Raw genomic sequence first — 66,697 nt, 5'->3', positions numbered from 1 at the left:
TGTGACCCTGGGCAAGTCACTTAACCCCCATTGCCCTTAAAAAAACAAAAACAAAAACAAACAAAAAAACCCCACCACCACCACCAAGCATTTACTGAGCACCTGCTGTGTGCTAGGGCTGTGCCAGACTCTTTACAAATATCTCATTTGATCTTCACAACAACCAGAGGAGGTGCTGTCATTATCCCTGTTTTCCAGTTGAGTCACACAGCTAGTAAGTGTGAGGTTTGAATTCAGGTCTTCCTGACTTCAGAAGTGCAAATGTTAAATCTATGAGAGCTAATGAGATCACAGAGGAAATATATAGGAGAGGATGGTGGATCTACCAAAAGAGACTGAGAAGGCTCATACTGACAGAAAGAGAAACATGAGATGATGCCACAAAAACCCAAGGGAGAGGGAATGTTTTGAAGATGGGAGTGGTTAACAGCTCAAGTGCTGCAGAGAAGGACAAGAACTGAGAAAAGGCTATTGAATTTGTCAATAAACGAGCAGTGGGTTGTCTTGTGACTGGGGCTGGATTTGGGCTCAGGTCCTCCTGGGCCCCAGGGTGGGTGCTTTGTCGACTGTGTCACCTAGCTGCCCCATGATGACATCTTTAGGGTAAAATTGAAGGGACTAGTTGGACCAACTAGCAAATTCTAAATTTCCCTGCAAAAACAAACCAAAAACAACAACAAAAAAGAGTACTTCTAATTAATTTACTATATAAACTGAAAAAATAAAAAAAGGTCCTACCAAATTCCTTCTATGATACAAATTGCAACGATTGGAATGATGCCACCTGCTGGAGACTTACTGTAGAAAAGCTCTTCCATGAGGAGAAGGTCTCTATGGGCAAGCCATGTGGTCAAGATCCTTGCTCATGGGTACTGTCTATCAAGGCTACCAGCCAATCAACTTGAGGAGCCTCCCATTTCTGGGAGGAGGACATGAAGTAGGAAGTAGATGCTGGCAGAGGGGTTCTGTCTCTTTTGGTTCCTGACCTCGCCATGGTGGGTTGGATGATGGGGTCTCCTAGAAATTAGTTAGATTTTTACCTTTCTCTCTGATTCTAATGCTCTTTAATAAATACTTAAACACTTAAATACTCTTGCTGAAGCTTATAATTTATTGGCGACCACTCATTAGATTTTAGATAGTATAGCTAGAGTTTTAACCCCTTACAGAATACAATCTTGATACCCAAATCTGGAAGAATCAAAACAATGAAAAGTATAAATCAATATTCCTAATGGATATTGTTGCAGAAAATTTAAAATATTACCAAGGAGACTCCAGCAACATATCACAAAATTATACACTATGACTAGGCTGGGTTTATACTAGGAATGCAGGTTCAATATTAGGAAAACAGCATAATTGACTATTAAAAACAAAAATCCAAAAACAAAACAAAAAAAAACAAAAATCATACAATTATATCAGATACAGGAAAAGATTTCCCACCCATGTTAAAAATACTAGAAGCATAGAAATAAGTAGTTTTCCTTTAAAAGATATGAAGTTTTTATCTAAAACTAAGAGCTAAAGGGTAGCTAGATGGTGCAGTGGATAAAGCACTGGCCCTGGATTCAGGAAGACCTGAGTTCAAATCCAGCCTCAGACACTTGACACTTACTAGCTGTGTGACCCTGGGCAAGTCACTTAACCCCCAATGCCCCGCAAAAAAAAAAAAAATTACTTTTTGCAGATAATTGGATGGTTTACTTAGAGAATGAACTGAAAAACTAATGAAAGAAGCAAGGTTCTTTAAAAAATTGAAACAGGCAATGTTGGGTAGGATATAAAACTCACTAATCAGCATTTGTGACTATTACCAACAAAATCCAGCAAAAAAAGAAAACCTCCATTTAAGATAACTACAGATAGTTTAAAACTTTTAGGAGCATACATGTCAAGATGTACTTTGGAATTATATGAACACAGTTACAAAGCAATATAAATTAATTAATACATAAATTAATTAACTCGAATGCAGTACCAGCCAAACTACTAAAAGATTGTAAAGCTAGGGAAAAAGTTAAATTCATCTGAAAGAATAAAAGATCAAGAATGTCTAGCAGTACTAGATCCTAAACTATACTGCAAAGCTATAATCATTAAAACAATTTGATATTGAGTAAGAAATAGAAACCTATGGAACAGATTAGGCAGATACTATACAGGTGCAAATAAACATGATAGGCTGCTATTTGATAAACCTAAAGACCCCAACTTTGGGAGCAAGAACTCTATTCAACAAAACCTTGGGAAAATTAGAAAGCAGTCTATCAGAAATTAGGTATAAACCAACATCACACACCATATACCAAGATAAGCCGAAAATATATATGATTTAGACATAATGACATCAAATAAGAGGAGCATGAAAGCACTTACCTGTTAGATCTATGAATAAGGGTAGAGTTCATGACCAAATAAGTGCTAGAGAGGGTCACAGGAAGTAAAATGGATAATTTTGATTAATAAACTTTAAAAGGTTTTGTATAAATAAAGCCAATGCAACCGAAATTTGAAGAGAAGTAGGAAATTGGGGGTGGGTGGAAATCTGCGGCAAGTTTTTCTAATCTTTATAAAGGTCTTTATAAGCATATAGAGAACAGACTGATAAGAACAAGAGCCATCCCCCAATTTATAGTCAATGGATATGAACAAATAGTGTTTTGTTTTGTTTTTTGGCGGGGCAATGGGGGTTAAGTGACTTGCCCAGGGTCACACAGCTAGTAAGTGTCAAGTGTCTGAGGCTGGATTTGAACTCAGGTACTCCTGAATCCGGGGCCAGTGCTCTATCCACTGCGCCACCTAGCTGCCCCAGCAAATAGTTTTTAGAGGAAGAAATTCAAGTCTTACTGCCCCGCTAGTTCATTTGACCCTGTGATTTCTTGAAAAATGAATTAAAAATTTTTTTTAAATTCAAGTTCCAAATTCTCTGCCTCCCTCCACTGCCCATTGAGACAGCAAGCAACATAACAGTTATACCATGCAAAATGTTTCTATATTATCCATATTGCATATATATATATGTATGTATGTATATGTGGGGGTGGGGCAGTGAGGGTTAAGTGACTTGCCCAGGGTCACACAGCTGGTAAGTGTCAAGTGTCTGAGGTCAGATTTGAACTTAGGTCCTCCTGAATCCAGGGCTGGTGCTTTATCCACTATGCCACCTAACTGCCCCTGCAAAAAATATATATATTAAAAAATTAAAATGAAAAAGTTACATCTCAATCTGTACTCATTTCATCAGTTCTTTTTCTGGAGGTGGATGGCATTTTTTTTTTTTATCATGGGCCCTTTGGAATTGTTTTGGATCATTGTCTTAGAGTAGCTAGGCCTTTCGCAGTTGGTCATTCTTACAATATTTATGGTACTGCATACAATGTTCTCCTGGTTCTGCTCACTTTACATCAGTTCATATAAGTCTTCCCAGGATTTTCTGAAACTACCCTATTTGTCATTTCATCACAAAAGAATTCCATCACAATTATATACAACAATTTTTTCAGTTATTCCCCAATTGATGGGCATCCCCTCAATTTCCAGTTCTTTGCCACCTCAAGAAATATACCTTCCCCTTTTCTTTGATCTCTCCTTAGGACACAGACCTAGCAGTGGTATCGTTGATCAAAGGTATGCACAGTTTTATAGCTTTTTGGGCATAGTTCCAAATTGTTCTTCAGAATGGTTGGACTATTCCACAGTTCCACCAGAAGTGCATTTGTGTCCTTATTTTTATACAGCCCCTCCAGATTGATCATTTTCCTTTTCTTTCATGTTAGGCCATCTGAAAGGTATGAGGTAGTACCTCAGAGTTGTTTTACTTTGCATTTTTCTCATAGTTATTTAGAGCATTTTTTCATGTGACTATTGATAGCTTGGATTTCTTCTGAAAACTGCTTCTTCATGTGCTTTGGCCATTTATTAATTGGGGAATGGATCTTATTTTTTTTAAGTTTGCTTCTGTTCCATATATAGTTGAGAAATGAGGCCTTATCAGGTTATAGCTATAAACTCCCACCTCTGTTTCTTGTTTTCCTTCTAATTGTGGCTGCATTGGTTTTGTTTGTGCAAAAACTTTAACTTCATCCAATCAAAATTATCCATTTTACTTCCTGTGATCCTCTCTTTCTCTTGTTTGGTCATAAACTCTTTATCCATAGAAAAAATATGAGGTTTTGATAGCCATATTTTAAAAATGTTCTAAATCACTAATAATTAGGAAATGCAAATCAAAACAACTCTGAGGTACCACCTCACATCAGATTGGCAAAGTTGACCCCCTAAAAATGGAAATGACAAATGCTGATAAGACTATGGCGAAATAGGCATATTGATGCACTATTGATGGAGCAGTGAACTAGCCTAGCCATTATGAAAAAACATTTGGAATTGTGCCTCCCAAATTATTGAATAGTGCATACCCTTTGGGCCAGCAATACCACTACTGGGTTTATAACCCAGAGAAATCAAAGAAATAAGAAAATAAGTCAGATCTGGAAATAAAACAGTTGAAATTTTTTTTTAATTTAAGCAGAGGCAATTCATAGCAGCTCTTTTTATGGTTTGTGGTGACAAAGAATTGGAAATTGAGGTAGTACCCACCAATTGGGGAATGACTGAACAAGTTATAGTATATGAATACCATGGAATAGTTTTGTGCTCTAAGAAATGACAAAACAGGATGGTTTCAGAAAAACCTGGAAAGACTTATGAACTCATGCAAAGTAAAGTGAGCAGAGCTAGGAGAACATAGTACACAGTCACAGCAATATTGTAAGAATGATCCAAGACAATTCTGCAGGACCCATGATGAAGAGTGCTTTCCACCTTGAGAGAGAACTGATGAATGTGTGAGTGCCAATCAAACATACTTTTTAAACTTTATTTTTCATCTCTGTTTTGTAGTATGGTTGATATGGAGATGTTTTGTATAACTTTACATGTATAACTGATATCAAATTGCCATCTAAAGAAGGGGGAGAGGTAGGAGGGAAGGAAGATATTTGTAACTCAATTTTTTAAAATGAATGTTAAAATGTTTTATATGTAATTGGGAAATATTTAATGAAATAAAAATCTATTGAAAAAAATATAAAGGCATAGGGCAGCTAGGTGGCACAGCGGATAAAGCACCTGCCCTGGATTCAAGAGGGCCTGAGTTCAAATCTGCAGACACTTGACACTTACTTGCTGGGTGACCTTGGGCAAGTCACTTAACCCCCACTGCCCCGCAAAAAAGAAAAAGAAAAATATATGAAGGGGATGATTTCAGAAAAACCTGAGAAGATTTCATATAAACAGATTCAGAGTGAAGTAAGCAGATCCAGGAGGATGTGTATATTAACAACATTAGAAAGCTAAGCAACTTTGAAAGACTTCAGAACTCTGATCAACACAATGACCAACCACAATTCTAGTGGACTCCTTATGGAACAAGCTATCCACTTCCAGATAAAGAGGTGATGGATTCAATTCAAATTATGGCATTAAAAAAAAAAATGGGGCAGCTAGGTGGCTCAATGGATAGAGCACCGGCCCTGGAGTCAGGAATACCTTAGTTCAAATCTGGCCTCAGACACTTAACACTTACTAGCTGTGTGGCCCTGGGCAAGTCACTTAACCCCAATTGCCTCACTAAAAAAAAAAAAAAAATTAAAAAAAAATATGGCTAATGCAGGTATTTGTTTTGCTTGACTATACATGTGGATTTGGTTTTTCGTGCCTTTCCTTAGGGGGAGAGAGAGAAGTCAGATCTGAAAATAATTGATTTTTTAAATTGTTTAAAATTACAGACAAGAGGGGGCAGCTAGGTGGCGCAGTGGATAAAGCACCAGCCCTGGAGTCAGGAGTACCTGAGTTCAAATCCGGCCTCAGACACTTGACACTTTCTAGCTGTGTGACGGTGGGCAAGTTACTTAACCCCCATTGCCCCACAAACAAACAAACAAACAAACAAAAATTACAGACAAGAAGTATATACGTCTCTTTCTGGTGGTTTAATGGGGGAAGAGAAGAGATGTAGAATGGTAACTTGATAACCTATTTTTGGGGAAAGATAATGAGGGAAGTTTTGAAAACATCAAAAATAAGAGGATATTAGAGTAATTTGAAAAGCAGAATTGGAGGACTGGCAACATAGGATTATGAGGCATTGAAAAGATGGCAGCCATGAGAGTTGATGAAATTCTTCGTGACTGAGTAGAGAGAACTATGGGCCAATGATAATTTACTATTAATATTATTGAATAAGAATACCTAGTGAATGGGCATGAAGATACAAAAGTTAAAATGATGGTATTTAGATAGAGCTATCAGGCTTACAAAGCTCTTTCCTCACAACCTTTCAAGGTAATTAAATCTAATTGTCTTTATTCTAAAAATGAGGAAACAGAGACATAGGGAGCTTAAATCAAGTGCCCATGGTCACACAACTGGTGGGTGTCAGAGCCGCCACTTGAACTGGCCTTCTGACTTTAGACCAGCATTCTCTTCCAGGCAGTGGGGAGGCAGGAAGAGGACCGGGATGAGGCAATGTCACAGAAACCAAGGGAGGATAGAGTTTCAAGAAGTAGGTCACCTCTAGGATGTTGCAGAAAGGATAAATAGGGCAGAGACCAAAATAAAGCTTTTGGATGGGATTCTTCATCTGCAGAATGAGGGGACTGGACTAGATCTTCATGGTACCTTCCAGCTGTCAGTCTTCTGATCTGGCTGGGGAGGAGGTCATGGTGATCTTCTGACTGATTCTGGCTGCTCCCTGCTGGCCAGTCCCATATTAATAATAAATCATAGTATTTTAAGACTAAATAAAACATAAGAAAAGACACTGGAAATCATCCCGCCCTGTGCCTTTGTTTTACAAGAGAGGAAATTTTGTGGTCTCAAGAGATTCAGTGGGACTTGTCAGGTCTGGGGAGCGACAGAGCACCAGGCTTTTTATGCCTGCTCCCTCTTCTGTGCCTGGTGACAGTGCCTCTCTTGGTGCTGGCTCCCACACTTTCATGTTCCTCTTTCCTGTACCCCATGAATTGACTAACACACTGAGGTTGCTCCTCAGGCAGACATTCTCCTCCTGAAATAACCCTACCCCTATGTTCTTCTCTAGCAGTGGCTTCCTGGAAATAGCCCTATTTTCTTGAGAGGGTCCTTGATCTCCTGACTGAAGGCCCTCTGAGCAAACAAGGCTTCTTCACCAGTTGCAGGCCTAGGCCCTTGCTTTACTCACTTCATTTTCTCTGTCAGACAGATCCAAGCAGTGACCTTGGAGACCCAGGCTTGTTTCCGGGTTAATGTGTCAGACTGATCATTTCTCTTTTTTGGCCATGGATCTTGCAAGATGTAGCTGTCATTCCTAGGCCATGAAGGGATCAATTTGTATTCCTGGTGGCTGACACTTCTGTAGGTCTGTCATTTACAAACCACTTTGCCTACCCAGTATATAGAGCTGGGCCTAGAGTCAGGAAGACCCGAGTTCAAATCCAGCCATGGACATTTTTTTTTGCAGGGCAGTGAGGGTGAAGTGACTTGCCCAGGGTCACACAGCCACTAAGTGTCAAGCGTCTGAGACCAGATTTGAATTCAGGTCCTTCTGATTCCAGGGCCAGTGCTTTATCCACTGCTCCATCTAGCTGCCTCCCAGCCATAGACATTTACCACCTAGGTGACCCTTCCTCCTGCCTCAGTTTCCTCATCTGTAAAAAGGGGATAATAATATGGCAAATCACAAAAAGAACCCTCCACAAACCCCAGAAAGCCTAGTATGTAGGACGCTGTATATACTAGACATTAAGAGACATACCTGGTGGCTGATTTGAAAGCAGACAGACGATCCCCATCTATATCATCCTCCAGAGGAGGTGAGACTAGGTCCTGGCTCCCAAGATTGTCGTGAGGGTCAGATGAGATAGTAAGTGTAGGGCACTTAGCACAGTGCCTGGCATGTGTGCTACATAAATATTAGGCAAGTACTAAATAGGTGCTATTTGTGTCCTAAGAGGTATATAGCCTTTTATATATCCGGTGGGATCTAGAGATTACTTACCTAGCTGTTTATCCAACTATCACAGGTATTTGGAACCCTTCCTGACCCCACCCTCTGCCCTTGGTGGGTAAACTGCTATTTGTTGTATTTGTTTAATGATTAAAGATCCTGGAGTAGTTTGCCTGTCTCCTCCAGCTCATGTTACAGATGAGGAAACTGAGGCAAACAGGGTGAAGTGACATGCCCAGGGTCACACAGCTAGAAAGTCTGAGGCCAAATTTGAGCTCAGGAAGACGAGTCTCCCTGACTCCAGGCCCAGTGCTCTGTGCACAGGCACTTCGAGGGCCTAGAGCAGCTATTCTGGAACCTAATCTCTCCCTCCTCGCCTCAACTCTACCTCCTGGGCTTCCCTCAAAACTTAGCTCCAAACCCACTTTCTTCAGGAGGCCTTTCCAGTTCTCCCAGCTGTTCAGTCCCTTTCCTCTGAGATTGCCTTCCACATCCTCTGCATGTATTTTATATGTGCATGCATATAGTTGCCATTAGACTGAGTTCCTTTTGAGGACAGAGACTGCTTTTTTCATTTGTATCCTCGGTGCATAGCACAGTGTGCTTAGCATATGATAAGCACTTAATAAATGCCTGTTGATTGACTGACTCATTGATGATCAATATAGCTGGGTGTGGAAATGGCTAACTCGTTGGAACAGTGGCCAAGGCTTTCATTCACCCCATCGACATCAGGCAGCATAAGAGCCACTCACAAGATTACTCTTCAAGAGTTTTCTTTCTGGGTAGAACTGGAGGACTGTCCCCTGATGAGTCTACTGTGGTGGGGACCGATTAAAGCAGTTTGTCCCACTTTTCATCCAGGTTCTTTGGCCTTAAATGTCACCAATCTTATTAACTAGTGACTGGAACTCGATTTGATACCTGAGTTCAGGTGCCAGGGGTGGAAGTGAGGGTGGGACCCCCACAGGGCAGTGCAGGAAGGTCAGGAGGCCAGAGGCTGGGGAAAGGATTTTATTAGCCTTCAGAACTCTGGCCAGCGGCCAACTGTAACTTCAGCACTTGGATGAGGAAGCACACCTGTGGCCTCTCAGCAGCAGTGATGAACCCTATGTGCAGAATGAGGCGTATGTTTTTAGAGGTGGGCTATGTGTTGATTTGTTTTACTCAGCTGTACTTATTTGTTACAAGGTGGGGATCTGTTGGGATCTTCGGAAAGTTGTACTAATGGAAAAAAAATACAGTAAAACCTTTAAAAAAGAAAAATGTTCACTTAACAACAACAGCTAACATTTATGTACCAGGTACTGTGCCAAGCCCTTTTGTATTTATGATCTCATTTGACCCTCAGAACAGCCTTATTGAACTACTGTTTTAGGTATATGGACCCTATTCTGCCCTTTAGGGTTTTACTGAACTGAGGCAGAAGTAATTCCCACAAGGCCCTTGCAAGGAGGTGGGTCTGCAGTCTGAGCTTTGCCAAACGCCCCTTACCTGAAGGCCCACTGCTCAGAGCAGTCCAGGCTCCTTCTTGGCTGTGGTGAAGCTAGTTTCCTCAGTCAGTGATGGGGAATGAGACATTTGATACGCTTTGGGATTATCTGCTCTGTTCATGTTTTAGCACAAATTGTTGAATTCACTGTACTCCTGAGTTTATTTTTCTCTCCTGTCTCATTGCCAGTGCTCATTTACATATACCCTGCTGTGCTTCTTCCTCCCACATATACATAAATAAAGCCTAACTTTCTCTTGTTCCCAACTACCCTTGCTCTTAACTGCTCAGACCTACTTCTAACTCTCTTTGCCCCAAATCCATCCTGGTTTCTCCATAGCATTTATGGGCAGCAAGGAGATAGCTGGACTTGGAATCAGGGAAAACTGAGTTCAAATACAGCCTCAGACACTACTTATGTGACCCTGGGAAAGTCACTTAACATTTGCTTGCCTCAGTTTCCTCATCTGTAAAATGGGGGTGATAATAATAGCATCTCCTTCCCACAGTTGTTGTCAGAATCAAATGAAATAATATAAAGCATTTTGCCAGTGCTTTATCCACCTAGCTTCGCCCCCATTGGTATGAATTTTGAACTGGAAGAGACCTCAGAAATTGTCTAGTCCAGCACCTACTTTGACACCAACATTTTATACATTAGGTAAATGATTGTTCAAAGGCACAAAGTGGCAATCAGCAGAGGCAAGATTTGAGCCCAGGTCCTGATTTCCAATTCGATGCTCCTGACTTTACCCCTCCCCCCCCTCCCCCATGCCACTCCAGTTAGTGCTTTTCCCATGTTTTCTGTGCTTTGCTAAGAAGGGGTCCCTTCTCCCTCCTGTTTCCTAGCCCCTCCCCCTCATTAATCCCCTCTCCTTGATTTTGACTCAATCCAATACCCCAGGATGGGAGGTTTTTTTTCTGATACTTCCACTGATCCCAGACCCACTGGTCCCCTTGTTAGGAGCTTCTGGACTGAGAGTCAACCCCCTCCATTCAAGACCCAGCGGATCCGAGCTGGCAATCCCTCACTATTCAGTGTCTCTATCCTGAGGAGTTTCTCGCGAGGTTCTACTTCATACTTTCATGATTTTAAATGTTCACTGTGCTTCTGAGGTGCATCTTGCCATGGCCGTCTCTACTTTTCTGCCCCTTCCCCCAGCCCTCCCCTGTCAATCAGCACTCTGTTATATGCACCTACACTTTGCAGGGCCATTGAAGGTCCTAATGAGAGAAGACTCCTCATTGGCTCAGGCTGAAAACCTGAATGTCCCGCCCACTACAGACTTCCCGCTGGCTCCCCTTGGCCCTCAGCTCCCTGCCTCAGCCAGATTCGTTGAGCATCCTGACAACAGGTGCTTCCTGTGAAGGTTCCTGTTGCCTTATTACTCTATTCAACTTCCCCAGCAGGTGGTTGGGGCCAAAGCCAGCCCCACTTCGCTCCCTCCAACTTATCCACCTCAGCTCTGTTGGGGGTAGGATCAGGATGTACTGGGGAGTCCCCCCATGGGGGACATTATCACACAAAGAGGTCACCATGATGATGAGTTTGGAGTACAAGGGGTGGTAGCTCTGGAAACAAGTCATTTATAGTGTACACAGAGACCTAGAAACATACACAGTATGCACGTGTAGAGTCTTCCCTGTTCCTATGAGAATCTAGCTTTAAGCTCTTTATTTTATAATTTTTTTAATTCAAAAAAATTTTTGAGGTTGGGTCTCCCATCTTGCCCCAGCTGGAAGTGTCATGATCACTCGTGAGCTGACCCCAGTACAGATTGGCACTGATTGGGCTGGGCTGCTCATCCGTAGGCAGGTGATGGCCCCTGCTCTTGGGGTGGGACGTCACCCTTGTGGATCACCGTCCCTGGCCTTTAGGCTCTTTAGAAGGCACTCGTGTTAGGGGCAGCTAGGTGTCGCAGTGGATAGAGCACCAGCCCTGGAGTCAGGAGTACCTGAGTTCAAATCCGGCTTCAGACATTTAACACTTACTAGCTGTGTGACCCTGGGCAAGTCACTTAACCCCAATTACCTCACTTAAAAAAAAAAAAAGGCACTCGTGTCCCCTACTGTCCCCCCCTCCCTCACACTTCATTGACAATCTCAGTCCTTTGGTCCTCTCATGTGATGGTATTTGTGGAACTTAGAGACAGGAGCTGGAACAGACATCAGCTAGTTTTTTGGCCTCAACATTTTACAGTGAAAATGAAAACCGGGGGAATGATAGCAGTTAACTGAGGTCACAGAGCAGAATGACTAGCAAAGCCAGGACTTAAACCCAGGTCCTATGACTTGAAATAAAGGATGTTTCCACTATACAGCCTTCTCTTATCTCAATCTCCCCACAGTCCTGGTCTTTGGCCTGCCCCACTGTCTCCATCAGTCCAACAGAGTCTCCTTCTCTTGGTGAGAAGGGCAGTTCTAAAGAAGTTTGGGTTCAGGCCTTCTCGCTGGATCCCCCCCCCATCCCTGCCAGTCTTTCCCTCGCAGTGAAGTCTCCCATGGCATCCTTGCCTGGCTCAGACACAGACTTTGGCGCCCTCTGGAGGAGGGCAGCTGAGGACCAACACTTCTAACCATCAGTTCAGTCTGTCCTCACCTGCTTTAGTGCCCAGACCCTTTTTTCCCCCCCTTCAGCTCCGTACCCCCCACCCTGCCCTTTCCAACACTTGGGGTTTTCCTTTATCCTTTAGTCCCGACTCTGCCTCTTTCCTCCGTTCCTGCCCCAATGGGCCCCAACTGGTATCAGGGCTGGTTAGTGAGGGGGGAGCTCTCCGATCCCGGGCCTGTTTGTAGCATCATTCTGTGCATGTTCCCTAGTACCTTATGCTTCTGGAGACATCACGTTATAATGGAGACAGCCCTGGATGGGGAGTCAGAGGATTCCTGTTCAGATACAGGGTGGGTTAGATGATCCTGGCTGGCTGACAGCATCTGTGTTCAGGTTCCTCTTCTGACAGTTACCAGTTGTGTGAGCTTGGGTAAATTAGTCTGGGCCTGTTTTCCCATCTTGCAAAATGGGGCTACAAGACCTACCTCAAAGGTTTTTTTGAAAGGGAAGTGCTTTGTGAATGCTACTGTCTGCTCTTATTGGGCATGCACCCTTCTGCCTGTATCAACACCCCTCTGGTGCATAGGCAGAAATGCCAGTGATGGGGACAGCTAGGTGGTGTGGTGGATAAAGCACTGACCCTGGATTCAGGAGGACCTGAGTTCAAATCTGGCTTCAGATACTTGACACTTACTAGCTGTGTGACCCTGGGCAAGTCAACCCTCATTGCCCCGCCAAAAAGAAAGAAAGAAACAACAGTGAAACAGTGGCAACAGTCTGGCTGAAGTACAAGAGACGTGGGTTCTCTAAGTCTCCTCTCGCTCCTGATAAGTTTAGAGTTGGAGGGTGGATGAGACAGGCCACTCCAGAATGACGGTGACAAGGCCACAGAGCATAGGAAAGAGATTTTGCCTTTTATTTTCTGCAAAACTCTGTAAATAAAATACAAAATCAGACATGATGGGGAGAGGCAGGGTGACCAGGGATTAGAAGGGGATCCCAGACCCCAGTGCGGTGAGGGAAGCCTGACGGAGGCTGGGGAGGCACTTGGCTGCAGGTGGTGGTCTCTGCTGGGGGGTAGCAGAAGAATATATTAGAGAGATTTCTATTTATAGGAATCTGTAGGGTGGGAGGGAACCCTGGAGCCTGGGTCCTGACCCAGCCTTCCCCTGCCAATGTCAGTTGGGCCCATCAGGTTGGGGGCTCCCAGGGCAGGGCCAGCCCTGAAAGGTGGTGGTGGTGGGGCGCTTGAGGGCATAGGTGGTGACTCCCAAGGCCCCTGTGTTCCTGGGGCCAAGAGCAGACAGGGAGCTCAGAAGGCAGTGCTGGCCATGCTTCCTGGCCCGAAGATCCGAGGCAGAGCTTCCAGAGACTCTTCCAGCCGTCGGTGAGCAGACTGTCCATCCTCCCCTAGAAAGGGGCACAGTGGGTCAGGGTCACGCACCGTCCTCTGGCCCAGGAGTCCTCCTTGTAGGCTACCTTCCCCGCCCTCCTCTCCCCCCCCAGCTCTGCCTCCTGGACTTGGTCCTGCTGAACAGGCCAGACCCATAAGACACTCACCACACTGTAGGAGGCTCTGCCGGGCAGCCTCCCTCACGGCCTCTTTGTCTGTTTGGCACAGATACACCAGTGGTTCGATACCCTCCGGAGCCTGGTTGGGGATAGGACAAAGCATGAGGAAGAGAAAGGGCTGAGACAATCGTGGGGATGGGGCCCAGGCAGGCAGAAGCATCAAGGACAGTGGTCAGTGAGCCTCCCCAAGCAGACTAGATCAAAGCGATGGGCAGAAGACACCTAGAAAGGAGGCAGTGGAATGGTCACAGAGGAGCAGGGAGGCCTTTGGAGGGGCAGTCTATGGGGACATTACCTTGAGACAGCCCAGGGCGACACACCCTGCCACCCGCGTCTGTATGTCTTCATCCTCCAGTTGTTCCAAAAAACAAAGCAGGGCCTGGGAAGAGAAGGCAGAATGGGTCACTGTTCCCACTGTGGTTCAGTCTGGCCACCATTAATGTCTGTCCAGCCCTTGGTTGGCCTGCCCCCTGACCTTCTTCCGGAAGTCCGAGCCCAGGGCTAAACTTCGAAGCTGGGTGGTAACAGCAGCCATCACTTTGCTGTTGCCGTGGATGAGAAGGGAGCTAAGGGCCCGGAGACCATCCCGGTGGAGCCGCCCCTCAGGGGCCAGCCTCAGTGCCCGCAACACCACAGCCTGGTCATCCGAATTCAAGTTCTTCACGAGCAACACTGAGAGAAAGGAGGGAAGGGCTCTAGAGGTCAAGGCTCTTGTTCCAGTGAGGGAGGTTGGGATGAAGGTCAAAGGTTTTGGGCAGCTCTTCTATTGACAAAGGGCGTTTAGAGGCTCATAACAGACAGTGACACCTCAGAACAATGGCGAGAGGCACTACAGCCCAAATTCTCCACTGCTCCCTGCCCCCACCCCATCACAACTGTGAAAAGAAGGGAGGAAAAGTACAGGCACAGCCACCACTCGAGATATAACTGGGACAATGTGTGTGTGTGTGTGTGTGTGTGTGTGTGTGTGTGTGTGTGCCTGTGTGTGCACAGACACTTTAAAAAAAAAATTTTTTTTTTTGGTGAGGCAATTGGGATTAAGTGACTTGCCTAGGATCTATCACACAGCTAGTAAGTGTAAAGTATCTGAGGCCAGATTTGAACTCAGGTCCTCTTGAATCCAGGGCTGGTGTTCTATCCACTGCAACACCTAGCTGCCCCGACACTCTCTCTTAAATATCTATGGGTCTGAGCAATTACTGCTTACCCTCTTCAGCTGTCTCTGTGACATAAGCCTCCATGGAGGGACTATTCAAGGCTTCGATGTGGCTCCAGAACTGGAAGATTGTGAGCTGTTCCCCAGGCCCTGGGCGAGGTCTCCTGGGCAGCCGCTGTCCCATGGCATCCTCCAAGAGCTTAACACACACTGGGGAGAAGAGGAGGGGTGTGTGTGTAGGTGAAGGGTCCTCATGAAAAGCCTTGGGTGTGATTCTCCAGCCCCGGAGGGATGGCAGTGCCCAGGTGAAGGTCTGCCTCATCTGCCTGCTTCCCTTCCTCAGGGATCACAACATGAGTAGAGCAACATCACAGACTCCATCTCCTCCCTGAAATCTTTCCTGACCAGACCTATCCTGAAGTGCGCAGTCCCTTCTCTGAACTCTGATAGCACTACTGTCTCTACCACTCATCTGCATGTGCACTGCCTGGCTTTAGAGAAAGAAGGACCCTGGGATTTGTAGTCAGACTTGGGCTTGGATCCCATACTTGTTCCCCACTCCTGGGGTGAGCCTGGCGAATCACGAGACCTCTGGAGGGCCAAGTTTGATCCTCTAGTAAAATGGGGAAGTTGGAAGACAGGGCCTCTTTTGTTCCTTCTAGCTCCATGGTGTCTGGTCTCCCAGGGAGTGCGGCTTCTCACCTGATATGCTAATGTTTGCCCCTGCACTCTGAGGTCAGGCCGTGTGCCCTACATTTCTGTGTGTCTCTCACTTTGAACACAGTATGACTAAACAAATATTTACGAATTGGTCATGCGAGGGATTGGCCAGTACTTTGGGCAGCAGGGAGACTCACCGGCCTCAGCCAGGCCTGGCTGGCGCAGCGAGAGGCGGGCCCCATACTGGCTGCAGAAGGTGAAGAGGACTCGCTCCACGGGACAAACCAAGAGATTGCCTCCCTCAGTGCACAGGTCCCAGAAAGGCAGGAAGCCCGGCCGGGGAACGGAGAACTGCAGCACTGGGGTGGGGTTTGGGGGGAAATGGTCAGCGGAATGAGGCGGCTTGGATGGAGAGGGGCAGCAGGGGGTGTGTTATGGGAGGGCTTGTTGGACCGGGTGGTTAGAAGACAGAGAGAGGGGGGCCGGGTCTCTGGGGAGGGGAGGGCCGAAAGGTAGAATTCTGGAGAAAGGACGGAGGCAGAGTTCCCAGTCTGGCTCCAGAGCAGGAGTGGGGACCTTTACCTTCCTGAGCAGAGGTAGCCTTGCCCACTTGCCCCCCACAAAGCTGGCACACCAGCTCCAGCACCAGGGCCTCCCGAAGCAGCCGCTCCAATGCTGATGCTTCCTGGCAGCGTAGGGGCCCAAAGGTGCCTAGTTTCTGAAGAGCAGAGACCAGCCAGGGCCACCTCAGACATAGGGAGTAGAAGGGGTTCTACTCAGCCCTGTTCAGGGTTGGGGACAGTGGGTAGCACAGGGGGCCTAGAAATATGGTGTGGAGCCCAGGGACTGCAATTCCCAGCATGCAAAGGGCAGGTGTGTTCATGTGCGGTTATAAAATGCCAGTGGAGATTAGAAGTACACAGTGGGGCAATGGAAACTCTTGGGGTGAGTAATGGGTTAATGCATTGGGGGGAAGGGCTGCTGGCCTCACCAGCAAGAGGTGGCCACAGTGTTGCAGGTGCAAGACCAGGGCTGTGTCCAGGGAAGGGCAGCCAGTGCTGAGGGGGCCAGGCGTAGAGGAGTCCAGGGCATCCTCAGACACACCGCTAACCCCAGCCTCAGACCCTGGCCCTGGGCTGCTCAGCGTCCTGCAGAAGAGACCTGAGTAGTGAGCACCTGCTGTCCGAATTGCCAGAGGCAGAGTATCCCCATCATTGTGCCCAGTGTCCATTTATTGAGCTGCATATTCATCCTCAGCCTCCCTTCTCCCACCTCTAGATACAGACAGGATGAACGGATCGGGGAGAACAACAAACAGATGGATAGACGGAGGATGACTTCACACACACATGCATGGTTCTGATAACTGGACTGACTTCCTGGATGGGGGGGGCCCTTTGAGCAGGGGCCAACGTTGGTTGTAGTGATGGGTGTGTATTTGAACTCGGTGAGATAGGTCTCAGGGAGGGCAGAGAGCAAATGTAGTCAGAAGGGCAGAAGACCGGTGCTGGCATTTTGAGTACTGGCAAGAGAGGTCACTGGGCTGGAGATGGGAAGGCCGTCGATGAAGTGACCGGAGGGAGTGCCAAAGGAAGGGGTAGGGGTTATGGCGGGAGGGCCGAGGCGCCGAGGCCTTGGGCCGATGCAGTGGTGAGGGGAGGAGGGACAAAACTTGGTCAGTGGGGCGGACGGCACGGAAGCTGCTCCGAGGGAGATCATCAAGGGACCAAAGTCTCCGCCCATGCCGGACAGAGGGAGTGGGGGCCGAAGGGGAGAGATGGAGATGATGAGGCAGACTCCCAGCCGTGGGTGAGTGAGGAGATGATGGGGGGGCATGTCCAGAGAGCAGGTCCACAATGAGACTGAGGGAGAGAGGCAGAGCTAGAGGCAGACAGATTGGGGAACTAGGGGGTGGGGTGGGTCTGAAGACTAAGGAGGAACGGGACAGAGACACTTAGGGGGAGGATGGAGACACAGAGGGGGCAGATGCCCTTCCCAGGCAATCCTAACTGTCCTTCCTCCCCTTCTGCTCTTGATCTTGTTTTCTTAATCTCTCGATGGTCCCTCCCTCACCTGTCCTCAGGCCCATCCTCCTCTTCATCCTCATTGAGGAAGCTAAAACTCTCCAGTGCATGCTCCACCGTGAGGCTGAGGCTGGACGCCCGGCTTCGGGACATGCCTTGTCTCTGCTGCAGACACGGTGGAGAAGGGGGTGACGGGATCGCTCCCTCCTCCTCCCCCCCCCCTGCCCCCGTCTCCCTCTCCTCTCCTCGCCCATTCCACCTCACCATCAGTAGACTCTCCAGCCGAGTCACCTCCTGCTCCAGTCCCTGCAGTTCTGGAAACTGGCCCCGATAGTCATCCAGGGCAGAGCTCAAGGCCCCCAGGGCTTCTTCCAGTCCAGGGTCCTGAGGCCCTGCTCCCTGCTCTGGCAGCCCCTTCTGGGAAGCCCCTTTGGCCTCCATTAGAGGAATACCAGCTGCCTCCTGGAATGGAAACTGGGGCACCTCTGGGGGACTGGGGGCATGGTTTGTGAGGGGTAACTGTATGGGTGGGGGAGGGGCAGGATCTGTGTGTGCTGAGGCAGGGTACGAATGGGGATAAGAGGAATCCGAGTGTGGGGGTGCACTGTCTGAGTGCGATGGGGCTGGGGAAGGAGCAACATGGTTTGTGGGTTCAGGGCTGGTGACTGGGGACACTGGGGAAAGGTCTGAGTGTGAGGGGGCAGAGTCGGGATGGACAGAGCCATGGACAGAGTGCAAGGGGTCAGGCTCTGGATGGGAGGGCATGGGGTCTGGATGGGAGGGGATGGGGTCTGGGTGGGAGGGGATGGAGTCTGGGTGGGAGGGGATGGGGTCTGGGTGGGGAAAATCAGCCTCAGGTGGTCTTGGATGTGAAGGGAGGGAGTTCAGATTTAAAGTGACTGATTCCAAGGGTGAGGAGATAAGGCCTTCATGCAGAGTGGTCGGGTCTAAACAAGGAAGGGTAGAGCTTGGGTTTAAGGGGTCTGGATGTGCATCAGGGGCAGAGGGTGGCATAGTGTCAGCAGGGTCTTGGTGTACGGGGAGGCCCTGGTCATGGCTCTCCGAGGCCAGGGATTCATTGGCAGCCTCGGCCAATGCGGCATCCACACTCGCCTCACTGATGTGACTCAGAGTTCTGCTGTAGGGGATGTGCCCATTGACCAAAACCGGGGCTTTGGCCCCCTCCTCCTCCAGGGCCTCCCCTGAGGGATGGGGAAGCTCTGGCCGAGAAAAGGCGATGTGAATCGGAGGAGCCTCCGGTTGCTGCACCAGGGGTCGAGAGGGTGGCGTGAGGCGGGCAGCCCCGGAGAGCTGGGGGCTGGAAGAGTCATCTGAAGACTCTGAGGACAGGGACCAAGCCGTTCCGTTCTCCAGCTCATCCTGACGACGGAGCATGTTCTGGTAGGGAGAAGCACGGAGGAGAGGGGAGTAAGGAAAAGACAAGGCAGGTCCAATCAGATAGAGAAAGAAGAACATGTGAGCTCTTAGGGAGAGCCACCCATTCATCCGTGGGCCTTCGCACCATTCCTTCCAATCAGGCTGTACTGCCTCGGCTTGGGCCAGAGAAGAGGGCAAGACTCTTGGGGTCTGGAGGTGATCGCTTCACCAAGGACAGTTATGAGGACAGCACAGTCTGAGGGGCTGAGCCATCTTGGGGTAGACTTGGGAGGCAGCTGGTGGGGTGGCCCACACGTGGAGAGCCTAATCCCTCTGGGAGGGGAGGTTAAAGATCACTCACATAGAAAGCCTGTTCTCGCAGTGAAGGGGTGTCTGGAGGGCTCTGACTGTAGGTGGAAAAGCGTTTGCTGACAGTGGAGGCCTTGGTGACTGTGGAAGCGGCTGACGGTTGGTCATCCTTGTCAAAGGGGCTGAAGGCAAAGTCGGGGTGTTGTTAGAGACAGGAGCCATTGCCCGCTCCCCCATCTGATAATAGGCTGCTTTTCTTCTGTCATAGGTAGCCCCCTTCCCAGGCACTCACCTCCAAGTGACCTCAAGGCTAAGCTTGATGGTGCCCAGGTCATTAATATCCACAGCCACAACCTGAGGCAGAGCAGCAAACAGGTCTTTGGTCTCACAAGAGACACTGCCCACAACCACGTGGTTGGCCAAGCTCTTTAGTTCTGTGACCTGGGGGACAGACCAGGGGGAAGAGTCAGACAGCAGTAGTGGAAGGAGCCCTAGACAAGGGCTTATTTCTTGGGTAGGACTGTGATTGGGGATGGAGAGGGTTGGGGCCTCGGGGAGAAGAGAATCAGTCACCTTGATGGAGAGGAATTCTGTGAGCAGGGGCAGGAAGACCATGTCCTCACTATCCCAGACTTGCTTCCCACTGCTTTCGATTCGTCCACGTAGCTTCCAGCGCTGACGCCCATATTTCATATAGATCTGAGGGAGAGGGACAATGAGCAACTCCATCCTCAACCCACTGCCTGACAGAGAAGTGATAGCAACGACCAGAGACAAGGATGGTGACCTCTAAACCACACATCGAGAGACAGAAATGATGCACAGATGAAAACAACTTCATCCCCAATTCTTTCCTTCCCCACCCTATTCACTGTTTCCACAGTACCTCATATTGGTCCCCAACACACAGCCGAGCAAAACCAGCTAGCCCTGAAAAGAAAATGAGAGTCTGAGAATTTCAAGTTTCCCTCCCTGGTCTGGGGCTCCCTTATTTTCCCTTTCTATCTCTTCCCTAAGCTAGGATGTTCCCTTCCCCACCATTCACACACACCTTTCATTTTGAGGTGGAATTCACCCAGCTGTCCTTCAAGTTCACTTTCCAGCAAACACATGCTCTGGTGAGAGGAAAGGAGAGAAGATCAGGAAGCATCCCTTCCCAGGCCTCCTCAACAGTCTTACAAAGGAGCCTTGCCCCACTCTCCTCCTCTGTTCTGGAGATGCCAGTCAACCTTCTCACCTCGGTGTATTCTCGGTGGCCACGAGTAGCCTCAGCCAGGCTGTCTCTGGCCTCTCGGCTCCCTGGGGTCCCTGAAGTATAAGCCCGCACCATGTTGTGTGCACCGTCCCGTAACCGCCTCTGGATGCAATACCCATCATATAGCTCATCAATCTGGAGGATCAAGAAGAAGTCAGAGCAGGGGGGAGATGCATGAGAAGCATCCAAGCAGGCAGCCCCAGGGTCGGGGTGGGGACAGCACGAGCTCACCCTCAGTGGTTCTGTGATCTAGGAAGCTCCAAAGGCCTACTCTTCCAGTGGGACCCCAAGGAGAGAAGCTCCAGCCCTGGCATCTTGACATCTCAATCCCTCCTTTGCTTCCCCTTCCAATTCCCATCATGCTCCTATATCCCCTATATCCCCCTCGCTCCTATATATACCTTGCTGACATGGAACTCCAGGCGCCGGAGGAAACGCTCAATAGATTTCACTTGCTGAGGAAATAAACAAGGTTTTGATGAGAAAAGTGCTGGTGGGAGTCTGGGGGAGGGGAGGAAGAGACCACTTCCTCCTGCTCCCTCTCCCCAACCCTCTGACCTCTCACACCGTGACTTACTTATTGCCTCTGTCAGCCCCCAGCTCCTGTCTCTGATTCACTTACCTTGTCCAACTCGTAGAGGAAGCCCTGGGTGGGGGAAAAAATTAAGACAAGATGAGGATCATAAGAAATGGGGGTTCTGGATAGCAGAGGTGTATAACACTGAGAATGAAGGACATGGGCAACTTTGCCCTATTGTCGGGGGTCACCTTGTGTGTGGATAAGGTGAGGAGAGAAATGATGAAAGGGAATGGAGGAAGGGGATGGAAACCTACTGGACTTAGCTGGATGTCAGAAGGACCCTCATCGTCCCTCCCCCTGGAAATGGCTTTGAGAAGAGGAAAGGCAAAGGGAAAGGGAAGGGATGTGCTGGAGCCAGATCCAACCCACCCGCTAGACCCTGTTGTTATATGTATGTACAGTGTGAGCATTTACTCCTCAGAAATGGGTGTGCTACACATCAAGGTATGACTTGTTGTGTTGGTTGTCTGGACTTGAAAAAGTGGTGGAGAAAATGTAGATTTCATGCAGATTAAATTTTAAAGCTTGTCTGCTTATATCCCTGTCTCCCCTTCCCTCTCCAGCCAGTTGCTAAACATTTATTCCTTCCTATCCTGTCATTCTTTGTTCTCTTACCCATATTTAAGACTGAGAAGGGCTCTTAGGGTGGAGGGATTATTGAATGACCCTCTGTAGATTGAGTTTTTAACTTAAATCAGCATTCTGTTCTGTGTCATTAACACCAGAGAGGCCCTTTTCTTGGCTTTGCTCTGCAAGACCCATGATCGATGGGCATTGGGTAGGGTTGGGGAGATGGGGAAAGGTACACTTTAGGAATACCTGGCCACTTCCTGAGTCAAGAAGTGTCCTAGGAAGGGATGGGACTGCGAGAGGGCCAGGAAAAGAGCCAGAGACAGGCCGGGATGGGGAGGGGAAAGGCACCAAAATGGAACCTAGGCTGGAAGGTGGAACTCTCCAAGCCTGATCTGGTCTTTGGGACAATAATAAAATTGATTGCTTGAGATAGGCTCAAAAAGCCAGTCTTTGGATTCAAACCACGTCAGAACTTCAAGGGGCCTTAGAGCACATTAGTCCCAGTCCCTCATTTTATGGAAGAAGCAAAGAGGAGCAGAAAGAAACATCTTCCAAGAACTTCCACGTAGTCAGTAGCAAAGCCCGGGTCAGAACAGTTCAAGACCCTTTCCACTATTACAAACTCTCTCTTACACCTTTGGGTACTTTATACCTTTTTGTTTCCCTTAATTAAATCTTTTCCTTTAATCTATAGCAAAGTAGAATAGGATAGGATTAGCATGGGAACTCTCAGATACCTCAGTGGAGATGAGTGGGGGGAGGGGGAAGAAACCAAACAAATTTAGATGAAGGAATAAGTCCTCGAGGAATTCAATTACATTTCATCAACATTGATTAAGCAGTTGATAGAATGCTGGGCCTGGAGTCAAGAAAAAACTCATCTTCCCCAGCTCAAATCCAGCCTCCGACACTTATTAGCTGTGTGACCTTGGGTAAGTCACTTAATCCTGTTTGCCTCAGTTTCCTCATCTGTCAAATGAGCTGGAGAAGGAAATGGCAAACCACTCTGGTATCTCTGCCAAGAATACCCCAAATAGGGTCATGAAGAGGCAGATATGACTGAATGATGATGTTCAGGGCACAGTGCTGGGATGTTGGTGATACAAAGCCAAAAATTAAACAGTCCCTGCCTATAAGGAGCATAACAGAATCAGGGGGATACAATATATAGACAGATAAACATGTCAATGGTTGTTTAGGGAATGAAAAAACACTAATAACTGGGGAAGAAGAAGGGTTGGTTCACAAGAGAAGTTGGTAGTAGTGCCACAGTAAGGCTCAGAAGGAATACAAAGGTTATGACAAGGGAAGGGGAAGAGGAGGTTCTGCCTTCCAGGCATGGGGGAAGGCTTGTATGAAGGAATGCATAGACATGACATGCTGAATTTGGGAGGGAGCTAGTTGTCCCACTTGGCTGGAATGCAGAGAGTGTTAATTGGAGCAATGAGAAATGAAACTTGGTTGGAATCAGAGGGCCTTGCCGCTAGACTGAACGGTCTGTATTTTACATGGCAATAGGTTTTGGGGAGATTGTTTTGGCAGGAATGTGAGAGAGACCATTCAGAAGTCTGTTACCAATAGTTCAAGCTTTAGGAATCAGCAAAGAGCACAAAAATGTTCTAGGTACATCATGGATGGCAGGAGTAGCCTCTCCTGAGCTATCTTGGGCAATGGCAGGGAGAGAGCCTTCCTAACTGACAGTAATGAAGAATCAGCCCACCCACATTCTTTTTTTTTTTAATTTTTTTTAATTATTATTTTTTTGGTTGGGCAATGAGGGTTAAGTGACTTGCCCAAGGTCACACAGCTAGGAAGTGTCAAGTGTCTGAAGCCGGATTTGAACTCAAGTCCTCCTGACTCCAGTGCCGGTGTTCTATCCACTGAGCCACCTAGCTGCCCCCCACCCACATTCTGATACGGGAGAGATTGCTTCCCCCCCCCCCCCCATGGTCTAGGTCTCTTCCTTACTCATGCTTGTGGTTTAGGGGGAAGGAAGGGTCCCAATCACTCACCAGCCTAGAGTTTCTCTTGGATTCTCTGATTTGAACTTGTAGTTTCTCCTGTTCTAACTGATGCACCTCCAGGTAGGCCCTGGGGAGGAGTGTGGAAATGTTTAGAAAGGAGGGGTGGGGGGGGCACCAGTTCTTCTCAGACAGATTCACACACAACCCTCAAGTTCAAGACACAGCTTGGCCAGTCTATACTGGGCCTTCAGTATGGGGCAAGGGGGGTTGGGGAAGACAGGTGTGGTATAGTGTCAGGATTCTAGCTCATGGCCAGGAGAAAGAGGAAGGCAGGTAGTATTCTTGGTATAAGAGTATATGTAAAAAAAAAAAAGAGTATATGTGTGGTATAACCTGTATCAAATTGCTTACTGTCTTTCAGTGGAGAGGGAGGAAGGAGGGAGATTTGGAACTCCAGATCTTATAAAAAATGTGCTTAAATAAAATATGTGCCTTGTCTTTCATAGAATTGGAAAAAATAAAATATTACTGATGTGGGATGGAATTTAGGGTCAAATTGATCATGAGTTATCCCAAAAGAATTACAAGACTCAGTGACTCAGTTTCCCAAGTTTTATTGCAATACTAAAGGTGACCACAGGGAGAGAACCAGAATAGTGGAAAGGTATCTCTTGAATAAGTATGGATAAATTGATGATCAGTCTCATTATAATAATCTCCTCCTTTGGGAGGTACAGGGGAGGGCCTATCCTAACTTGGAGTTCCTGGGGCCCTAAGCCCACCTCTGAGGTGGGCACCTTTTATTGTGGAGGTATGTTGTGGGGGTTTACACATCATAAAGTGAATCTGCGGACAAATTTGGCCTTTTCTGTGCATGTCTTTCTGGTTCCCATGCTTAGTTTCAAAACATCTTCATTTATCATTTATTTCTAGTCTAAACTTCTATAGGCTGTCATTTTATCATTGTTATATGACCTGCCCCTTTTATGTTCCCGTTATGGGTACTGACTACTGTGGGTAAGAGAACTTAGCATCCTGACTTGTAAGTTATCCATTAACTGGGGTCTGAATCCCTCTTAGAGCTCAGATCTGAATTAGAGCTTGGGTCTTAAGTTTTTTCTGTTAACTCCTTTTTTGCCTCCTACATCACTACCCCCCGAAAATAAAATACTACCCCCCAAAAGAGTATATGTGTGGGGAAAGGGGTTTGGGGACTAGTAGGGGGTTGGACTCAAATTTTCTGTGGATTGGTGGGGGTTCTTATGTGGAGGTCCCCCAGGATTATGACGTGGGAGGGTTCCATAGGTCATTTGGGGACTGGCCTAGGAAGGAAGAGTATGCTTACGTTAGGCCCCTCTTCAGGGCTTCATACACCTGGTCCAGCCGCTCTGGCTGAGGCACCTTTGGAGGTGGGTGTGCCATGGAGAACATCCTGGAGACTCGGACAATGGCAGGTGTTTTTCGGGGGGCCACAGGGGGGCTGAAAGCAGCTAGGCTCCTGGAGAGAGGAGGCAGCAGTTCAGAATGAGGACAGGAAGAGTCCCTACCCACAAATTCACTGCTAAGATATATGTCTCACCTATTACACCCCCTCTCCACATGCCCCACCAGCCACCCACTCTCGGTTTTCCTGGCAGTACCTGCCCCCCCGGTCCTGGCCACTGAGAACACCAGCGAAGGACTGGCTCCTATTGATCCTGGCACTGAGAATGCGCCGTTGGGGCCGAACAGACAGCGACATCATCGAATGAGTCCGAGAGGGGCTCCCTGAGGGAAAGAGTCAAGAAGTAAGGGGAGGAGTAGGTATTCCCCAATCCTTAGGGGGCAAAGGGCCACAGTGGAAATCCAGCCAGGACACCCTTCCACGGATTGCAAATCCCAGAGTTTCCTCCAATTCTTCTCCGAAGCTGGAGTCAGGGCAGAAACCCAACAGAGATGGAACAGAGGAGCTAGAACTGAACCCAGGGCTCCAAAGTCCGGACCCCTGACGAGCACAACTTGCTTCAGTTGGCTGAGCTTTAAAGGGTAGGGTGAGAAGGGGATCCTGCCCCTCTGCTATCCAGTCCTTCTGTCTCTGTGACAACAGCTTTCCACTCCCTCCCCTTCACCGTGGGATTACAGATGTAATCCGATCAGGGAAGATGAGGAGAGGAGGGAGGCACTAGACCCCTAAATCCAAATCCTAGGCTGCCTTTCTTGCTCACTATTCCAAACAGGGCAGTCCCTGGGGTGTGACGGGGAAGAGAAGATAGCCTCACTGAGACGCCATCTCTCAACAGGGATGCTCCTAGTCAAAACATGAGGTAATGAGAGAAGCTCAGGCCAGCCCTAATCACAGGGCCTGCAAGGCAGGTGGAGTGGGGACTCGGCTGGGCAGCTCCTGGGCTCCACTCCCGGAACCCCTTCCAACTTCCCAAATAACAATCCCATCCCCTCATAGCTTCCCAGGCCTGGGGCAGGGAGCCTTCTTTGCAGCAGTCCCCAAGGTGCCCCGGGCCAACTCCAGTGAAACCCAGCAGCTGAAGGGATCATGAAGGATGGCTGGGATAGGTGAAGACCCTGGGGGTCAAGGTAGCGGAGGAGGGCATGGAGAAAAACCTTGGCAAAAGTGCAAGGCAAAATCACAGCTGGCGGACCTGGGACTGACTCAGCTCCCGGAGCTGGCCCTCTCTCCCTCATCTCTGGGAGATTCCCTCCCTAAACATCCCTCACCCCCCCCCCCCAACCCCAACACACACATACACAGAGACACACCAAGCCTGGCCCTGGGAGGGAGCAGGAAAGGGAAGGAACAGATTCTGAAGAATGGAAGGAAGCGCGTGTTTACCCCAGAGACACTCGTGGGCGGGGCTGCCCCTTCGGGCCTCCTCAGCCCACGATTTCCAGCCCCCCTCCCCTCACTTAAATTATCTCCTCTTTCCAAAGATCCCACGGCTTGGAAGGTGGGGGAAAAGAGAAGGGTCAGGGAAGGTGCGGTGGCCTGGAGGGGTAACTTTGTACTTAAGGCCCCCGGCAGAAGGGGGGGGGGGCTGGTCAGGGAAGGGAATGGGAGGGTGGCAGAAAGGCGGGGCTTCTTAGGCCCTCCCCACTCCAGGTGGGGGAAGGGAGGAGAGGCGCTGACGGTCTGAGTCCCTCAAACTTAAAGGGCTATAGGAACTTAAGCTATTAATTATCAGTAGTAATAATAATAACGATGGCGGCCACGAGTCCGGACCAGGAAGGAGCACAGGGCAGGAGACCAGGGCAGGGCGGGAGATAGGAGGTAGCCAGACCCAAGAGGCGTTGAACCTGCTTCCCCGAAACCAGCCCGACCTCTCCCAGATCCCGGGTCACGGGCGGCACATATGTACTCACCTACACAGTCTGTCATTCTGCGCCTGCCCTCAAACCCCCTCTCCCGCCCCCAAAGCGGAGCCCAGACGCTTGGGTTCTGGGGAGATTCTGGAGGAGCCTGGGAGCCGCCAGCAGGATCGAGAAATCAATACGGCCACCCAAGGGGGCAAAGACGCTCCCCGGCTGCACTCTGCCCCCCTCCCCTGGGGACTGTGGCCAGTCCCCCAAGTAGTCCTGAGGAACCCCGGGTTTTAAAGCCCAGCGTACAGCAGGGGATTCCCGGATCGAGGGGGAGGGAAACGTGGGAAGGAGGGGTCTCGTCGGCGGAGGGGGGATTAAAGACGGGAAAAGCCCCGCCTCTGCCGGTCTTCCTGAGTTTCAGGAAGGGAAACCGAGTCAGGACTAGTCTGCTGCACTCTCCGTATCCCTATTCTGTCCACCTAGGTCTTCCAACCCTTGGAACCCACCCAAAACTGACCATCCCGCATCCCTGCAAGTCCTCCCCAGGAGGCGAGAGTACGGGTGATGGGGGGGGGGCGGGCCAGGGAGAGGGGTCGGTTACCTCGGTTACCTCTCTTTCTCGCGTTCATGATGGGGGAAGGGGCGGCTCTGCTACGCCGCACCTCGGCCGGTCCGGTGGAGCGGAGCTGCGGGGCCTAACCAGCCCCCGGTGCCCCGGTCCTGCCTGGCTGGGCTCTGCTCGGGCTCCCGCAGCAGCTGGGGCTAAGGCTCAGTCTCCAGCTCCTCCCCTCGGCCCTGGCCCGGTCCCCCCGCCCAGTTCCTGCTGTTTAGCGCCTGACTCAGAGTCCCTCCGGCAGGCGGAGGGGAACTGGGAGGGACTGGAGTGGGCTCTCAGGACCCCAGTCTCCAATACTGACCCGGGTGAGGGTGGGCCCCCTAGACTCTCCCCTCCCCTGCCGCCTTCAGGGGGTCGTTAGACTGGATGAGTCTGCTAATTGACTTGGGACTTCACAGGGGAAGAGGTGGTTTAGAAATATCTTCCTCCCAGAACAGAAAGAAAGCAAAAGTTTTTACAGAAGATAGACCGAGTGACCACCTGAAAATGGAAAGTTCCTTTTTGGGGTGGGGTGGGGAAAGCCTGGATGCCTGTCATATTCATGAGAGTTAGGGGGATTTATTTTTTTGAATGATGGTCCTGACTTTGGGGGTTATCTCTGGTCACACTTAAGTGTCTTTCCAGCAATAGAATTTTATCTCCCCTTACTTCTTTGTATTGATTTTTTTGGTGAGGCAATAGGGGTTAAGTGACTTGCCCAGGGTCACACAGCTAGTAAGTGTCAAGTGTCTGAGGCTGGATTTGAACTCGGGTCCTCCTGAATCCAAGGCCAGTGCTTTATCCACTGCGTCACCTAGCTGCCCCTCTCCCCTTACTTCTTAAGGTGTGCCAGTCCTGATATCTAGTGGATCAATCAAAACTTTAATAGTCCCTTGATTCCTCGATATGTGGCTCCTGTTATCTGATCATCTTTGGTTTTGCTTCTCACAGGAGAAACTTCTCAGCAGTTATCCTAAACCCCATGTCATAATGTAAGAAAAGAGGGTGGAAACACACTCATCCCTGCCCCAGGATCTTCCCCAGGAGTCTGGTTAGGGGTGTAGAAGATTGGCAGCCACCTACTGGGCAACAAACCGGGGCTCTAAGGGACATACATTTTACTGTGCCTTTTTATGCTGCACACAGGGGCATCCCGAAGTAGTAGATGGAGATCTAGCCATAGGTGCAGGAAGACCTAGGTTCCACTCCCACCTCAGACCATAGACTGGCTAACCTTATGCTAACCCCTCAGGCTCCAGGCAATTCTCTTAAGATAATAAACTTTCAGAGAGCCGGATGATTTCACTGGTTGAGGGAGTTTTTTTTCACAGGGCATTCTTTTTTTTTTTTTTTAGTGAGGCAATTGGGGTTAAGTGACTTGCCCAGGGTCACACAGCTAGTAAGTGTTAAGTGTCTGAGGCCAGATTTGAACTCAGGTCCTCCCGACTCCAGGGCCGGTGCTCTATCTACTGCGCCACCTAGCTGCCCCTACAGGGCATTCTTGACACCAATGAATTAATAGGTTGGGGGGGGGTTCCCCTAAACCTCAGTTTCCTCATCTGTAAATTGAGGGGATTGGCCAGGGCTTTAACCCTTTCGCCCAAGAAATTTTTACCAGCCTGGGGTATACAGGTGTATAAAATGGGTACACAGATGAAACGTTTACTGCCAAATTCTTCACAGCCCTGACATTCGGTTATGGGACCCCAAGGGGTCCTTATCCACAGTTTAAGAAGCACTGGACTAGATGATCCCCTCTAGCTCTGACATCGAATGTCTACATCTTGTTCCTTATTTGTAGTAAGTTGTTACATGTTGTCCCCTGAAGTCTATAGGTAGACAGTCACCTTTCCCAGGCTGAAAATGCCTTGTTCGGGTCTTGCTGGGAATCACCCACCCACCTCTGAAACATGGGATGGGGCTACTCTTAGGCTGGTTCCATATAGGTGGGGAGGGGGCAGCTAGGTGGAACAGTGGATAAAACACCAGCCCTGGATTCAGGAGGACCTGAGTTCAAATCTGACCTCAGACACTTGACACTAGCTGTATGACCCTGGGCAAGTCACTTAACCCTCATTGCCCTGCAAAAAACAAAAAACCAAAACAAACAAACAAACAAAAACCCAAATAGGTGGGGAAATGGAGGCTAGGGGAGATTTAAATGAATCAGCCCAAGTTATCCATGCTGCAAGCTTCAGAGGTGGGATCTGACCCTTCCCAGCCTGTTTCTACTTCTGGGGGGGTGAGGTTGGAAGGTCCTTTGAGTCAAACCACCTATTCTGCTGGCTTCCCTCCCAACCACCCTGGACACCTCCAGTGGGGGCTCCCTCCTCTACCCTTTCCTCTTTGTCATCAGGGGAAATCAGGTTAAAATGAACAGCCATGGTGGTGTGGAAAGAACTGTCCCCAGGAAGCAGGACTCCTGGCTTCTGTTCCTTGAGGTGACACTAACCAGCTGGGTGACTTTGGCCCAGTCACTTCCCTTCCCCAGTCAGGCCTCAGTCTTTTTTTATCTGCAAAGTGAGAGAGTTAGATAAGACAATCTCTAAAAGTCTCATTCAGCTCTAGCTCTCTATGATAAAGAGAAGTCGGGGATGGGGGAGGGACCTTGCCTGGGTGATTATGGAGTTTGAGGCTTCCGGGTTAATTGATACTTGTGCACTACAGGACTTTTATGCTCCTGGGGCATTTTTCTAGGCCCTCCCTCAGCTGGCTTCTTAAATCACCCGGGGAGGCACTTTCCCAAGCAACCTTTCCTAAAGGGTATGCCCCCTGCACAGAAGAAGAAACTGGGGCAATGGGTTCTGAAAGCTAAGGCCAGGCCCACAGAAGCAGATGGGGTGGAGGGATGGGCCTGGGATAGGAGTGGGTAGAAAGGCCTAAGTTCAAAGAGCAGCCAACATCGAAAACTTCTAATACATGCCCCCCTTGGGGTGGACTGGGCTGTTGGGTATACCCTCTATGGGTATAGGGGATGGTAGGCCCTGGAGACACCGACAGAGGCATCGGCAGCTCCAGTACCTATAGTATGGTCCAGTTTACAGAGTTCTTTTTTTTTTTGGTGGGGCAATGAGGGTTAAGTGACTTGCCCAAGGTCACACAGCTAGTAAGTGTCATATGTGTCTGAGGCCAGATTTGAACTCAGGTACTCCTGAATCCAGGGCCAGTGCTTTATCCACTGAGCCACCTAGCTGCCCCCAACAGAGTTCTTTCTTCAGAACACTGGAAGTAGGTGAGATGGATATTATTGGTATTGTTCCCCTCATAAAGAGGAAGTACTGGGGACAGCTAGGTGGGATCTCTAGTCTCAGAGAGGAGGGGAAAGGAATGAGCATTTAAATAGCCCCCATTACCTGCCAGACACTGCGCTAAACTCAGCCTCACAGCATCCCTTCGAGGTAGGTGCTATTATTATCCCTATTTATTTTATAGTTGAGGAAACTGAGGCAGACTGAGGTTAAGTGACTTGCTCCGAGGGGTCACAAGGCTAGGAAATGTCTGAGGCCAGATTTGAACTCATCTTTTCCTGATTCCACGGACTGTCCACTGTGCCACAGATTAGCCACCACTGACCGTTAGATTTGTCATTGCCTTTAGAAATAGTCTGGATTAGTGGAAGGAATCTCTATTACTTAGTTACTGTGAGAAACAGATTAACAACACCAACACAACCAACAAAAAACAGATAAAAGCAAGCTTCTTAGTCTCTTTGGGCCTTAGTTTACCCATCTCCAAAATGGGGAGACTGAACCAAGTGACCTCTGATGTACCACTCTGATTTAAATATCCAAGTTCATTTTTTTTTTGCAGGGCAATGAAGGTTAAATGACTTGCCCAGGGTCACACAGCTAGTGTCAAGTGTCTGAGGCTGGATTTGAACTCAGGTCCTCTTGACTCCAGGGCTGGTGCTTTATCCACTTCGACACCTAGCTGCCCCTTCCAAGTTCATTCTTTTTTTTTTTTTTTTTGTGAGGCAATTGGGGTTAAGTGACTTACTCAGGGTCACACAGCTAGTAAGTGTTAAGTGTCTGAGGCTGGATTTGAACTCAGGTACTCCTGACTCCAGGGCCGGTGCTCTATCCACTGCACCACCTAGCCGCCCCCCAAGTTCATTTTTACAGAGGATCAGAGATAGGAAGGGATTTGTCTGATGTCCCATAACTAGTTAGTGGCAAAACCAGGACTCGAACCCAGGCTCTTGTGGCCATTGATTGCCCCCCAACTCCCCTTCAATGGCCAGGATCATCTTCAGTCCCAGGCACTGTTTCCACATAAGGTCTCCTTCAGACCCAAAGCCAAGTGCCTAAGTCTGAAGTCTGGTGGGGGTGGTGAGGGGCCAAGCTGGAGAATGGGTAAAAAGTGGGGAGGTAGGTCAAGGGATAGGGACCAATATTAAGTGCTTAAATAAATACTTGGGGGCAGCTAGGTGGCGCAGTGGATAGAGCTTCGGCCCTGGATTCAGGAGGACCTGAGTTCAAATCTGTCCTCAGACACTTAACACTAGCTATGTGAACCTGGGCAAGTCACTTAACCCCAAATGCCTCACTAAAAAAAATTAAAAAAAAATTAAATAAATACTTGTTCAGGGGCAGCTAGGTGGCACAGTAGATAAAGCACTGGCCCTGGATTCAGGAGGACCTGAGTTCAAATATGACCTCAGACACTTGACACTTACTAGCAGTGTGATCCTGGGCAAGTCACTTAGCCCCAAGCAGAAATAAATGCTTGTTCCTTCCCTTCCACCAATCCAGATAAGATAACCCCTTCTTAGCAGCCTATAGACTCCATAACCTAGAGTCACAGAAAGTTGCTTGGGGGCACAGAGAAGTTTAAGTGATTTGTTCAGAGTGACCCAGCTGTTATATATGTGTTAGAACCTGGATTTGAACCCAGGACAGGCTGGCTCAGAGACAGACTCCCCATCTACTACCACTTCCCAATGCTACAGGAACCAGATTAAAATGTAAATAGGAAATAATTAACAAAATCACTAAAAATACAATAAACCATAGATAACATTACTTTTAGAACTAACATGGTATGCAGTGGATAGAGCACCTGAGTTCAAATCCGACCTCAGGCGCTTGACACTTACTAGCTGTGTGACCCTGGGCAAGTCACTTAACCCCAATTGCCTCACCCCCCCCCAAAAAAAAATAAATAAAAGAACTAACACAGTGCTGGCTGCAGGAATTCTCATGTGTAGGGCAGCAGCCCTGGTTCTATTTGAGTTCAGCACAGCTGCCCTAGGCCATCCGACCTCTCAGAGGAAAGGTAATAATAGTAAAAGAGCAGTGACAGCTCATATTTATATTTAGCCCTAAAAGTGCTTCACCCTTATTATTACATCTGATCTTGCCATCAGGGCAGTATTGTCTCCATTTTACAGAAGAGAAAACTGAGGCCCAGAGAAATGACACAGCTCATTGGGGCAGGCCCAGGACTTCCAATCCAGGTTCCCTGACTCCCAAATCCATCATTCTTTTCTTTGCCTTTTCCACCAAACCACCTCTAAGGAGCCCTGAGCTACAAAGTAAAAGAGGGGGTGGATGAGCCAGGGGGTCTGTAGAAAGCTCTTCGACCCACAAGTCTGTAAGCAGCCTGGCTTCCTGAGCGGCCTTTAAGTCCCAACTAAAATTCCATCTTGTACGGGAAGCCGTTGCCAACCCCTCTTAATTCTAGTGCCTTCCTTCTGTTATTTCCCTGTATATAGCTTGCTTTGAATATATTTGTTTGCATATTGTCTTCCTCATTAGACTGTAAGCTCTTTGAGGAGGAGGCCTGTCTTTTCCTCTCTTTGTATCCCAAGTACTTAGCACCTTTTCTGGTTGTTTGGTCATTTCAGTCATGTCCAACTCTTCGTGACCCCATTTGGGGTTTTCTTGGCAGAGACACTGTTGTGGTTTGCCATTTCCTTCTCCGGCTCATTTTACAGATGAGGAACTGAGTCAAATAGGGTGAAGTGACTTTCCCAGAGTCACGCAGCTAGTAAGTGTCTGAGGTGGGGCCGGATTTGAACTCAGGGAGATGAGTCTTCCTGACTTCAGGTCCTGACTCACTGCGCCAATTAGCTGCCCTTAGCACATAGTAGGTGCTCAATAAACGTTTATTAACTGACTCAAATCACAATCCAGGCAAAGCAGTGGTACTCTTTCCCTTCTAATCTCATCATATTCTTTTCCTTGAAAAAGATATTTTTAAAAAGGGGAACCATGTGTGTCTCAAAGAAGGAATGAAAAAATGTCTGCTTTCCAAAACTCTTGTGCCAACTCTGTCTTTTCTATAGTCTAGTCTAATAGTATCACCAAAAAGAGATTTTTTTTACTTCAGTTTCATCTGGAGGACCCACAGTGTGATTCATCCAGCACCAGCTCTGATGGGGTCTAGCTGTGTGACCATCAGCTTATCACTTAAACTCTGAGTCTTGGTTTTTCAATCTGTAAAAAGGAGATGACAATACTCCCTACCTGGATAATACCTGGCAATAGTCTCTTGGTTGGTCCCCCTGCCTCAAATCTTTCTCTTCCAATCTATCCTCCATGCAGTGGTCAAAGTGATAGTCTTACAGAATAAGGCCTGATCATGTCATTCCACTACTCAATAAATTTCAGTGGCTCCCCTATGTCACCTAGGATCAAATCCAACCCCCCTCCCCTCCTGCCCCCAATTTGGTGCTTAAAGCCCATTCCTGCTTGGCTGAAACCTCCTTCTCCAGGCTTCATGATATACCATTCCCCTTCATGAGCTCTGTAGTCCAGCCAGCCTGACTGATCTTCCTGGTCTTCACATAAGACCTTCCAATTTCTATCCCATTGCTTTTGCACAAGCCATGTCCCATGCCTGGCACAAATTCCTTCCTTACCTCTGCATCTTAGATTCCCTAGTCTCCTTCAAAGGTCAGCTTAAGCGACAGATGCTTTGAGTCCTCTGCTGATTCTTTCAGATGTAAAAGCCTTCACTCAAACAATTACTATGAATTCATGTTGTATATATCTCCTATGTACTTACATGTGTACATCAGTCATCGGTCAACAAGCATTTCATTAAGCCATTACTGTATGCCAGACACGGTTGCTAAGTACTAGAGACACAAGGAAAAGCAAAAGGCAATTGAGATAGCATGGTGCCTGGCACACAGTAGTCAATAAATAAATGTTGATTGATGGAATTTGAGTTCTTCGCAAGAAGGGACCACTTCATTTTAGTCTTTCTATCCTTGGCACTTAGCATAGTGCCTTGTACACATTAAGGTCTCAATGCTTCTTGGATCATTCCCTCAGAGGACTTTTATAAGAAAAGTGCTTTGTCAAAGTAGATAAAGCACTGGCCCTGGATTCAGGAGGCCCTGAGTTCAAATCCAGCCTCAGACACTTGACACTTACTAGCTGTGTGACCCTGGGAAAGTCATTTAACCCTCATTGCCCTGCAAAAAAAGAAGAAGAAAAGTGCTTTGTAAACCTGTAGGTGGCTAGGTGGTTCAGTGGATAGAGCACCGAAAGACCTGAATTCACATCCAGCTTCAGATATTTACTAGCTGTGTGACCCTGGGCAAGTCACTTAACCTCTACCTTCCTCAGCTTCCTCGTCTGCACAATGGAGATAATATTATTATTTCACAGGATCAGATGACTATATATGTACATGTATGTAGGCATGTGTATGTATAATATATACAAATCCAAAGTGCTTTGATAACTCAGACATGTTAAGCTCAAAATGTCCAGAACTGAACTCCCACCCCTCCCCAATATCCAAGATGGAGTTAAGTCCTGAGGTTTCAACCTTCCTAACATGTCTCTTATACAACCTCTTCTCTCTTCTGACACTGCCACCATTTGTTCAGGCCCTCCTCACCTCATACCGCCCTGGACTACTGCAATAGGCTCTTCATTGGTCTCCCTGCCTCAATTTCTCTCCAGTCTAGTTCATCCTCCAACCGGCTGTCAAATGGGTCTTTCTGAGGTTTGCCCATGTCCTCTCCACTTCTTCAGTCCACTCCTGTGATTCCCTGCCACTTCCAGAATCACTAATAACCTCCAGAGCCTGGCCCCTTCCTACCTTTCCCTCTTCTTGCACCTTGCTTCTCTCCAAGTGCTTTCCCTTTAAGACTATTCTGAAGAGGGCAGCTTGGTGGTACAGTGGATAGAGAGCACTGGCCCTGGATTCAGGAGGACCTGAGTTCAAATCCAGCCTCAGACACTTAACACTTACTAGCTGTGTGACTCTGGGCAAGTCACTTAACCTTCCTTGCCCTGGCCAAAAAAAAAAAAGACTATGCTGTAGAAAACTCATTGGGGTGGGGGTGGGGGTGGGGGGGGCGGCAGAGCTTGTCTGTACATAGTTTACTTTTTTTTTTTGGTAAAGCAATTGGGGTTAAGTGACTTGACCAGGGTCATACAGCTAGTAAGTGTTAAGTGTCTGAGGCCGGATTTGAACTCAGTTCCTCCTGAATCCAGTGCTTTATCCACTGCACCACCTAGTTGCCCCCCATAGTTTACTTTAGAATGTGAGCTTCTTGAGAGCAGAAACTGGTTCCTCTCCCCCTCCCCCTCCTTTGTATTCCCTGTGCTTAGCATAGTGTCTGGCACATGCTTGTTGACTGATCTTTTCTTTTTTTTTTTGCAGGGCAATGAGGGTTAAGTGACTTGCCCAGGGTCACACAGCTAGTAAGTGTTAAGTATCTGAGGCTGGATTTGAACTTAAGTCCTCCTGAATTCAGGGCTGGTGCTTTATCCACTTTGCCACCTAGCTGCCCCATTGGCATGATCTTAAAGTGCTATATAAACGCTAGCTATTCTTATTGTGGTGGTGGTTGTTATAAAGCCCTATGAACGTGAACATTTTTTACACCTGGCAGAGGGGGCAGGAGCCAAGGGTAGGCTGCCAACTGGCATACTGGAAAGAAGTGATCTTTCATCCAGACTACCAGAATCAGTTTCAGTCCTGTACCCCTGAGCTCTCAGTCTTTTCCCAACCCGAGGGTTTTGTCAGTTTTTTTCTCCTCTATAAACTGCGGTTGATGCCACCTGCCTATAGGGCACAACATACCTTACAAGGTTTGATTTTCTTTGAGCCTGACTGATGATTTCATTGGTGTAGTACAGAGCTCCCAGTGGGGAAATTCCCGGTTCTAAAGCAGATCCCCAGGCAATGATTATGCAACTTAAAGTTTTATAGAGTTGTCTGGGGGCTCCAAGAAATTAAATGACTTGCCGATAGTCACTCAGCCAGTGTGTCGAAGGCTGGCTTGAACCTCGAAGTTCCACAACGAGGCCAGACCTTTAGCCCACTGCCTTTCCCTGTGAGGAAACCTTAACGTGTTAAAGTTTGCTATTCTTATTAAGAGTAGTCTGGACAAGAATGTGTCACTGTGGGCACAAGCAGGAAGAGGGAGCCCAAACTCCTGGGCCCTTTCGAAGCTCATCCCCGGCCTTTCTCTAGGAGCCTCTCTCAGACTACCTTTTTGCCGAGGCGCTGGGGAGGTGACAGTGTCAGGATCCCAAGCCCGAGGGCCTCCCTCCCTTGCCTTTCCAGGCTGGCATGGGGCCCAGGCTGCGGCCACCGCACGCGCTGAGCCAAAAGCCCTGCCACCTGCCGCCCGTCCCCTGCACTGGGCCCGAGCTGCCAGCTGGCACGGCCGTCCAGCCACACCTGATCCCCTCTCCAGAGAGCCCCCAGCCTCAGGGCCTGCCTGAAGTGAGCCCCATCTTGGGAGGGGCGGGGATAGGATGTAAACAGTGGCTAGGAGGACTAGGGGTGGGTGGATGGGGGTGTGAGAGGGCGCAGCAAGACCAGTTCTTAGGTGTCCCGAGCGGCTCCTAGCCCGGCGCGGCAATTCCCCAGGGTGGGGTCCCCCGGATCCTAATGGGTTAAATCTCCTCCCCTCTCTCCAGGGCCTAGCCAGCCCCTTTGTCCCGGAGCCCCGCCCCCTGCGCCCCCTCCCCCTCATTCCCCTGACAACCGCCCCAAAGCCTTCAGCTGACGCATAGCCCAAGTTGGCGCCTCCGGCTCTTCCCAAGCATCCCCCCCTCCCCCCAAGCAGGGCGCTCAGGCTGAGGGGCTGCCAGCCTCCTCCCTTCCTTCTCCTCCCCGTCCAAGGAAGTGCCGTCCCTCTAGGCGGTCAGTGCTGACCCGGGAGAGGCCGGAGGTCCGGGAGAGAGACGGCCTAGCCAAGCTCCCACCAGCAGCACCCTCAACCTTAATAAACAGAACCAGAGTCGTCTTAGGTTGCTTTGGTGCCTTGGCATGGGTGGGGGTGAGATACGAGGAGAGGAGGAAAGCTGGCTGAAAGTGGCTTTGCTTTCACCATATGGGCCTCGATTTTTTTTTTTTTGACCTGCCACCCTCAACAGCCATCATCCCAATGCACCGGGTCAGTTGCACATCCCGGTCAGGCCCCTCCTTCCCAAGGGTCAGCTGGTCACATTCCCAAGACTGTAGGCTCACAGAGTACTTGGGGGCAGAGGCGGAGGGACCCTGTGGCTCACCCCATTAGGAGGCAAGGAGTGTGGGAGGGATCTTGTCTCCCCTCCTTAGGGGCCGGGCTTGAGGGACTATAGGAGCCCCCCCCTTCCCCCCAGCTAGTCAGAGGAGGGATGCCTGCAAAGCAGTGACTCAGCCTGGGACCCCTCCTGTCTTCCGTCAGCTTTTCCATCTGGCCAGGGGAGCCACCTCTCCCAGGGCTGGGCTTGGGTGCTGGAGCTCGGGGATTAGGTGCAAACACTTTGTATAAGTATCTCACGCAGCCTTCGTCCCCCATCAGCTGGGGCTTTAATTGCTCTGAGTCCTCAGACCCCAAGACGAGGTATAACCCAGCTCTCTATTCCCTTCTACCCCGAGCAGAGATAGATATTGAGCAGATGGATATATACTCCCACAGGAGCAGTGTGGGGGCTGGGGCACAGCAAATAGAGGGAGGACGTTTCCTAAATTTCATCTCCAGCTCTGACTTGAATCTGATCTAGCAGAGAAGCTCAGACTAGTACCTGCCCTTCCTCCATCCCCAAGGTTCAAGGGAAGGAAGGAGCCCTGTTACTTTCTGAAGTTAACAACAACAACAAATCAAACAAGCAAACAAAAAAACCTAGGGGGCTCAGTGGGCGATATTCTCTCAGGAAGAGAGGAGGACAGACTGGTGAGGTTCCAAGTTAAGGTTGTCCTTGATCAGCCCCCCCCCCCCATCTGTTCTGTTCTCAGTACAGAGTGAAATAACTTCACACACACGCAAGTAACTGAAGGCACTGGGACCTGCAGACAGACTCAGTAACCAAAATATAAATTCACACAGGCACATGGGAAGGAGTAAGTGGAAGGGAGTCTTTTCCTACAGCTATCAGAAAAACCATATAGAATCCTGTCGATGATGCAGACACATGGCTAGGGGTCAGGAGGGTGGGCAAAAACAGGATGGGGGGGGGAGTTCTAGAATAATGTCTAACTGTTCCTCAAAGCCTTAGCCCCAGCTTGGATTGGATGGGGTTCTATTCTGGCCTCCTGGGCTGGGCCCCTTCGATTTGATTAAAATCCGAGTGGGGAGTGATGTCAGTCAAGTAATTAGGAAAAGTCCCTCAGACCCCAAACTCCCTACACCTCTCATTCCAACTGCCCTCTCCCAGAGAACACTAACTGCAACGCAGTGGGGAGACATAAAGGTGGGTGCCTTCCTCAGTTTCCCCTAAGTCTCCCCATCTTGCTTCTAGCAGACCCCCTCCCCATCAGTAATCTCCGCCTCCCCTATCTCTTTCTCCATCAAGCCCCTTTCTGGTCTTTGCTTTCTTTAGTTCATGCTTCTGTTTCTTCCCTTCCCAAATTGCTTCCTGTGGCTCAGCCTTCCCAACCCCCTGTCTCTGCCTCCCCCACTCCCTTCTGTTTCTCTCCCTCCCCCCAATCTCCAGGTCTCTGCCTCCCACACGCCCAGAAGCAGCTGCTTCGACAAGCGGCAGCGGGTGGGGGCGGCTGCGGAGACAGAGTGGGGGCCACCAACCCTAGACTCCTCTCTAGGCTTCCTCTCACCAAGACAGAGACTTGGTAGGGCTCAGATCCCCCCTCACCTTCGGACAGGGCCGGGCCCAGGGAACAACTGGCTGGCCTAAGATCTGGGGCAGTTGAAAATGGGTCCCCCACCCCCACTCCGGCTGCGCTGCCGGCCTGGTTGGACAGGGAGTTGTGCCTATGGTTGAGGTGGGGGAGATGGACCGGGCCCGAAAGCTCTGGGTTCCGTCGGGTGACGGAGGAGTCCCGTTAGCCGCCTGGTCCGGGTGCCCAGGAGCGTCAAAGGGAAGGATTCTGGGGTGCCCGGGGCCCAAGCAGCTGGCCTAAGGTGGGGTGGGGGCGGCCGGGACCGGGCTGCAGACCCATGTCCCAGGCTCCCTTGCACAGATTTCTCGAGCACTGGGACTGAAGGCTGCTGATGGCGCGGATCACAGGCCCTGGCGCTGGAGACCCCGGTGGAAGGGCCCAAGGCGGACAGGGGGACGTGGGGAAGGCGGACAGATAAGGGGTATTGGGGGACAGATAACACGGCCCCGACCCACGTTAACCCCCGCGGCGCCTGTGGAGGAGGCGGGGGCGGGACCTGCTGGACCTGCCGGACCAGAGGCGTCCCGTTCCCCCCCCCCCCCCGGCCTCTGAAACACCCGGCAACCCTCGGCCCCAGACCCCGGGCCTGGCAGGGCCTGGGACGTCTCCACTCACATGGTTCCGCCGCTCTGGGCTGCGCTGGGCCCGGCCGGCCCCGCCGCTCCGATCTGCCCGCCCGGCCCGGGCCTCCTTCTCTGCCGCCGTCGCTGCTGCTGAAGCCGGCGCCGGCCCCTCCCTCTTCCCCCTCCAGTCTCCATCCTCCCCCCTCCGTTCCCCCTCCCCCTATCCCCCCCGCTCCTCCCCCGGCCCTGCCCAGCCCGGCCCCGCGCTGCGGCACCGCCCCCCAGCCCTGTTTCCCTGTTTCTCAGCTCACACTGCTTCCTCCCCCCCCCCCCCCGCCCTCTCCCGCCATCCTGGGTAATGGGAGGAGCAGTAACACTTGGAGACCCCCCCCCCAATCCATCCATCCACCCATTCCCAGGTCGGGGACAGAGGGCTAATCCGTCGTCCTTACTCAGGGTCAGGCCCTACTGGACCCCAGATTAGGGAAAGGTCAGCTCCCTCCCACACCCTGAAATCAGGGAAAGGAAGAGAATTAGGGCCTACTAGACCCTGGAATGAGGGGAAGACCAGTCCCTTCCCCAAGGCATTGGTGTTGATGGGAGACCAATAGGGGGTGGTGTTTGCCAGACCCAGCAGCTGTGCACGGGAGACATCCCTCTGCCCCCGGGTCTATCTAAACAGCCTCGGGGGTCTTCTAGAGGCTTATTACTTTTTCTCTAAACTGATCTCAGCTGGGTTTGTGGACTTGGTGGAACTCTTCCCACCTTGGATTCCCAGGAATGAGAGAACAGGAAGGGATTCTCCTTAGGACCCAGACTGAGAGTAGGGTGGGGTTGACACACAAGATTTAGCCACCTCATCATGAGGCACCGTCTGGTAAAGAGTGCTGGACTCTTACTTACATCTTCCTGATCTTGAAAAAATAATTTAACCTCTCTGGTCCTCAGTTGCCTCATCTGTAAAATGAAGGGTTTGGACCAGATGACCCATCAGGTCCTTTCAAATTCTAAATCTGTGACCCTAAATTCTGCCACTCACACTCGGGGGAGGTGACTACCTCTCAATCTTTCACTCAGCCATCCGTCTGATACCTTAAGACTGTTCTCTTCTCCATCCCTATCCCAGTTTTTTCCTTCCTTCCTTCCCTCCTCCCTCTCTCTCTCCCTCCCCTCCCCCTCTCCCTCAATCTCCATCTCCCCTCCCCTTTCTTCTCCCTGCCTCATTCTGGTTTCTCTCCTGTCTCTGCCCTACAGTCTCTCTCCCTCCCTACTCCTATCCAACTGGGTTATCCCAATAAACTCCACTTCAGGCCTGAGGAAGAGGAAAGATAGGGCCCTAGGTCTTTCTCGGGATCACAGCCTTCCTTGGCTGGCCCTGGGGTCCAGGATGGGGTAAGGTGCAGAATTCTGGAGTGTGGTGAGCTTCCTTCCATTCTGGCCCCCAGGGCAGTTCTGCTCTGGGTTCAGCTAGGGGCCCAGATGGCTGAAACTCCCTCAAGATCCAGATGTACCTTGACCTCCAGAATATCCTTTGCCCAACCTCAGTGTCCTAATCTGTAGAATCGGAGAAGGCACGGACAGGTTGGGTTGTACAAGCAGATTTCTGCCTGGGGGTGGAGGTGGGGGGGCTCCAATAATGAAAGTGTGGTCCCTGCATCTCTGTGATCCCCCCACCCCCGCAATTGTGGCCTCCGGCCAAACTTAACTCGTGACGCCTGGAAGGGGGTGGGGGCACGTGAGTTATAAAGATATCCCTCCTTCCCGTCCTATTTATAGAGAGCTTTCCCCCAGAGAGCCTTAGCGGAGCCTGCTCTCTCACTCCCGCCCCCATCCCTGCTCGGGCGCAGGCGCACAGGCAGACAGTCGGTTCATGTGCTGAGCGGGTCAAAATGCCGTGTGTCATGGACTAGCGATCGTTAGGGCTGGAAGGGTCTGACTTCCCATCTAGTCCAACCCCTTCATGTTAGAGATAGGGAAACTAAGTCCCAGTTAGGTTATCACTTGCCAGCAGGTAGTAAGGTAGAGACCTGGGGTATGAATGCAGGGTCTTCTGACAGCTAGTGCTTTCCGATACAGTGTTCTTGCCACAAAACCATCCCACCTCAAAAATAATAAAATCCAGGAATTCTTAACTCGGGTTTAACACAGGTATATTTCACGGGATTCTGTGAACTTGGCAGGGAAAAAGACATCTTTATTTCAATATAATTGGTTTTCTTTTTAATGCTACGTATTTTGTTTTTGAATTCAAAAACGTTAGTCTAAGAGAAGAGGTTGTCAGTCAAAAAGCACTTATTAAATGCCTACTATGTACCAGGAACTGTGCTAAGCACTTCTCCACACTGAATGAATGGATGAAGCATTTATTAAGCACTTACTATATGCCAGGCACTGTGTTAAAGCCTTGAGGATATGAATAGAAGGGTAAGCCAGACCCTGCTCTCACATATAGAAGGTTTCAGCTTCAAGGCAGATGGAAAAGTCCCAGTGTCCTTAGGGTACACTGGTAACACAGATGTTAATGCCTCTTTTATGATGTCATTTCCCACTACTAAACAGATATCGGTTTCTGATGTCGAACCCTTTGACAGAGCCAAGGACTTTGATGCAAAAACCCTCCTTTCTGGATCTTTAGGAGTTGGGGCTGCATAGGGATTGCTTCCTGGGATTACGGTTGTGACCACTGGGCTGGTTGCTTTGCTATTCCCAAGGCTCTTGGGTCTAGGCTCCTGAGCTGTCTCCATCAGGATCTGAGAGAAGATGGGGGTCAAGGGGGTGAGGGTGATTTGACTTGCTTGGTACATGCTTTCTCCCTCAGGGTGCCTTGTTGCTTCAGCTCAGCTGGCTTGTCTGCCCTGGGAGTGGCAGTTGGCTGGCATTTGGCTGGTGATTGGTGGGAATGGTTGGCCCCTTCTCCAGAGGAGTTGCTTCTCTGGATGCTGTCTGTGAGGGCTAGGCTGGGCTGGAAGCCAAAATCATCCATGGCACAAAGAAGATTAAGAATGCCTAATTTAATCCAACCCTTTAAAGTTTTTTTTTTTTAATTCTAATGCTTAAAATTCTGAACTTAAACATCTGTAAAATAAGGAAGTTGGACTTGACGCTGAGGATACACTTCAAGCTCTGAATCTTTGACATTCACAATACAACAGAACCAAAAGGATCTTTGAGAATTTGAGAACATGAATCACTATGACATATAGCTTGCTTTTTCAATTATATAACAAATTTGAAATGTAACTTTCAAATATGTCCTGCTTGTATGTGATTCTTTCTTAACTTCCTTCTCTCTTCTATACACAACTCTTCATTTTATAGATGGGAAAAGCAAGGCCCAGAAAGGGGAAGGAACTTGCTTAAAGACAAGCCTAGTCTAAGGTCAGAGTAAAAACTAGAATAATCAACAAGCATTTATCAAGTCTTTACACTGTGCCAGGTACTGTGCTAAGGGCTGGGGAAAGGCATAACAGACCCTGTGCTCAAAGCACTCCCAGGCCAATGCAAACAATGATGTGCAAACCAGACAAAGACAGATAAGTTGGAGATAATCAAAGAGAGAAGGCACCGAAATTAAGGTGCACTGGGAAAGTTTTCTTGAAGAAAATGGGGTTTTACTTGGGTCTTGAAGGAAGCCAGGGAAGTACCAGAAGGCTGAGATAATAATGGAAAGAATTCCAGGAATGGGGGCAGCCAGTGAAGATAAGAGTTGGGTGATGGGGGCCAGTAACCCTGGATCACAGAGTATATTGAAAAGAATAAGATGATGGGGCAGCTAGGTGGCACAGTGGATAAAGCACTGGCCCTGGATTTAGGAGTAGCTGAGTTCAAATCCTGCCTCAGACACTTGACACTTACTAGCTGTGTGACCCTGGGCAAATCACTTAACCCTCACTACCCCGAAAAAAACAAAAACAAAAACAAAACAAAGAAAAGAATAAGATGTAAGAAAGCTGGAAAGGTAGAAATGAGCCAGGTTATGAGGGATTTGTAAAGCCAAACAGAGGATTTTATATTTGATCCTAGAGGTGACAGGGAATCATTGGAGTTGATTTCAATGGGGGGTGGAGGGGAATGTGAATGTGTGATACAGTCAGACCTGTACTTTCTTTTTATTTTTTATTTATTTATTTATTTTAGTGAGACAATTGGGGTTAAGTGACTTGCCCAGGGTCACACAGCTAGTAAGTGTTAAGTGTCTGAGGCCGGATTTGAACTCAGATACTACTGATTCCAGGGCCGGTGCTCTAGCCACTGCGCCATCTAGCTGCCCCAGACCTGTACTTTGAAGAAGATCAGTTTGACATCTGAGGGGAGGATGGATTGGAGTGGGGAGAGATTCAAGGCAGGTAGACTCAGCAGGCTATTGCAATAATCAAGAAGAGAGAGGATGAGGGCCTGCACCAGAGTGGTGGCAGTGTGGGTGAAGAGAATGGGGCAGAAGAGATGCTATAGATATAGTAGCAACAGGACTTAGCAACTGATGGGTTGTGAACCTGGGTGACTGGGAGAATCCAGGGTATCTGTAACATTTGTAAGATGATGTTTTTTCTTATGGTTTCCCCCAGTAGAATGGAACCTCCTTAGGGGAAGTGATTGCTTTGACTTTTTGACTCTGTCTCCTCAGTGCCACAGTGGATAGAGAGTCAGCCTTGAAGCAGGAAGTCGTTTGTTGTTGCTTGGTAGTGTCTGACTCTTCATGACCCCACGGACCCTAGAACGCCAGGTCCTTCTGCCCTGCCCTGTCTCCTGAAGTCTGTTTGAGCTCATGTCTGTTGTTTCCATGTCGCTATCTCTCCGTCCCATCCTCTGTCATCCCCTTCTCCTTTTCAATATTTGTTTTCAATTGTCTTTAATGTTTCCCAACATCATTGTCTTTTCCAGGGAGTCCCATCTTCTCATTATGTGGCCAAAGTATTTAGGGTTCAGCTTCAGTATTTGCCCTTCCAATGAATAGTCTGAATTAATTTCTTTAAGTATTGACTGATATCATCTCCTTGCCATCCAAGGGACTCTCCAAAGTCTTCTCCGGCACTGTAATTTGAAAGCACAGATTCTGTATCACTCAGCTTTCCTTACAGTCCAGCTCTCATATACACTGGAAAAACCATAGCTTTGACCATACAGACCTTTGTCAGCAAGGTGTTGTCTCTGCTTTTTAGTTTGCTGTCCAGATTTGCCATAGCTTTCTCTCCAAGGAGCAAGTATCTTTTTAAAATTTCATGGCTGGGGGCAGCTAGGTGGTGCAGTGGATACAGCACCAGCCCTGGATTCAGGAGAACCTGAGTTCAAATCTGACCCCAGACACTTGACACTTACCAACTGTGTGACCCTGGGCAAGTCACTTAACCCTCATTGCCCCCCCCCCAAAAAAAAATCATGGCTGTAGTCACTATTTACAGTGATCTTTGAGCCCAAGAATACAAAATCTGACACTGACCTGGGTTCAAATCCTGTCCCCAACACATACTGGCTACATGATCTTTAACCTCTCAGTGTTCTAAGTAACTCAGTAAGACTTGAAGTCTCAAAGAAGGTGCAGACCTCTACTTGTAGAGGGAATCTCCTATGCCAGTAAAAGTGCAGCTCTATGGGGCGGCTAGGTGGCACAGTGGATAAAGCACCAGCCCTGGATTCAGGAGTACCTGAGTTCAAATCCGGCCTCAGACACTTGACACTTACTAGCTGTGTGACCCTGGGCAAGTCACTTAAGCCCCATTGCACCACAAAAAAAAAAAAAAAGTGCAGCTCTAGTCCCTATCCCCTATCCCTAGTCCCACCACCTACCACAGTACCTGGAACACAGTAAATGCATGTTGGAATTGGTGTGAGGGCATCATTGCCCTTCACTCAGAGTCTGTTGGCATCCTTTCCCAAACCTTGTTGATGACACTCTGACCTCTATTCCATTTGGGTTAGAGAGACCTGGTACCCCCTGACTTCCCCAACATTCGTTTTTTTTTGGTGAGGCATTTGGGGTTAAGTGACTTGCCCAAGGTCACGCAGCTAGTCAAGTGTCAAGTATCTGAGGCTGGATTTGAACTCAGGTCCTCCTGAATCCAGGGCCAGTGCTTTATCCACTGCGCCACCTAGCTGCCCCCCTCCCCAACATTCTAAGTTGAGGAGCCCTATGCTCTGTATAGAATACAGTGAAAACCAGCAAGGGCAGGAAGTCAGGAGATCTGGGTTCTAGTCCCAGGTCCATTGGGTGACTTTGGGCATTTCTTTTCACTCCTTCAACATCAATTTTGTCCTCTAAAGGGTGGATTAAGTAAGACCCAAGGTTCCTTCCAGTTCTAATATTACATGTTCTATGAAATCCAATGACAAGCTGGTCCGGCCCCCTCCCCATTGCCAGCCTAGATCTCGTAGATTGAAAGTTGGGGGGGCAACTAGGTAGTGCAGTGGATAGAGCACCAGCCCTGGAGTCAGGAGGACCTGAGTTCAAATCTGGCCTCAGACACTTGACACTTACTAGCTGTGTGACCCTGGGCAAGTCACTTAACCCCAATTGCCTCACCAAAAAAAAAAAAAAGTTGGAAGAGACCTTATAGATCATATCCAGTCTCTTCATTTAACAGATGAGAAAATAAGCTCAGAGAGATAAAATTGATCTCCCAAGGGTATATAGCTCAGAAGACTCAGAGCCAGGATTTGAAACTAGATCCCCTGACTCTGAAGATATTTTCATTAGAACCAGCACTTCTGTTGAGGAACTTATCAGCTTCATCCAGTCACTTGCACAAATAAAGAACAAATTGGGGGGCAGCTAGGTGACTCAGTGGATAAAGCATTGGCCCTGGATTCAGGAGGACCTGAGTTCAAATCTGGCCTCAGACACTTGACACTAGCTGTGTGACCCTGGGGAAGTCACTTAACCCTCATTGCCCTGCCCTCCCCCGAAAAGGACAAATTGGTTCCCCTTCTTTCCACAATTGGGCCCTGGGGGAATTTTTTCCCTTTTCCACCTCTTCCCTTCCTTCTGGAACAGGGGATGTTATTGCCCATCCTCTGCTTGAATATTTAATCCAGGAGTTCCGCTCCCCACTCACAATCCTTTGCTGGTACTTCTCAGAGGTCCCTCTCTTGATACCCAGGCTGCTTTTTCAGTGAGAGCTGGGCCTCCATGTAAATTAGTCAGATGGCCCGGGGAATGTTTTGGCTCCACGGGGTCCCCAAAGCATATGCCTCCCAAAACAATGCATGAAATGCTCACCATGAGAACTGCCAACCAGTTTGACAGTTTGACAGTAGTGTCTCCAGAAGACACACTGATTTCTGAAACTAGTCAAGTAAATGTGGAACTCCTCTGGGTCCTCTTTTGTTAGCCCACATTCTCTTCTCTGGTTATCAGTCTGTCAAGTTAGAACTAAACAACTCAACTTAAAAAAAAAAAAACAAAGATTAAGTGTGGACTATGTACAAAGGACTGTGCTAGAAAGTGAAGCCCATAAATCCTGATCTTGGGGGATGGGACATCCAGGAAGTATGAGTAAAGAGCTCAGAGGAGCCTGGGGGTCAGTGTGAGGGTAACTGAGCCACAGGGGAAGGAACATGTGATAGGACATCCAAAGAGGGGGGATGAGGGGAGGGAGCGAGGAAGAGGAAGGACCACACACCAAGGACCAGCTATGCCTTGCTTACTGTCTCTGTGTGATATAACAGTTGTGATATAAGGGTAGGAGTATGGGGTTTGGAGTCAGAGGACTAGAATTTGCTCTATTACAACTTACCAATTGTGTGACCTTGAATGAGTTATTTCCATTTTCCAGGCCTTAGTTTTCCCAAATTTAAAATGAATGTGTTGAACTAGACACTTGAGGATAGCTGAGGTCCCTTCTAGCTACAAATGTTGTGATTCTATGTGAATCTGCATATTTCTATATCTTTGTACATTTGTATATTCGTGCGGTATTTCTAGAGATATTTAGGCATTAAGAGATGGTTGGGGGGGCAGCTAGGTGGCGCAGTGGATAAAGCACTGGCCCTGGATTCAGGAGGACCTGAGTTCAAATCCTGGCTCAGACACTTGACACTTACTAGCTGTGTGACCTTGGGCAAGTCACTTAACCCTCATTGCCCAGCAAAAGAAAAGAGAGGGTTGGTACCTTTGAAGAATGAAGTTTCTTCTTATACAGGTTTCCATATATGTATTAATGTGTGTGACACAACACAGTGCCCAGAGATAAATCACCAATGGGGGCTCGGTGAAGCTGGCCAGTAGCAGAAGGTGATAAGGCCTCTTACTCTCTCCAATCTCCCTATCTCCTTCCTCTTCCCATATCCTCATTGGAGGAGGTGTGTGTGTGTGTGTGTGTGTGTGTGTGTGTTGGAGATGGGGAGGGTAATCAAGTTCCAAGTAGGGAGGTGGGAGAGGAAAGCATCCTAGATGCACACTAGGTCTCCACCCCACCCCCATCCTATGACTCCCCAGTGTTTGAATGAACAATGGGGTGTGGTGGAAAGAGGTTTGGATTGGGAGTCAATAAAAACTAGGTTCTGGGGCGGCTAGGTGGCGCAGTGGATAGAGCACTGGCCCTGGAGTCAGGAGGACCTGAGTTCAAATCCAGCCTCAGACACTTGACACTTACTAGCCGTGTGACCCTGGGCAAGTCACTTAACCCCAATTGCCTCACTAAAAAAACCAAACCAAAACAAAACAAAAACTAGGTTCTAATCATATCTTGGAAGTTAGCTGTAACAACCTGGGCAAGTCACTTCAACTGCTTTACTCCTCTTGCCCAAGAGCCAATGAGCGATGATGAAGAGATGTCACAACTTTATGATTGGGTATGTTATATATTCATATTATTCAACCTCAACTGGGCCCTCACTGAAGCAAGGCAACACTTTTATTCTTCCCTAATTGACTCTCTCTCTCTCTCCGCCCCCCCCCTTCACAGAAGTGATTCCAAACCTTTCCTCCCCCATTCACCTCCTTCCTTTCTCTCATCTGGAAAAAAAAAATTAGGTCATTCAATGTGAGCTCCATCTTCTCCCATTCTCATCTAAATAGCTCTTGACATTCTCTCCTCATACCCTAGCTGAAGCTGAGACCTAAGACTTGGCCCTTCTCCTTGCCAAGGCCAGGCCCTCTACATGTGCATTTGATCCCATCCCTTCTCACCTTCTCCCTCAGATTTTATCTCTAATCATTCCTCCCTCTCTCTTCAACCCCTTGTTATCAAATTGTCCTTCCTTCTTGCTTTCAGACATACCCGTCTCCCCAAACCTTTATATTTGTTTGTTTGTTGGGTTTTCGTGTGAGGCAATTAGGGTTAAGTGATTTGTCTAGGGTCACACAGCTAGTAAGTGTTAAGTGTCTGAGGCTGGATTTGAACTCAGGTCCTCTTGACTCCAGGGTGAGTGCTCTATCCACTGTGCCACCTAGCTGCCCTTCCCCAAACCTTTAAAGAACTGTTACTATACCCTACTGTCTCCTCAAGTTATCAACATATTTCTCCTCTCCCTTTCTCAGACAAACTCCTTTAAAAAAAGTTGTCTAGGGCAACTAGGTGGTGTAGTGGATAAAGCACTGACCCTGGATTCAGGAGGACCTGAGTTCAAATTCGGCCTCTGACACTTAACACTTACTATCTGTGTGACCCTGGGTAAGTCACTTAACCCCCATTGCCCTGCAAAATTAAAAAAAAAAAGTTGTCTACACTTACTGTCTCTACTTTCCTTCTTCTTTAACTCCTCAACCTTTTATAGTATGGCTTCTTACCTCAACACTCAACTGAAACTGGTTCCTTCAATAGTGCTGATGATTTTTTTTTGGCGGGGCAATGAGGGGTTAAGTGACTTGCCCAGGGTCACACAGCAAGTAACTGTCAAGTGTCTGAGGCTGGATTTGAACTCAGGCCCTCTTGAATCCAGGGCAGATCCTTTAACCACTGTGCCACCTGTGATGATCCCTTTTTTTTGGTGAGGCAATTGGGGTTAAGTGACTTGCCCAGGGTCACACAGCTAGTAAGTGTTAAGTGTCTGAGGCCGGATTTGAACCCAGGTCCTCCTGACTCCAGGGCCGGTGCTCTATCCACTGTGCCATCTAGCTGCCCCAGCAATTTTTCTTAACTGTAAATCTGACCATGTGACTCTGATACTCCACCAACTCCAATGATTTTCTATAGCCCCTGGGATAAAAATAAAAACTCTGCTGAGCTTTTATTTTATTTATTTATTTTTGGCAGGGCAATGGGGGTTAAGTGACTTGCCCAAGGTCATACAGCTAGTAAGTGTCAAGTGTCTGAGGCTGGATTTGAACTCAGATGCTCCTGAATCCAGGGCCGGTGCTTTATCCACTGTGCCACCTAGCTGCCCCTTGCTGAGCTTTTAAAACCCTTCTCCATCTACCCCCAAGCCTTCTTTCTTATCTCTTTGGAAATTACTCTCCCTCCCATATTTTTCTGGATAAAGCCAAATCAACCTTCTCTCTGTTCTTCACACGTGATATTCCACCTTGGGTCTTCATTCCTTTGCCCTGGCTGTCCATGCCTGGAATAAAAGGCCTCCTTATTTTATAGGGCCCCTCTCTTCCTTCAAGATGTATATAGTAAAAAGATTTATATTTTGGAAAAAACTTTTTCTGAACCTTCCAACTGCTAGCATGATTCCTCCCAAACTACCTTATATTTAACCACAGGACTTTGTATATGTTTGTATTTTTTAACTATTTACACCATCCATCTCTTTATATGTAATTTCAGGCTTTCCCCATTGGAACATAAGTTCATTGCAGGTAGGGATGGTTTCATTCTTTACATTTGTATATCCAGCATAGTGCCTGACATATAGTAGGCACTTACAAAATACCTGTTCATTGATTGATTTCTGATCCTCAGTTTCTTCACCATCAATTGACAAACATTAATTAAGCTCCTACTGTTTTCTACATGCTGTGATAGGCACTAGAAATACAATGAGAAAGCCCAGAGTCCCTGCCCTCATGGTATTGGGGAAAATAATAAGAACACATATAAGTAGGGTGGGAAGGGAAGGAGATAAACATTGAAATAGTGTCTAGGATATGCCAGGCACTGTGCTAAGTAAGCACTTTATAGATATACGAGATACACAAAATAAATATGAGGTAATGGGGGGGGGGAGTCAAGAGCAACTGTGGGGAAGGGATCAGAAATACCTCATGTAGGAAGTCATTTTTAAGCTGGGTATCTAGGGGTATTGAAGTAGAGATGAGGAGAAACTACATTCCAGGCAGGAGGGGGACAGTCTGTGTTAGGAGGCAGAGAGGGAAGATGGAATGTTTTATGTGAAGGTCCAGAAGGGCCCTTCATGGGTTGGCCGGTTTGACTGGACCATAGAGTATGTGAAGAAGAGTAGTGTGTAATCAGCCTGAAAAGGTGGGCTGGAGTCAGACTGTGATTCTGTAAATAAGTAAATCTGTAATAACCCTTGTGCCTCCTTAAGAAAAGTGTTTGTAAACTTTAGATTGTTATTAAAAATGTGAGTGATTATTACTGAGTGTTCAGAGGGCAGGCAACCCCTAAAATTCCTGGACTCCTCCTATCCTAAGATATTATCTTTTCTTCCTTCCGCCCCCAGGGCCTCTCTCCACCTCTCAGGACTAAAGGGCAGGCTCAGAAGAGGGCCAGATGCTTCATTCCCCAGGAGTCTTGGAGTTAGGGCTGGTCAGTCATAAAATTGGGGAGTTAGATTACATGGGATAGAGCAACAGGCCCAGAGTCACAAAGATACATCTTCCTGAGTTCAAATCTGGCCTCAGACGGGCAGCTAGGTGGTGCAGTGGATAGAGCACTGGCCCTGGAGTCAGGAGTACCTGAGTTCAAATCCAGCCCCAGACACCTGACACTTACCAGCTGTGTGACCCTGGGCAAGTCACTTAACCCCAATTGCCTCAGTTTCCTCATCTGTAAAATGATCTGGAGAAGGAAATGACAAATCACTCTAGTATCTTTGCCAAGAAAACCCCAAATGGAATCATGAAATCAAACATGGCTGAAAACCACTGCAAAACAACAACAAAGTTAGATGACCCATCTTTTCAGCTTTAAATGTATGAACCTATGATCTTTCGAACACCCCTGGACCTTTTCTCATCTCCCCACTTGATGGTGCCCAAAGCCCTATACTATCCTGGAAGTTTGGTGGAGAGGTGGAAGGAGGATATTCCTTAGTGTGGGGGTCAGCTGAATCGCCCTCCTTTTTTTTTGGTGAGGCAATTGGGGTTAAGTGACTTGCCCAGGGTCACGCAGCTAGTAAGTGTTAAGTGTCTGAGGCCGGATTTGAACTCAGGTACTCCTGACTCCAGGGCCAGTGCTCTATCCACTGCGCCACCTAGCTGCCCTGAATCGCCCTCCTTTTTGAAGGGAGGCCAGGTCAGTGGGAGCAATGCTGAGCTCCCAGTTTTAGCTTGGCAGAAGAGAGTCCCAGCTTTGGTGTTAGAGCTGGATTTGAATTCTGGATGTGTTATTTACTATCCGTGTGACCCTTACGGAAAAAAAAAAAATCTCTGGGCCTCAGTTTCTTCATCTGTAAAATGAAAGGGTTGGGTTAGATAATCTCTAAAGCCACTTCCTGCTCTCAATCTTATGACTATTATTCCTGTAGCCTCCAGCTTTGGTCAGAAAATGGAGGGAAGGCAGATTCCCAGTCATTCCTGGAATGTGCATTTCTGGGCCTTTGAGCTCAGTGGTGTTTACCTATGGCCTCAGGCTTTGGCACCTTGCCTACCCCTCTTCACAACCCTCCTCCCCCCAAGGATCTGCTCACTGGGGCAGGGACAGGGCTCCCTAAGGCTCCCTTCTAACCCTACTCCTGGCCTGCCGGAAGAGTGATCCTCATGATATGTGTTGTCTGTGGGACCCTCTGGTTGTGATACCTAAATTTGACTACCCTGGTGCTTTGGGAACTGGAGGGAGGTGGGGCTGGGGATCAGAAACTGAAGAGTTGGTCTGGGCCAAGCCTAGGGGGTGGAGCTGGCTTGGAGTCATCAGTCATTGTAGCCTGGGTGTGGTGAACCCCTTGTCCAGTCTGTCCTTCCTTCCTGGACCCCTCCACCCCTACAATGTGAAAAGGGTGGAGGCCTATGGGAGCTGTGAGCCCGAGGAGGATGAACTTCTATTTTGGGATCCCAAGCCAATTATTGGTACTATGTAGTCCCAATCCAGTCATTTCTGCCCAGAATGAATTATCAGCTTTTTGGACCCACCTCCTTCCTTCTATACAAAGGGAGTTACCTTGTAGACCTCAAGACTCCCTCAAAAAAGGAGTTACTGGACCAATCCTCCTCCTTCTGAAGATGAATTATCAGTGTTTTGTAGAGCTAGCTCTTTTCCTTGCTCCTAAAATAAGTTTTTGGTACTGTGCGCATCCAGACTTTCCCACCCTAGTAAAATGATCTATTAGTCTTTTTCCTTCAAAAGTGAGTTCCTGGTAATCTGTAAGTCTAGTCCTCTCTCAAAGCAAACGAAACCAATGTAAGTAAGTACCAGAATTGGGCCCATGGGACCTGGGTGCTCTGCCCATTCCTTTAACCACTGAAAGGCCCCTCTGCTCCACCCCTTGCAGGCGAGTTCTAGGGGAGCCTGACCTCTAAGGAGAGGCTGCTTTTTCTCACACTCTTTAGTTCATTAAACCTTAACCCCTGAGCCCTGGGGACAAATTACTTATTGTCAGGGGTTGGATCCCATTTGGGGCCTCCCCAAAACTGGGAGTAAAAAAGGTATTTTTTTACAATGTAAATCAGGTATAGGACAAGAATTTATTTCCTATTCACAAAAGAAATGCTGGCAGACACAAAGCCTCATAGAGCACATTGACACAGTAAAGAGAATTCAGTAGCTTAACTTATAACTACTCTTAGGCTTTCTCAGGAGGCTAATATTTAAACCGTTTCAGTACATAAAGAGGTTCACAAGATTGCTGATTAGAGAATTTTCATTTTGCTTTGACTCTGTACTGTCCAAACAATTTCCTGCATGTATATTCTCCTAAAGTGGGCCAGGTTTGGATCAATCCTATTCTAGTGGCCATCGGAAAGCACTGGTATAGACCCTGGGGAATCCTCCCCTTAACCAACATTCACCTCTGACCAAAAAGACCCAGAATTTCTCCAGCTTACAAGATCACCTTAATGTCCAGAAACCTTCATTTCAGGGTAGATACATTTTCATTTGAGCTCAGAAACTGCTCCTCCCCTCCAACACAAAATCCAAAATGGCAGCCAGGGACCCAGTTCTCCTGTACTAGCTGCTACATGAACAATCCATGGTGTTGGAGATGAAGAAGGGCCAGCTTACTGGAAGACTTGGAGTTACAAGATCTCACCTGGATAGTTAAAGGAAGAAATGGAGCTAGAAGCTGGCTTTAATTGACTTGGGCTTGTCCACCTAAACTTTCCTCTTCTCCCTCCCCCCCTACTCTTTTTTGTTGAGGGGGTGGGGCAATGAGGGTTAAGTGACTTGCCCAGGGTCATACAGCTAGTAAGTGTCAAGTGTCTGAGGCTGGATTTGAACTCAGGTCCTCCTGAATCCAGGGCCGGTGCTTTATCCACTGTGCCACCTAGCTGCCCCCTCTACCATTTTCACTAAGGAAACTCTCCTTTGAGATTCATGCTATACAAATTTATCATCCAATCCAAAGCCTGGCAGTTGCTATCTAAAGATCCCAGGACATACTCCTTCCTTCCTCAATGAGTTTGGTATCTGGTTCACAATCTTTTTCTTCTACCCAACTTCTGTCCTTAAAAATATTAGGGGGGGGGGCAGCTAGGTGGAGCAGTGGATGAAGCACCAGCCCTGGATTCAGGAGTACTTGAGTTCAAATCCGGCCTCAGACACTTGACACTAGCTATGTGACCCCGGGCAAGTCACTTAACCCCCATTGCCCCACAAATATATATTTATATATTAGGGGACTTCAACATGTATATTGATACTACCTCAAATACCCTTATCTCCCAGTTCCACAATAAATTCAATTTTTATAACTTAACCCCTCCACTCCACTTCAGCCACACAGAAATGGTTTAGCTTTGCTATCACCCACAAGTGTTCCAAGAAAAAACCTTTTAGAACTCATGCTTTGATTCCATGGTACCTGGCACATAGTTGCTTAATAAATGTTTACTGATAGTGACTGATGAGCAAAAAAGATACTAAGCATTGCTCTGAAGAAAAAAACCAACAACCAATTGTCCTGGGTAAGACAATACAAAGACTGGAATATTAAAGATTGGGAAAAGGTAATTTTCATTGATGAAAGTTTTATCATTCAGGGATGTGCTAAAACTGTTGTCAAAAGAAATCCGGGGGCAGCTAGGTGGTACAGTAGATAGAGAACTGGCCCTGGAGTCAGGAGTACCTGAGCTCAAAACTGGCTTCAGACACTTAACACTTACTAGCTGTGTGACCCTGGGCAAGTCACTTAACTCCAATTGCCTCACAAAAACAAAAACAAAATAATAAAAAGAAGAAATCCAGGTAAACTTATAAGTTCTGGACATCTTCATTAGACTGTAAAACATCTGCTCTAAACAAATTTGGAGGATATTTTTTTTTTTTACTTCTAGTAGATCTCAAAATCCTATTCCTATTGAGGTAGTGATGAACTCTAAAGAATACATTGATATATTGAGAAGCAGAATTGTTCTGGAATTACAGACATTCCCAAGTGGAGATAGAATGCCACAACATGACCTTGCATCATCCTATACCTCATAAAGGTTAAAAAAACCCAAGTGATGGAGAGAAATGTGCTTCATTGGCCTGGGTATTTCCCTGATTTAAATATCATTGAAAACCTGGCTAGACTTAGTATCCAAGATGGCAGAGTGGTAGAAAAGCAATTCAAAGAGCTCCTCTGCTCTACACAGACTCCTAACAGATTTAGAAAATACACCAGACTGGGAGCAACTAGGTGGTGTAGTGGATAGAGCATCGGCCCTAGATTCAGGAGGACCTGAGTTCAAATCCTGCCTCAAACACTTGACACTTACTAGCTGTGTAATCCTGGGAAAGTCACTTAAACCTCATTGCCCTGCCCCCCCCCCCCCAAATGTACCAGAATGAATTCTGATGGGGAAATCCAGAAAAAGTCACAACGAGTCCCTTGTCTAGTCCATTTTGGTGCAACGAGAAGGAGAGACAATGAGGTCCAAAGACACCAGGGGTGGGTCTAGCTAGAAGCACTCACCAACAGCCAGGGAAAGGCTAGCCTGTCCACCAGGGCAGGAGGATGTCTCAGATCCTTATAGGGCACCACTAGATCCACACTAGGTCTCTGTGAGAGGCATAGGTAAAAACTGGCATCTTTGTTGCCCATTACCTAGTCTTGGGTCACAGATTCTAGCTGGAATGAGTAGGGGATCTATGTAGGACAGTGGCATTATTCCCTGCCAGGGAAGTCCTGAACAAAGTATCTAGAAAGGAAGAAGTTCAAAAAGTCAGCAACAGGGGGCAGCTAGGTAGCACAGTGGATAAAGTACTGGCCTTGTATTTAGGAGGACCTGAATTCAAATCCAGCCTCAGACACTTGACACTTAACTAGCTGTGTGACCCTGGGCAAGTCACTTAACCCTCATTGCCCTGCAAAAACAAAAACAAAAAACAAAAAGTCAGCAACAGCAACTTCATGGCTCAGACACCAGGTCCAAAGGAGGATCTCACTTCCAACATCTAACCCATTCTGCAGAGAAATAATCAGGGTAGGAATTCCAGATCAAAGGGAAGCCTGCAATTCTGAGCCAATAGAACTTTCCAGTGGGTTGATAGGGGTGGAAACCAGCAGCAGTCAATTCTTGCTTAAGCCCAGACCCAGGTCAGGAACCTGCAGAGGTCAGACCAGAGGGACAGCAATCATATTTGTCCTAAATCAGACCAGTTTGGGGACACTGAAAGCTTACAGGTATCCAGTCTGTCCCCAAGATCCTGTAATAACACAACACTCAATATCCCTCAAGAGATCAGCCCAGACATTCCCTCCAGAAGTGCCACAGAGCCCAGCCCTAACATCAAGTCTGAAGTCAGGAAATAGGCTAGAAAAATGGGCAAATGAAAAAAGACCCCCAACATAATGACCTATTTAATAAGGTGGCAAGGGGTACTCAGGACACAAACACAGGAGAGGACAACTAAAAACATCTACAAGCTTTGCCTCAGAGAAAAACACAAACCCAACTACAATTTCTGGAACAGAGGACAGAAGAGTTTTAAAAAGATTTTTATAAATGGAATTAAGAGCACTTGAGGAAAAAATTGGAAAAGAAATGAGAGCCATAGAAGAAAGAATTGGAAAAGACATTAACAGCTTGTCACAAGAGGTGCAAATGCTTGCCAAAGCAACAAATTCCCTGAAAATCTGAATGGATCAAATAGAAGCCCAGTGCTCCTTCTCACTCTGGGATTGTCACTCAGGACTGTGACCCAGATCTGTATATGGGCAGAGTTCTGCACCCAGTGCCAGAAAGGGGACTCCTGTAATCTCCTTCCAACCAGTTGTTTGACCCCCTTACCGTCTGTGGGCTGAGAGGTCTGGAAACCACTGCTGCTTCAGTGTCCCCTGAGGCCCAGTCTTTATTGGAGCAGCCTGAGCTAGACCATACTCCACTCTCGCCCTGGCGGGACAGACCTCTTCCTCTGGCCTTCTCAGTTGTCTCAGGCTGGAAAATCATTTCAGCCCCTCCTTCCTTTTGTGTGTTCTGTTACTCCAGACTTCATTTTGAGGTGTTATTCAGTTGTTTGGAGGGGAATCTGGGAGAGCTTAGGTGAGTCCTGGCCTTTTCTCTTCCATCTTGGCTCTGCTATGCCCCTTTCCCTTTCACTGAAGTGATCTGAAGGGACTCTCTAGCCTGAAGAAGACTCAAGAACTCACCTTTCTCCCACTACTATGAACTCTGCCTAGGCCTTCATGCAGGCTCCAGGTATTGATTTCAGCCAGTGAGGAGAGTGGCCCATACTAATGGACTTTGGGACTCGGGTAATACTCAACTCTACATATTTGTAACAAGGCTTTTGTTTTTCTCTCCTTCAATGAGGAGAGGAAGGGAAATGGGAGGGAAAGAAGGCTGAGCTTTGAAAATAAAATAACTTTTTTTTTCTTTTGTAATCCTATGGATTTAATTTTATTCACTTAAAAACATTATTCTGAAAAAGCACTACATAGGTTTCACCAGATTTATGGTGGCTAGATGGACAATCAGACAGACAGAGCATTTATTAAACCTTTAACTATGTGACAAGCACTGTGCTAAGTGCTGGACATACTAATACAAACAACACTGTTTCTGCCCTCAGAGAGCTTTCTTTTTTTTTTTTTAAACTTTCATTCTTTTCTTTTATTCAAGTTTTCTTATACAAAATGATTAATATGTTAATGTTTTACATAATATCACAATAAAATAACTTTTGATGAAAAAAACCCTGTGGGCTACAATCAAGGCTAGACTTGGAAAAATGGATTGTTAAACATGACTAATGTGGAAAAATGTTTTGCGTGACTATACATGTATAACCTATATCAAACTTCTTGCCTTCTTAATGAGGGGCAGCAGGGAGTGAGGGTGAGAATTTGGAACTCCAAATTTTAAAAATGAATGTTAAAAATTGTTTTTGTATGGAATTGGGGAAAAATAGGATACTAAATAAATAATTTTTTAAAAAATGGATTGTTAAAGGCATGCTTAATATTAATTCTTTTAAATGTGATTTAATGAACTTTTTTTTTAAATGCAAAAAGTTTAAAGTGTCACTGTGGGGGCAGCTAGGTGTTGCAGTTCATAAAGCACCAGCCCTGGATTTAGGAGGACCTGAGTTCAAATCCAGCCTCAGACACTTGACACTTACTAGTTGTATGACCCTGGGCAAGTCACTTAACCCTCATTGCCCTGCAAAAAAGAAAAGAAAAGAGGGGCAGCTAGGTGGCACAGTGGATAGAGCACTGGCCCTGGAGTCAGGAGGACCTGAATTCGAATCCGGCCTTAGACACTTGACAACTTACTAGCTGTGTGACCCTGGGCAAGTCACTTAACCCCACTTGCCTCACCAAAAAAAAAAAAAAAGAAAAGAAAAGAAAAGAAAGTGTCATTGTGGAGATCGATTAACTTACTGATCTTCCTTCAATAGAGTTAATTTGCATACCACTGTAGGATCCTAGATCTAGTTCAACTCTCCTATATTACAGATAAGAAAACAGGCCTAGAGAAGTCAATGAGCATTAAATAAGTATTTACTAGAGGCAGGCACACGCCAGAGAAGTTAAGGGACTTGTTGGCTGTATTCACACAGGCAGTAAGTGCCACAGTAGGATTTGAACCCAGATCTCAATGATAGCCTCAGAGTCAGACTCTGCCCTTCTCATTGCTTAAAGTACTGGATCATCAAAACTCCGTGCTTGAGCCTGGGCTCCTGCCCCATAACTTCCCCATCCTATTCATTTGCCTGAGGACATGGGACACAATGACCCATCCCCTGCTTAATCCTGTTGGGTCTGTTTCCCACTTTGAAGACAGTTTTCTCCCCCTCCCCCACCACTAAAGGTCATGTAACGGCTCTTTGTGACCAGTTATGGGGACAGTGGTGGTGTTGATGGTTCAGGGATCTGGAATCACAGATTTAGAGCTGAAAAAGGATCCAGTGGTCAATTCAATTCAATAGCATTTACTGAGCACTTAAGATGCTTAGTAACCTTAGTTAAGACGATAAGATTACCTTAGTTCTGAGGGACAATACCTCCCCCCCCCCCATTTTACAGATGGGAAAACAGGGGCCTAGAGAAGTTAAATGACTTGCCTTAGGTCATACAGTTGGTATAGAACAGAACCAGGATTTAAAGTCAGAAACTCTGGCTCCAAATTCAATATCTTTCCCAATGTACTGCACTGTCTTCCTACATGGGTTGTGATGGGTGTTTGTTAGTGAGTCTGTGTTAGTGTTAATATACCTGGGTCAGTGTGCAAAGCAGTGTTAGAGGCAGCATAATGCCTGTATTTGTATACGTGTAAGTTTTGTGAGATACATCATAAATTATTAGTAGTAGTATTAATATATAGCATTTCTATAGTGCTTTAAGGTTTGTAAAATGCTTTATAAAAATGATCTTTTTTGGGGGGTGGGGCAATGAGGGTTAAGTGACTTGCCCAGGGTCACACAGCTAGTGTCAACTGTCTGAGGCTGGATTTGAACTCAGGTCCTTCTGAATCCAGGGCCACCTAGCTGCCCCCTATAAATATTTTCTTATTTTATCCTTACAACGACCCTGGGAAGTAGGTGCTCTTTTTTGTCTGTTTTACAGTTGATGAAACTGAGGCAGACAGAAGTTAAGTGTCATGTTTAGGCTCACACAGCTATTAAATACCTGAGGCTGGATTTGAATTCAGGTCTTCCCATTTAGGACTCTAACCACTGTACCTGTTTTGGAGGAGATTTGTGACCTAGATGGGGGGGGGGGAGGGCGCGGCTAACTCACCCAAAGAATTGGAGGCTTATCATGAATCTTGTAAAATAAAAAGAGATTTATTAGGAGAGAGAAATATGGCCAGGGAACAGATCACCAAGGGAATTACTAGGTAAGGGGAAATGCAAAGGCTAGGGCAGATAACTGAGAGGGGATCTTTGATAACAGGGCATCAATAAGATATGCAGCATCCAACCATATCCTGTGCTGACCTTAGTATGGTTTATCAGCATCCTGGGGGCATGTCCAGCCACACCTCATACCTGAGGTGGGAGAGAGAACTGCTTTTCCCTTGGTCTTGGGGGTTGGGATCTTTAGGTTTCTTGGGGTCCCACTGTATTCTCATAACACACTCACCCAGCTTGCCTTTGTAATCCTCATAGGTCATGAGTAGAAGGATTTAAAACATTTTTTTTTTTTAGTTTTCAAGTAATTTGCATTATTTGTAGGACAAAATGTCCCTTCTTCCCTACACGGTGTGCCACGGAGGTCTGCCTACTTTAGATCCTCCTGGAAGGGTTATCTTGCCTTTGAGTATGCCAGTGTGTATTTGTGAGTGTGTGTATGTTGGTATGTGTAGGGTTTGTCTCACCATACACCTGATGTCATGGCTGTGTGGGACAGATGCCCCTCAAAGGGACTGGCTTGTTGCATCTTTATCTCATTCCTGATGTGCCTTTCCCTACTTTCCCAGTGTCATATGGAGGTCCTCAGGCCTAGGAGGCTATATCATTTTGGGTAATAAAGACCTGAGGCTATGAAAAGAGAGATGGGGGTAGGAGAAGGCACTTCACCAGATCATAAGATTTAGAACTAGAAAGGACCTCAGAAATCAATCAGGGGGCAGCTAGGTGGCATAGTGGATAGAACACCAGCCCTGGAGTCAGGAGTACCTGAGTTAAAATCTGGCCTCAGACACTTAACACTTACTAGCTGTGTGACCCTGGGCAAGTCACTTAACCCTAATTGTCTCACTAAAAAAAAAAAAAAGAAATCGATCAATCAACAAGCATTTATTATGGACCTACTATGTGCCAGGCACTGGGGATACAGATGAAAATGGAAGTCCTTGCCCTCTACATCTTACCAGGGTTGTGGTGAGGATCAAATGAGATAGTCTTCGCAAACCTTAAGGTGCTGTCTAAATGCTAGCAATTATTATTTAAAAAATTTTTTTTATTTTGGTTTTTGTGGGGCAATGGGGGTTAAGTGACTTGCCCAGGGTCACACAGCTAGTAAGTGTCAATTGTCTGATGCTGGATTTGAACTCAGGTCCTCCTGAATCCAGAGCCAGTGCTTTATCCACTGCGCCACCTAGCTGCCCCTTAGCAATTATTATTAATAAATATGAGGCAATATCAGATGAAAGGCACTTGCTGGTTGGAGGGCAGGTAGGAGGAGAGGTCGATTTTGAGGAAAGATGGTGAGCTCCACTTTGGACCTGTTGAGTTTGAGATGTCTATGCAGCATCCTGTTCAAGCTGTGATGGGGACTATAGACAGAATAAGCCTGATTTATAGACCTGGGAGTCGTTGGCATATAGATGATAATAATTAAACAAATGGGAGCTGATGAGATCTCCAAGAGAGATTATCCCTAAGACTAGGTCACTGAGCCCAACAATTCCATTTTACAAAGGAGGAAACCAATAGGGAAGAAATAGAAAGGGGTCTGTCCAAATCAGGCAGCTAGTAAGTGCACAAGTGGAATTCCAATCCAGTGCCCTCAGGACAGTGTCTCTCACTGGTCTGGTCCTTGTAGAGATGAGCCCTTCCTGTCAAAAGGGTGGAAACCTGGGTGGAGTGGGGAAGGCAGCAAAAACATTATCCCAACTGACTCCCAGATGACAGGGTCACGCAATAACTTTTCCATCAAAACATTGGATTTCATATTGGCCTTTGGTGCCATCGTGTGGCAAATGTTTTGTATGACACCTGCTAGGTTCAGAAGAGAGGATTTTTGGTGGGAGGGGCAGAAGGGCTATAAATGATTTAAAGTGAACAAGTGAGTACCATATCCTACTGTGCCAAGCACTTCACAAGTATTATATTATTTAATCCTTACAACAGTCCTGGGAGGTGTGTGAACTTAAAGTCTTCCCCTGGCTGTCTGCCTCTGGGTGGAAGGAAACTTGAGAACACAGAATGTCAGAGATGGATGGGACGTTAGAATTTAGATTTTTTTTTGTGGGGCAATGAGGGTTAAGTGACTTGCCCAGGGTCACACAGCTAGTGTCAAGTGTCTAAGGCTGGATTTGAACTCAGGTCCTCCTGAATCCAAGGCCAGTGCTTTATCCACTGCGCCACCTAGCTGCCCCCTAGGAATTTAGAATATTAGGATTGGAAGGAACTTGATGCTGATCTTTAGAGGGACGTCAGAGCATGGAACATTGGAGCTGAATGTTCTAGGTAAGAACACAGAACATAGCATGTCAGAGCTGGTCTCTATCTTCGAGATCCTCTAGCCCTCATTTTATGGATGAACAAACTTAGTAAAGTATTTGCCCAAGATCATAATGGCAGTAACTAGAGAGTCAGGATTTAAACCTGGGTCCTCTGGTTGTGAATCTAGTGATGCCACCACTATGCCAAGCTGGACAACAGCCCAATGAAATGCTGACCTGTGAACACTGACTAAAAGTTACCAGTTGCTGAAGTCAGCAGCTCCATTTCTCTCTCTCTCTCTCTTTTAATTAATTTTTTCTTTAAAAAATTAACAAGCATCTGTCCTCTCTCCCTTGCATCTCCACCTCCCCACCAGGGAAGGAAAAACAAAAACAAACCCCCTGCAACAAATATGCTTAGTCAAGCAAAACAAATCCCCCATATTAGCCATGTCCAAAATTGTGTCTGCATATCTAATCTATCATACCTGTGTTAGGAAGTGAGTAGAATTCTACTTCATCAGTCCTCTGGAATCGTGGTTTATCATTACATTGATCAGAATTCTCAAGTCTTTTCAAAATAGTTTGTCTTCACAAAGTTTTTGTCATAGTTCAAATAGTTCAGGAGCCGCCAGGTGGCACCATAGCGAATAGAATGCCAGGTCTGGAGTAAGGAAGACTCATTTTCCCAAGTTCGAATTTGGCCAGAGATACTTGCTGGCTGTGTGACCCTGGGCAAGTCACTTGACTCTGCCTCAGTTTCCTCATCTATAAAAATGAGCTGGAGAAGCAAATGGCAAACCACTCCAGTATCTTTGCCAAGAAAACCCCAAATGGGGTCATAGTCAGATGTGACTGAACACACATATGATTCTCCCGTTTCTGCTCATTTCATCCTTTTCCAGTTCAAAGCAAGGTTCATGTATTCCTCCTACCCTTTCCTCATTTATATAGACTTCTACTTGCACGCCCCTCCCCTACTATGTGAGAAAATAAGTTCCCCTTCTCATTCTTTCCCTTTCCCCCTTCTATATCTCCCCCTCCCCCATACCCTGTCCTTTCTTTTAAGATAATCAAAATAGAACAAAAATCATTCTCAGGCTCTCTATTTTATATCCCTTCTGTGACCCCTCCCGACATTTTGGCTTTCAGAGGAAGCTTGTATTCCTCCCCTTTCCCCCTTCCCTCACCATTAGAAGGCAAACATTTCAACCTTATGAAGTCTTTCCTGATTGCTCTTTTATATTTACTCATGAGGGTTTTGAGGTAGTTCTGATTTGGATGCTAGACCCTGAGTGGAGATTTGGGACTTACTACCAGATAACAAGACCTCAGTGGTGTTGAGTTAGTCTTGGTCCTCCCCCCCACCCCCCCTGCAGGGCATCTAGAACTTCTCCAGATCCTGGTCTTGGAGAAAGGGAGAATTGTGAGCTGAAGGTAAGTAGGCAGGACTTTCTGGTGCTCAGATCATAGTCCCAGAGGAGGGGAGTTTTGGGGCTCAAAAATGGGGAGATCTGGGCCTCAACCCTCGTGAGATTTGGGACTCAATCCTTAAATAAGTGGTCTCAGCTCTAATTATGATCTCCAGAGGAGAGGAGTGATCCATCAAAGGCAAGGAGCAGGACCTACAAGGGTCGCTTTGGCATGGGTTTTTTGGAGGACAGGAGATGTGGGACTTCACCCCTAGGTGAGGAGCAAGTTTTGGGAATGGTCCCAGAAGAGCTGCAATTTGTGACTTGTTGTTCTTTGTCTTTCATTTTCAAAGAGGACCAATGACATCATGATGTTGGGGTATGAGTAATATTTGACTTACATGTGAATTGGCTGGATTTTAAATGAGTCAGAGTTGCCAAAGTCATCAACCTCACTATCTCTTTCAGAGTCATCAAAATCCAGTGGCAAGACAAAAGTAAAAATAACTGGTGATCCTTCATGGCCATTGGAACAAATTGTTCTCATTCTTCCAGGGTAAAATTACTTCTGATAAAGGTGGGGGGAGGGTAGGGGGACACAGGAAAAAAGTATGAGAATAGGATGGAAGGAAGTACACAATTAGCCACTATAACTGTGAATATGAATGTGAATGGGATGAACTCATCTATAAAATGGAAGAGGATTTATGGATTAGAAAGTAGAGTCCAATAATATATTGTTTACAAGAAATACACTTGAGGGACAGCTAGGTGGCACAGTAGATAAAGCACTGGCCCTGGATTCAGGAGGAACTGAGTTCAAATCCCAGCCTCAGACACTTGACACTAGCTATGTGACCCTGGGCAAGTCACTTAACCCTCATTGCCCCACGGGGAGGGGAGGAATACACTTGAAACACAAAGATTCACACAGTTAAAATAAATTCCTATTTTCCCGATTATATGTTAACAAAATCAACAACAAATGTAATTGATGAATATTTACAAAAATATAAAAAACCCAGGTGAACAGAATAAGAAATAGAGAATTTAAACAATCCAACCTCAGAAAAAGAATTTGAACAAGCCACAAATGAACTCTTTTTTTTTGCGGGGCAATGGGGGTTAAGTGACTTGCCCACGGTCACACAGCTAGTGTCAAGTGTCTGAGGCTGGATTTGAACTCAGGTACTCCTGAATCCAGGGCCAGTGCTTTATCCACTGTGCCACCTAGATGCCCCATCACAAATGAACTCTTAAAGAAAAAAGACCCCAGGGCTAGAGAGATTCAAAGGCAAATTCTATCAAATATTGAAAGAACAATTAATTCCAATATTATACAAACTATTTGCAAAAGTAGGAAAACAATGGATTCTGCCAAATTCCTTCAATGATACAAATATGGTTTTTAAATTAAATTAAAAAATTTTTTTTTAGTGAGGCAATTGGGGTTAAGTGACTTGCCCAGGGTCACACAGCTAGTAAGTGTTAAGTGTCTGAGGCCGGATTTGAACTCAGGTACTCCTGACTCCAGGGCCGGTGCTCTATCCACTGCGTCACCTAGCTGCCCCTGATACAAATATGGTTTTGATATCTAAACCAGGGAGTTAAAACAGAGAAAGAAAACTATAGATCACCATTCCTAATAAACAGTAATGCAAACATTTTAAACAAAATACTAGCAAAAAGTCTACATCAACATATCACAGAGATTATACACTATGACTTGGTTGTATACCAGGAATGCAAGAAAGATTTAATATGAGTAAAACTACAAACCATATTTACAGCATTAATAGATGTGAACACCCACAGATGCACACATCAGCATTATATGTAATGGAGATAACCTAGTGTTCTTTCCAATTAGGGGAATAATATTTTATTAAGTGCCTTCTATGTGCCATCCAATGTTCTAAGTGTTACACAAATATTATGTCATTAGAGCCTTACAAATTATTATTATTATTCCCATTTTATTTCTATATTACAGATGAGGGAACTGAGGCAAACAGAGGTTAAGTGTCCTGTTTAGGGTCACACAGTGTCTGAGGCTGGATTTGAACTCAAGTCTTCTGGAATTCAACCCAAGTCCTTTATCCACGGCATCACCTATCTACTTCTATTACAAGACCAGGAGTAAGGCAAAGATGTTCATTTTTACTAGTACTACTAAACACAGTGCTAGAAATTCTAGCTGTAGCAATAAGACAAGAAAAAGATTGTAGGAATAAGTATAGGTAAAGAAGAAACAAAATGATCACTTTTTACAGATGATATGATAGTGTATTTAGAGAATCCTAGAGAGTCAATTAAAAATAAATTCAAGGGGCGGCTAGGTGGTGCAGTACATAAAGCACTGGACTGGATTCAGGGGGACCTGAGTTCAAATCCGGCCCCAAACACTTGACACTTACCAGCTGTGTGACCCTGGGC

General features: G+C 47.3%; 1 protein-coding gene across 3 annotated transcripts; it reads right to left on the bottom strand.

The window, feature by feature from the left end:
• Positions 1-12,944: 12,944 nt before the first annotated feature.
• Positions 12,945-40,192, bottom strand: RIPOR1 (RHO family interacting cell polarization regulator 1). 3 transcript variants are annotated; one of them, XM_043986177.1, is made up of 22 exons: positions 40,089-40,192; positions 25,147-25,273; positions 24,852-25,004; positions 23,555-23,633; positions 21,012-21,035; positions 20,791-20,844; positions 20,372-20,524; positions 20,186-20,249; positions 20,021-20,064; positions 19,708-19,833; positions 19,427-19,575; positions 19,187-19,316; positions 17,713-18,846; positions 17,498-17,613; positions 16,416-16,572; positions 16,007-16,142; positions 15,622-15,783; positions 14,816-14,974; positions 14,084-14,280; positions 13,904-13,987; positions 13,597-13,687; positions 12,945-13,446 (listed from the first exon to the last, which is right to left on the bottom strand). In XM_043986177.1, exons 2-22 carry the CDS (start codon positions 25,248-25,250, stop codon positions 13,349-13,351), a joined length of 3,414 nt encoding a protein of 1,137 aa, XP_043842112.1. In that variant the 5' UTR covers positions 25,251-25,273; positions 40,089-40,192; the 3' UTR covers positions 12,945-13,348. The 3 variants fall into 3 exon arrangements, with proteins under 3 accessions (XP_043842112.1, XP_043842111.1, XP_043842110.1); XM_043986176.1 differs by lacking the exon at positions 40,089-40,192 and adding an exon at positions 27,411-27,530; XM_043986175.1 differs by lacking the exon at positions 40,089-40,192 and adding an exon at positions 27,402-27,517.
• Between the last annotated feature and the right edge of the window lie 26,505 nt (positions 40,193-66,697).

Source organism: Dromiciops gliroides, chromosome 2 (genome assembly GCF_019393635.1).
Source record: "Dromiciops gliroides isolate mDroGli1 chromosome 2, mDroGli1.pri, whole genome shotgun sequence".
In the NCBI taxonomy this organism is placed as follows: Eukaryota; Metazoa; Chordata; class Mammalia; order Microbiotheria; family Microbiotheriidae; genus Dromiciops; species Dromiciops gliroides.
The sequence above is the reverse complement of the archived record's forward strand: the minus strand, read 5'-3'. Positions and strand labels throughout refer to the sequence as shown.

Coding starts and splice junctions, on each gene's coding strand:
- RIPOR1 (XM_043986175.1), bottom strand. CDS start 27,429: ATGAACGCGAGAAAGAGAGGTAACCGAG. Junction 21,036..23,554: donor CCAAGAGAAACTCTAGGCTG/GTGAGTGATTGG, acceptor TCCCCCACCCAG/GGCTTCCTCTACGAGTTGGA. Junction 18,847..19,186: donor TGCGAGAACAGGCTTTCTAT/GTGAGTGATCTT, acceptor TCTCCCTACCAG/AACATGCTCCGTCGTCAGGA.